This window comes from Hippopotamus amphibius, chromosome 10 (assembly GCF_030028045.1).
Source record: "Hippopotamus amphibius kiboko isolate mHipAmp2 chromosome 10, mHipAmp2.hap2, whole genome shotgun sequence".
In the NCBI taxonomy this organism is placed as follows: domain Eukaryota; kingdom Metazoa; phylum Chordata; class Mammalia; order Artiodactyla; family Hippopotamidae; genus Hippopotamus; species Hippopotamus amphibius.
This window is the reverse complement of record NC_080195.1, coordinates 105,992,445-106,064,533: the sequence shown is the minus strand read 5'-3', so window position 1 is coordinate 106,064,533 and position 72,089 is coordinate 105,992,445. Positions and strand designations below refer to the sequence as shown.

General features: G+C 42.5%; 1 protein-coding gene across 2 annotated transcripts; it reads right to left on the bottom strand.

Moving 5' to 3' along the window:
• Positions 1–24,154: 24,154 nt before the first annotated feature.
• On the bottom strand, positions 24,155–55,111 carry IFNAR1 (interferon alpha and beta receptor subunit 1). Of its 2 annotated transcripts, XM_057697331.1 has the most exons (11): positions 54,856–55,109; positions 48,800–48,923; positions 43,004–43,197; positions 40,596–40,753; positions 40,342–40,483; positions 39,073–39,187; positions 32,639–32,844; positions 32,376–32,530; positions 29,112–29,262; positions 28,469–28,614; positions 24,155–27,196 (listed from the first exon to the last, which is right to left on the bottom strand). In XM_057697331.1, exons 1-11 carry the CDS (start codon positions 54,926–54,928, stop codon positions 26,957–26,959), a joined length of 1,704 nt encoding a protein of 567 aa, XP_057553314.1. In that variant the 5' UTR covers positions 54,929–55,109; the 3' UTR covers positions 24,155–26,956. The 2 variants fall into 2 exon arrangements, with proteins under 2 accessions (XP_057553314.1, XP_057553315.1); XM_057697332.1 differs by lacking the exons at positions 40,342–40,483; positions 40,596–40,753 and having other exon boundaries at positions 54,856–55,111.
• Between the last annotated feature and the right edge of the window lie 16,978 nt (positions 55,112–72,089).

The window sequence follows — 72,089 nt, the reverse complement described above, 5'->3', positions numbered from 1 at the left end:
TTTGTCACTCGCCAGCCTTGCAATGTGGACAAGTCACCCCAGTCCACAGTTTGCTGGCCTCTCAAATGCAGATCCTAGCATTCATTGGGCTAATTAAGCACCTAGCACCACGTGACCCCAGCTGATTTCCTGCTGTCCTTCTCACCGTGCGATTGTGTGCCTCTCCCTATAACTTCGTGGCACCTCAGTCTTTAGCCATGGTTGTGGCTGAAATGCACCAGGCTCTGCAGGGGCACCTACTGTCCTGATTAGTCAGGGATGGGACGTTTCCTCTGATGAGGGACTTTCAAGTGATGAAACCAGGAAAGTCCCTGTTAAACTGGGGTGAGTAGGTCACCCTAACTTATGCTCTGGTCAAATGCTTTGCAGAAGTCAAGGCTACGATCTCTCCAGGTTTGGGGAACAGTCCCAGGTTCTCTTACCCTGAGGTGGTCTTCCCACCAAGCCATATGGTCACATCACAGAGACACATTGCAGGGCTCCCATGGGCCAGGGCAGGAGGCTGGATCTGGGTTTTTTTGTTTTATTTTTGGCCATGTGACTTGTGTGATCTTAGGGATTGAACCTGGGCCCTCGGCAGTGAGAGCATGGAGTCCTGACCACTGGACTATCGGAATTCCCAGGAGGCCGGATCTTACTATTAGCGAAGCTAGGTCAGCACTAGATTAGGAGCTGGAGCAGTTTCTCCTTTTGTAGTGGAAATTGGAATTCCTTTTGAGGTCCTCTCTGAGGTCAGGATGCAAGGTACAGGGATGCAAGGCACCTTCCCAAGGACTATGCTAATGGTAGTGGGGGACACTTGTCAGGACTCTTTGGGCTGGACAAAGACCTGGGGCTTGGATGCAATGGGGGAAATTAGGAGATGCCTCAACCTGGGAGATGCAGATTTATAGAGGTGCCAAGCAGGCTCTGAGAAAGAGTGACTGGGACTCTCTACTGTTTTGCTTTGAAGTTCAGTGTTATTGGAGCCTGTCTGATGGATAGAGGATGGAGAAGCTTGACTGAGGCTGATGGAAGAAAGAACAGTGGGGGCTCCGATTCACCCTAAGAGCTGGGTATCTGAAGGTGTTAGGACCAAGGGAGTCTGAACGGTCATCCTGGAGCCTAAGTCACTGGGGGGGAGCATTAGTCTGGGTCAGCCTGTGAGGGACACGGCCACCAGCGCATTGTGGGGTGCCTTCTGGGAAGTGGCTGTGTGTGAGTCAAAAGTGGACACTAATGCACTCTTCATAACAGCCCCATCAATTTATGAATGAATAAACTCTGATCTACCCATATAGTGGAAATTATTCAGCAATAAAAAAAAACCCAGGGACTTCCCTGGTGGTCCAGTGGGTAAGACTCTGAGCTCCCAATGCAGGGGGCCTGGGTTTGATCCCTGGTCAGGGCACTAGATCCTGCATGCATGCCGCAACTAAGAGTCTGCATGCCCCAATTAAGAAGTCCACATGCATAGAAAAATGGTACAAATCAACCAGTTTGCAAGGCAGAAATAGAGACACAGATGTAGAGAACAAACATATGGACACCAAAGGGGAAAGCGGGGAGGGTTGGAGGGGGGGGGAATGAATTGGGAGACTGGGATACCAAACTGTACACTCTAAATATATGCAGTTTATTGTAAAAAATAAACAAATAAAAAGTTAAAAAAAAAAAAGTCCACATGCCACAAGTAAGACCCGATGCAGCTAAAATAAACACATAAAGAAAGAAAATAAATAGAAGTATAAACAAAGAAAAATAAAATCAATGAAACCGAAAGTTGGTTCTTTGAGAGTTCAATTAAAAACAAAAACAAAAAGAAAAAAACAAACAGTTAAAAAAATAAAAAACCCAAAGTGCTCATACGTGCTACAACATGGATGAGCCTTGAAAACCTTGTGCTAAATGAAAGAAACCAGTCACAGGTCCCATGTCTGATTCTCTTTATGTGAAATGTACAAGACAGGGAAATCCATGGACAGAAAATAGATTCATGGATGCCAGGGGATAGGAGGAGAGGGATGGGCAGGGACAGCTGAAGGGTACAGAAGATCAAGTTGGGGGTCACCCATTGCACCGGTGTGCCTCCTGGGGCCGTGCTATATAGCCCTGTGGGCCCATCGTCTGGGGGCTCTGTTTATGCTTCAAGACCAGCTCTTTGTGAAGGAGCCTCTGATACATGGGAATAGTGGGGAGGGAGGACCACACAGCCCAGGTTCTTTCAACGCCCTTCGTCTCTGTTGCTCAAATGTGGATTTTCTGGGTCACAGAGGTGATTGTCGCCTTGAGGTTTCGGTTTCCTGTCTCTTGCCAAGCTTCTGTTTGCCATCCTGTTGTGTGAGTTAGAGCAAGTCATAACGGGGGGTGTGGGAGGCCAAGAGATGGCCCAGCTCGGTGTTCTCTGTTCTGGCTGCACTTTAGAAATATCTGCACCTGTTTAAAGACTAGCAACGCTCAGGCTTATCCCTAGGGTCTCTGAGTCAATTGGGGTGGAGGCTGGGGACCCACACCCTGACCTTACATCCAGAATGAGAACCCTTCTTCTGAAGAAAATATTACATAATAGGTCAAATTGCATGCAGGCGAAAACAGAGGGGAAAAGTATTAAAGACATGTCTCAAGTGGTTAACTAATACAAATATTGTGTTATTTTCCTGGGTTTTGTGATGTCCATGATATTTGATTCCTTTTTGAGATTTCTAACTTATAATTTTATTTTCTCATTCTATACAAAAGTTCACTTTTGCACCTAACTTTGTATTCTTTTTCTTAAAAAAGGGCTCCCAAGATTCCATGAGTTTTATGCCCCAGAACACTTGGGATCTGCCTCCTGTCTAAAGGTTCACTTAGGTTCAAGTTTAACATTTTGGCAAGAATATTTCGCATTTATGTATCACATCAGTGCTCCCGTAGTGTCTGTGTGTCTCAATCTTAAAGACCACTCATTTAAGGCAGTGACAGCCAGATCTGTCCACTGTAAAGGTCCATTTGTCCTGTTGTGATTAATAAGCAGCCAGTGGAGTAGTTCGTTTTCATGCTGCAGATATTCCACTCCCCAACTTCTCACTGAATTGTTTTGCCAAATATTGATGAGCCTTTCTTGAGTCAGTTATACCACTGGGTGTTGCAAAATGCTCATTGTATGATTCTTTCACTCATTTTGCCTTTATTGGCTGGAATTCTTCTATGAAGAAAGCTTTCCCTCAATGATTTCACAGATGATTTTAATGTCAACCAACTGTGGTTTACAAGCACCAATTCAGTCCAACAGCCTCATTTACAGAGGAGAAATGCTGAAGTTCAGGTAGGTATAAAGATTTGCTCAAAATCACACAGTAACTAGCAATCAAGGCTACTTTACTTTTTTTTTTAATACCAAAAGAAAAATCTTTCCCTTGAAGTGATTTCGAAACACCAGAGCAGTGCATCCCAAACTGTTGTTTTTTTAGAACGCCTGTCAATATTTCCCAGAACAGGACCTGGCTTGGAAAATACAACCAGGTTTTGGGAAACATTAGGAGGCTTTTCATTTCATCCAGGAATGAAATTAGCTGCCCGCTCTTTCATGGCCATTATTTATCATGGTTCTGGAGGTTCTGGCTAACAAAGTAAGATAAAAACTAAAAAAGAGGTATAATTTCTAGAAATAAGAATACAAAATCACCACTATTTGCATATAATATAATCCTTTTTCTAGAACAGTACTTCTCCTTTTGGCCTCAGGACCCCTTTACCCTCTTAAAATTTACCCTCTGAAAATGTACAAAATGAGTTTTGTTTATGTGGATATATTTACCCTATTAGAAATTAAGACTGAGGAAAAAAACTTTAAAATATTTACTTATCAATTCACTCAGAAGCAAAAAACCAATTACATGTTAATGCAATGAATTCTTGTGAAAAATACTTATATTTTCCCCCCAAAAAGCATTTGGCAAGAAAAGTGCTGCTCTTTCATAGCTTCACAGATCTCTTTAACCTCAGGCGTGCTGGAAGGCAACAGGGTCCTTATCTTTGCTCTGTTCTCAGCAGGTGTGCTGTCACATGTAATGCAGTAGGTGGGGAATTCCACATCACACTCATGAGAGAATGAGAGTGAAAAAGGCAAATCACCTCTTGGTTATTAATATGAAATAGTTTTGACCTTGCAGACCTCCTGCAAGGGTTTCTGAGACTGTACTTTGAGAACTACTGTTCTGGAAAACTCAAGGGGCTCAGTTACAAGTTTTACTAGTATCCGTTAGCTTGCTAAAGTGGCTGGATAAATGATAAATATATGAAGACAAGTCACTTTCCCATATATCAGCATCTCTCGAATGTCCCAGGCACAACACACTGTGTGTGTGTGTGTGTGTGTGTGTGTGTGTGTGTGTGTCCATTGTGTCACCTTAATAGCAAATCTGGAATCTTAATCCATGGCTCATGGTGCTGGGAGTCTAGGCTTTTCAAGAGTTCCTTCCCCTAGCCCCTCCTTCTAGGGCTCCTGGATGGGGAAAAAAGGGCAGACAGGATGGGGGTGCAGAGAATGAGGGATCACACATATCATTAGCGCCTGCTGCAAGGAGACCTACTGTGTGCTGTTGGCTCTCCCTCCAAGTTGTCCCCCACACTGTGTGCTGAAATCCTGGGCTCCCCGGCTAGACCTTGCAGAGAGGGTCCCATGGTTCTCTTGGTGCTACCTTGATCTTCCCATGGCTCCTGGGCCCTGGGGTCAGCAGGTGAATGAGAGGTTGGCCCAAGGGGTGGTCAGGAAGGGCATGTCCTCACAGTCTCCGGGATCTGCCACCCTCTCTGTCACCTGGCCCACCAGCCAGACCTCTGCATTTGTGGGGCATTCTCAGAGGGGCAGTGCTTTCTCTTCCTCCAGTTCATCTCCCTTCCAGGAGCTGCCATCTGAGGGTGGAGTCTGTACAGGTGGGTCCCTGAGTCTCATGTGAATCAGTAGGTGTAACTGGGCATCAGTGTCTGTATCCTCACATAGTCCAGGGCCCTTCAGGAGGGCAGTTGAGCAGGAGGTGGCCTTGGTCAATTGAGTCTCACTTGACACCTGTCAAAAGACTAGGAAGACTGCAGTCATCCCGTGAGGGTGGGAAATTTCAGTAGGATGGGAAAAAAAGATCCCATGTAGCCTATAAACAATTAGAAATACTGGCAAAGTTGTAGAGAGTAGAGAACACGGAGGTGCCATGTGGAAAGGAGGAGAATAAATAAGGAAGGGCAGGTTCATGGCAATGTGATTGTTGGGAGAAAACAAGGGGCCAGGTGAGCAATGGTGCCCAAGTTTTCTGGAAGGTTTTGCCAGAGGGGGTGGGAAGAATGCTCCTTCCTCCAGACATCTCTGGGAGCCCAGTGTAAGTTTCCTTCTAGCATGAAGGGAGACCCAGCCCTTTCCAAGGGGCCCATAACTTCTTTGCGTTTAAATCTAAAAGATGTTTTTTAGTCCTTTTATCTCAAAGCAGTGGACATTTTCTGTGTCATTCAAATTTATAACAACAACAACAACAACAACAGCAATAAACCAACCTTGTTTCCTTTGTAAGCAGAAAATAAGTGTTTTTTAAAGATAATCATTTTCTATGCCTTTCAGAACTTTGTTCATAGTACTATTTTTCAAGTGTCCCCAGACTTTATCCTAATTATGTTGGAATACTATGTGGTCTAGTTTTGTCTCAGCCTTGGAATTCTCTTGTTTGGATGTTTTTCATGAAATGGAAATGCTTTTACATGACTCACAGTTCATTTATCGCCCAACTCACTGACGGGGCATTGAGGCAGCAGGAGCCCAAAACATTTCCTTCAGGGCTACCCTGTTCCAGGCAGGTGGGCATCCTCGCACGCAATGCAGGGAATAATGAAGTTCCCCTGGGATTCACTATTTGGGGAGGAGGAGTCACTTGGTCAGGATGTGGACAAACATATTAAGAAGGGTGATTCAATGAAAGTTGTCCTTGCTTGAAACCACAGTAATGGTAGTTTTCAGCCTCTGCTGTATGTTAAGTAAAGAGCTTTCAAGGAGTCCAGGAGACACCAAAGCATGGATGTTAGCATCTTGGAGAGGGGGACCCAGGAACCCATCTTTTTTAAAGATCCCCATGAGATTCTAGTGTGCAGCTGAAGTTGGGAAAGCTGTTCTTGGGGGAGGTTTACCTGGTCCATGATCTAGATGCATTTATGGAACTGTAAAATGTTGCCGATTTCATCTTAGTGCTAGAATTCCTTTTGCTTTTGTAGCTAATTTTAACAAATCAAGAGGCTAATAAACGCATTTGCCAAACATGAAGTTACAGCAGTTGTCAAAAGAGATGAATCACTTGTCAGGCATCTGTCAAGCGGATTCTTGTGTTTTGTTTCTTATTGTTTATGTAATATTCTGTCTGGGAGAGTCTAGTGATTAGACTTCAGTGAGGCTGAGATTAATCTCTGTCTTTAAGCTGGCAACACGGCAAATATCCATGTTTGTATTGTGACTTTCTTCATGTTTTTAACAATAAAGGCAAATATTTTTATTTAAACTACCTCAGCTCTGTAGAATTGTGACTGAATAAATCTCATCACTGACTTTTTCCTCTTGACAAAAAAAATAGATTTTTGAGGTGTAATTTATATACCATAAAATATCCATCCTAAGTGTACAAGTCAATAATTCTTAGTAATTTTATAGAGTGGTGCAACCACTACTTCAGTCCAGAATATTTGCTCATTTTTGTTTAACTCTTAAAAATACCTTAAGTACAATTAGAGTTAGAGAAAATATGGATATCTATTAAAAAGCAACAACTGAAATGTGAAAGTATTTTACAGTAGTGTTTTTTCTTTCAATGTCAATAGCTTAAACAATTGAACTGATTTTAATGAATCCATTGACTACTCAAAAGTTTATCAAACATCCCATAATGGTACATTTACCTGGCTTGGCCATGGTACCCAGATATTTGGTCAAACATTATTCTAGATGTTTCTGTGAAGGTATTTTTTAGATGTGTCCTAATCTCTTCTTCTCATAAAGACAGCAGTCATATTGGATTAGGGCCCACCCAAATGACCTTATTTTACCTTAATTACCTCTTCTAAGGTTCTGTCTCCAAATACAGTGACATTCTGAGATACTTGCTGTTAGGGCCTCAACATCTAAATTTTTAGGGGGCTGAGAGAGACACAATTCAGCCTGTAGCAGATGAAAAAGCTAGTCTATTTGGCTAACTTCCTTTAAACTTCATTTATTATTTTTCCTCTTGAGACAGTCACTTGGAAAAAAAAGTTTCACGCACTGTCTTGGTCACTTTGGGCTGATATAGCAAAAAACAATAGAGACTGGGTAGCTTATACACAGAAATTTATTTCTCACAGTTCTGGAGGCTGGAAGTCCAAGATCAGGGTGTAGGCAGGGTTGAGATTTGGTGGAAGCCCTCTTCCGTGTCTGCAGACTTCTTGTGTCCTCACCCGGAGGGGAGCTAAGTGGGTAAGCAAGCTCTTTGGTGACCTTTATAGGGGCACCAATCCCATTCTTAGAGCTCCGCCCTCTCAACCTCGTCTAGTCCTAATTACCTCCCCAAAGCTCCACCTCCTAATACCATCGATGCGGGTAAGGTTTCAAAACACAAACACTCAGTTCCACAACACCTAGATTGGAAAGTCAAATTTTAATTTTTAATCATGTGAGCTCATTAAAGGTTTGACTTGACATTCTTGTCAAGGTGATGATGTCTGGAGAATGACCATGGCCATGGCTGCCTGTGTTTGCTCGAGTTTTCAAAGGTGTGGAGTAAACCGAAGTCTCTGTAAAGAAGGTTTTATTTCTCCCAGCCTGATGTCCTTTCCTATGGGTCCCTCCAAGTAAAGTCAACAAACAGGACTTAACACTTTTAGTGTTTCATAACACTTTGTAATTTAGTGAATAAATCCTTCATCTGTTCATTCATCATTTAACCGTAAGTTATTATTAAGTATCTACTGTGCAGATGTGCCAGGTACTTTCTAAGATCAAGGATACTGCAGTGATCAAAAGAGATTAAAAGAAAAAAACAAAAATTCTCCCCTACTTGCATTTTAATGGAGGAGACAGAAAATATTCAAGAGATATAAGATAATTTTTTTTTCCTAAAGAGAAAAATAAATCAGGGAAGGGGGTTAGGAAATATGTGTGTGTGTGTGTGTGTGGGAGGGGGGTACAATTTAAGGCAGACTGAGCAGAACAGGCCTCCCTGAAAAAATAGCATTTAAGTCAAAGCCTGAAGTGAACATGTGAGCCATGGGGTCAGCATGGGAGAAGTGCAAGCTAGGCAGAGCAACTGGCAAGTGCAAAGGCCCTGAGGCAGGAGCATGTCCAGTGTGCCTGAGGAGCAGCAGAGGCCAATGTGGCTGGAGAGGAGGGAGCAAGGGAGAGATGAAGCCAGAGGGGTGAGGAGTGCCTCATAGATCATTGGAAGGATTTGGGATTTTGCTTTACGAAGGGAGCCATGGGAGGGTTTGGGGTCCATGAGTACGGTGATTGGCTTACGTTGCTGAATGGTCACCTAAAATGATTGAAGAGGGGAAAGGGCGGAAGGAGGAAGGAAGGTCAGCTAGGAAGCAATGCACTCATCTACCAGGAGATGATGGTGGCTTACGTCAGGTGGTAGCCGCAGAGGGGGTAAAAGTAGTCAGATTGAGATGTTTTGGTGGGATTCCCCAGCAGACAATGTGTGAGACAGGAGTCAAGAGGTGCACAAGTTTTTTGGCTTCAAGAAATGAAAGAAGGGAGTTGGTATTTATTGTAATGGGGAAGACTGAGGGCAGGAAGTTTGATTTGGTTTCAAATTATCAACAGCATCTCTTATTTAATAACAGAAGACTTAAAAATTTTTTTTTGCCGTGCTGTGCGGCATGTGGGATCTCAGTTCCCTAACCAGGGATTGAACCCACGCCCCCCTGCAGTGGAATCTTGGAGTCTTAACCACTGGACAGCCAGGGAAGTCCCAGAAGACTTCCTTAAAAAAAAGATATTGTGTCTGAGGCACACGATTCTAGAATCTTCTAGATAATCCTACAACCATAAATTGTTCTAAAAACTGTACGTCCATCACTGCTTAGCTCAGTAACTGCTTCTTTTAGCTCATCCATGTGACGTGGTGTGACCTGCCGAGTTTCTGTTTATTACTGTATAATGTATATGTGTTGTAATTAATGATCGTTATCCTTACCTAGGACTTCTTGGGTTTCAGGCAGAGGTGAAGCTGTTTGCCCAAGCTCAACCAGCCGGTAGGTGGCAGAGCTGGAATCTGAACCAGTTTGCTGGACCCTGAAGCTCCTAGCCCTTAGACACACGGTTTGGTGCCTCATTGCAAAACTGAATGTTGTGTCACATCAGAAAAAAGTGCTTGAGAGTAATTCTCAGTTACCCATTCCCATCCTCGAGGACAGTGACCTCAGTAAGTTATTTCTTCTTACAGCATTTGAGTTTCTGCTTAAGTTCCACATTTGAAAAAAAATAAGCTTCCCTGCATTAGAGGAAGTGTAACTAGATAACTGCATGCTTAGTCAAGGGGAAATTTTCAAAATAAAAGACAGCATACATTTGAGGAAGTGGGTTAACAGCCATTGGCCAAGAGGCCAACAAAGAATCAGAGAAATTCACACTTCTCCACAATAGTTGTTTAAAAGTGAATGGACAACGCAGAAGCAGTATACATCCTAAATTAGTAGTCAATCTGAGTCGACTGAACATGGTAATGAAGAGACCTGCATGGTACGGGGCATACAGTACACAAATCAAGGTTAGTAGGATGAATGAATGCTCTTCGCCTTTTTTTTTCTTCTCCAACTTCCTTTCCCTGCAATGACAGACAGCAACAGGATTAGGAAGACCCAGGCTTCAGCTGACATATTTGTCATCAAGATGTGAGTTACAGGAAGCAGATGCCAGCTTGTACAGGGCCGGTTACAGAAGAAAGCTTTTGGGTACCACCTCAGGATAATTTCCGAGGAAAACAAATATGCAAGACAAATGCTTCATTTTACCAAATCTTCTCTTTCTTAAAAAAGCAAAAAATTAAAATGCATCTATTTTTTTTCTATATGGTTATGATTTTAATAAAATCAAATGAACGCTTCTCATTCAGGGTAAATATGTACTCAAATCCTGTAAGTCATTGGTCATTTAAGGTGAATTCTCCCAATTTCTAAGCCTGCAGGTTTGTTGACCACAACATGCAGGCATGGCTAAGTGCCCCGCTTAACGTTTCATAAGGTAGAAATCAAGGTGTTGGCTGGACTGAGTTCTTGTCTGGAGGCTCTGGGGGAAAAAAAAACCCTCCTTGAAGCTTGTTCTTGTAGGCAGAATTCCACTCCTCGAGCTGCAGGACTGAGGGCTTGGAGCTTATTTCCATGCTGACCATCAGCCAGGGGCTACAGGTCACCCGAGTTCCTTGCCACAGGGCTGCCTCACTTCAGCAACTGTGTGTGCGTTGAATCTTCGTGCTTCAAGTTTCTGACTTGCTCTTCTGTGATAAGCCAGAGAAGACGCTCTCTGCTTTTAAAGGGCTTATAAGTCACGCCCATCAGGATAATCTCCTTATCTCAAGGTCAACGGTGCTCTGTAATATAACCTAACCACGGGAGTAAAGTCCGTCCTACTCACAGTTCTGGGGGTCATACAGGGTGTTTACAGCAGGTGGTGGGGATCTTCGGACCCACCACACCCAGCTTCAAGAACTCATGGCCAGGGCTTCCCTGGTGGCCCAGTATTAAGAATCCACCTGCCAGTGCAGGGGACATGGGTTCAATCCCTGGTTCGAGAAGATCCCACATGCCTCGGAGCAACTAAGCCCGTGAGCTACAACTATTGAGCCTGCGTGCTGAAACTACTGAAGCCCGCGTGCCTAGAGCCCATGCCCTGAAACTAGAGAAGCCACCTCAATGCAAAGCCCGAGCACCGCAACAAAGAGTAGCCCCTGCTCACCGCAGCTAGAGAGAGCCCGCCTGCAGCAACGAAGACTCTACGGGCAGCCAATAAATAAATAAAAATAATAATAATAAAAAAAAGAACCCATGGTCAAGGTTGTTTCATCTTGTTCCAGAATCAGCTCCTTGGGAAGCAAGGGCTGAGATGAAGGTTAGCTTGCAAGAAGTTTAGTGAGAATGCTCTCAGGATCAATTCTGTGCAAGGGAGGAGACGGAAGTAGGGCGAGGAAGAGGGAGCCAGAAGCTGGGATGGTCCTTCAGCGGTGTCTCAGGATGGGGCAACCTTGCGCGGACAAGACCCTAGAGTGGGCTGCCCCAGGCAGGGGTTCTCTGAGGGCAAGTCAGCAATCCACAGCAAAGCTCTCCCTGAAGATACTGACAGTAGCAGGTGAGGGAATAACCTTGTCATTTCTGATTGGTTCATTACGTTGCCTGCATTGCACGGCATTTCTTCTCCCCTCTCACTCCCATTCATCCAATAATATTTTGAATTAAATCCCAGATATCATATTAGTTCATTTATAAACATTTCAGTATGTCTTTGAAATACAAAAAATCACGATATCATTACCTCATCCAAAATAAATTAATAATTCATATTATAAAGATGCAGTTAGCGCTAATTTTTAAAATTGTCTCATAAATGTCATGAGTTCCCGCCTCCTCTCCCTCTATTTCTCTCAAGTTTGCTTGTTTAAATCAAAATTGAAAATGTGAACTTGCACTTGATTTGTTAATGAAACCAGACCACTTGTCTTGGAGACTTGCTCAGAGTCTGGAGTTTGCTAATGGCTTCTGTAGGTAGGATGTTTCTGTGTCCCCTGCATTTCCTGTAAGTTGGTAATTTGATCTAAGACTCGATCAGATTAGGATTTGTGTTTTGGCTAGACCACTCCACAGATGGCCATGTGCTCCTCTAGCAGGATGTGCATCATATGTAAATACATTTTCTTTATCCATCCATTCATCAATGGACATCAGGGTTGCTTCCACCTCTTGGCTGCTGTGAGTAATGCTGCAATGAACATGGACGTGCTAATTTCTCTCCACGATCCTGCTTTCAGTTCTTTGGGATATATACACAGAAGTGGGATTATTGGATCATACAGTAGTTCTATTTTCAATTTTCTGAGGAATATCCATACTGTTTTCCATAGCAGCTGCACCATTTTACATTCCCAACAGTAGTGCACAGAGTTCCAATTTCTCCACATTCTCACCAATGCTTGTTATTTTCTGTTTTTTGTTTTGTTTTTGTTTGTTGTTGTTGTTGTTGCTGTTTTTTGATAGTGGCATTCTAACGGCTGTGAGATGATATCACATTGTGGTTCTGATTTGCATTTCTCTAATGACTGGTGATGTAGTGGATCTTTCATATGCTTACTGCTCATTTGTACATCTTTGTTGAAGTATCTAATCCTGTCCATTTTAATTTTTATTTATTTTTATTTTATTTTTGGCCATGCCGTGTGGCATGAGGGATCTTAGTTCCCCAACTGTTGCAGGAAGGGGGACCCCTTCCAGGGCCCGAGAGTGGGCTCTTGTTTAACACTTGGAAATGAATTATCCAAGGAGACATACGTGAAGACAAGGCAAGAGACTTTATTGGGGAGGGGCGCCTGGGTGGAGAGCAGGAGGGTAAAGGAACCCAACCACGTGGCTCGCAGTCTTGGGTTTTATGGTAATGGGATTAGTTTCCGGGTTAGTCTCTGGCCAATTATTCTGACTCAGGGTTCTTCCTGCTGGCGCTGCATTGCTCAGCCAAGATGGATTCCAGCGAGAAGGATTCTGGGAGGATGGCAGGACATGTGGACTGGTGCCTCCTCTCTCCTTTTGACCTTTCCCGAATTCTTCTAGTTGGTAGTAGCTTGTTAGTTCTGCACTCCTTACCAGGACCTCCTGTTATAAGGTAACTCGTGCAAGTGGTTACTATCTTTCCTGGCCAGGCAGGCAGTATTAGTGGTTCCTCTAACACAACCAGGGATTGAACCTGCGCCCTCTGCAGTGGAAGTGAGGAGTCTTAATCACTGGACCACCAGGGAAGTCCCCTCCTTTGTCCATTTTTAAATCAGGTTATTTGGTTTTTTGTTTTTGCTGAGTTGTAGGAGTTCCTTATATGTTCTGGACATTAGCACCTTAACATACGTGATCTGCAAATATTTTCTTCTTTCTGTAGGTTGCCTTTTCACTCTGTTAATTTTCTCCTCTGATATGTAGCCATTTTTAAGTTTTATGTCAGCCACGTTGTCTATTTTTGTTTTGGTTGCTTGTGCTTTTTGTGTCATGTCCAAAAAAAACATTGACAAATTCAATGTCATGAGGATTTTCCCTTATGTTTCCTTCTAGGAGTTTTATAGTGTTAGGTCTTACAATTAGGTCTTTAATACATTTTGAGTTTGTAGGTGGTAATAAGGTAAGTGTCCAACTTCACTTTTTTTGCATGTGGATATCCAATTTTCCCGATACCATTTGTTGAAGAGACTGTCCTTTCCCCATTGTGTGGTCTTGGTACCCTTGTCAAAGATCGCTTGAGCATATGCATACTTAGAATTTTTAGTGGATTCAGTAGACAAAGAAGGAAAGAGTGGTACCAAACTCTGTCCCTACACTGCACTCTACCCATAGCCTCTAAGTGGTACCCGGCATGGTCTGGCCTCTCCCTGAGGGTGATGGGGGAGGAGAAGCTACAGGGTTAGATATCGATCTTGGCTAATAGCTCTGACCGTTCTGTGCGCGCGTACACACACACACACACACACACACACACACACACACACACACACACGTCGTCAGTAGCTTGTTCAAAATGTGAAAGAGGATGAGTCAGAGTCAACTCAGCCAGGAGAGTGTGCAGGAGGGGCCAGGGCTGTCTCCTTTCAGGTCCAACTCAGCTCTGAAGCAGGGCCTACTTCTTCCCATCCTCTCCAAGGGTATTTCTACGGATGTGGGGCTTCCTTCTCAGTGATTCATTTACTACAAAGTCCTACTTATTAACAAGCAAAGGTGGTTGTCGTAAAGGAGGTGGTGGCTACGCATTTGCTCAACTGCTTTATCTTGCTTAGTAAAACCAACAACCAAACCATTTCTGGGTCAGATCATGGTGATCAGCACAAGATTCTTACCTTTTCTTTCCTTTCCTCATTGTTCAAGAGGAGATACTCACAAATAGAAGAACTTCGAGAAGCTCCCTGCTTAATCATACTTTGAGTAATTATCTTCTGAGGGTAACAAGGCCTAGGGAGTCCCACGGAGCCCTTTTGAAAGGATTGAGGCATACCATTTAAGAAAAGTTCTAAGCCAGTGTTTTTTATATTGCAGGTTTCCTTGTAGGTATACTGACTCTCTTCCAGAAACTTAAGAATGTGTCTTCACTTCTGTGGTCATCTTTAAAAAACTAACATAAGCATATTCTGGAATCATCAGAATGAACCTATTGTGTGTTTGCTTTCAGGGTATCCTTGAGATGTAGTAGCACTATTTTGCTCATTTCCAGATAATGGGACGTAAACAGAGACAGACTTAATATGTTCTATTCCATCCAAATGTAGTCAAATGGTATTAACCGTACTATACCATCAGGGAGTCACCATAGTTTGATCTTAAAGAAAAAGTAATGGCTAAATTGGTTAATTATAGGGTGCATGGGAGACAAGCCATGCTGAACTCAGAAGAAGCTGCACTCTGATCAGATTCATTCTGTCAGTGACAATTTAATTTCATCAAAATAACAGTATTCTAAATATTGAATTAATGTTTTTCCTGTAATTTTATTGTTTTGCAGTTTTGATTAGAATTCATTTACAAATTTGATTTTGTTTTGTGGTTGTATGAGAGCTACAAACTGAAGATTATATTTGGTTTTAAATTCACACATTTAAAAAAAATAAATTTATTTATTTGTTTGTTTGTTGGCTGAGCTGGGTCTTTGTTGCTGCACACAGGCTTTCTCTAGTTGCGGCGAGCAGAGGCTATTCATTGTGGTGTGCACATTCCTCATTGCAGTGGCTTCTCTTGTCAAAGAGCATGGGCTCTAGGTGGGTGGGCTTCAGTAGTTGCGGCACATGGGCTTAATAGCTGTGGCTCACGGGCTTAGTTTCTCTGCGGCATGTGGGATCTTCCTGCAGCAGGGATCAAACCCATGTCCCCTGCATTGGCAGGTGAATTCTTAACCATTGTGCCACCTAGGAAGTCCTAAATTCACACATACTTAAGGAATATTATAACTTAAAAATTGCCAATATTGGGAGATGCCAGAGAAGCCAATTATAATCCAACTTCCCACAAAGAAAAGCTCAAATCAGCATGGTTTTACTGTGATTTTTGCAAAACATTTAAAGAAAAATGAACACTAATTCTTCATAAGGTCTTCCAAAAAAATAGAAGGAAACCTTTCCAAACTCATTCCATGAGGCCAGCATTACCCTGATACCAAAACCAGACAATGGCATCAGAAGAAAACTAAAAATCAATATCCTTTGTGAATATATTGATAAATGCAAAAATCTTCAACAAAATACTAGCAAACTGAATCTAGCAACATGTAAAAAGGATTATACACCATGATCAAGTGAGATTTATGCCAGGATTGCAGGTGGGTTTAACATACAAAACCCAAACCAATCAATGTGGTGTGCCAATGTAATAGTATAAAGGAACAAAAAATAAAAAATAAAAGATGATCTCAGTAGACACAGAAAAAGCATTTGACAAAAATCTAATACCTGTTCATGATAAAAACACAAAACAAACCAGGACAGAAGCGAACTTCTTCAACCTAATAAGAGGCATCTACAAGAAACCCCACAGCTAACATCCTAGTTAATGGTAAAAGACTACGAGTTTTCTCACTAAGGTCAGGAACAGGACACTCTTTCACTTCTATTCAACATTGTATTAGAAGTTCTAGTTGGGACAATTAGGCAAGAAAAACAAATAAAAGGCATCCAGATTAGAAAGGAAGAAGTAAAATCATCTCTATTTATAGATGATGTAATCTTGTACATAGAAAATCTTAAGGAATCCACCAAAAAACCCCAAACAAAAAACTTGCTGAACAAAGAGTTAATAAACAAATTTAGTGAGGTTACAGGATATAAGATAAATACAAAAATAATTTTGTTTCTATACACTAGCAACGAACAATTTGACAAATTAAGAAAACAATTCCATTTACAATAGCATCAAAAAGAATAAAAGAATTAGGAATAAATGTAACCAAAGAAGTACAAGGCTTACACACTGAAAACCAAAAAGTATTAAAAGAAATTAAAAGAGACCTAAATAAACAGAAAGCTATCCCACATTCATGGATTGCAAGATTTAGTATTGTCAATATGGCACTAGTCTCCTAAATTGGTTTAGAGAGTCAATGCAATTCCTATCAAATTCAGCTGGCTCTTTTGCAGGGATTGAAAAGCTGATCCTAAAAGTTACTCTTCATTGTCCAGTGCATTGTAGGTTATTTGGCAGCATCTCTGGCTTCTACCTGCTTGATGCCAACTCTCATCAATCCTTGGGTAAAGGGCTTTGGGAACTAGAGATTTGGAAGTTCCCTCAGGTTTAGAAACATTAAATGCCAAGGAGATGTTGGAGAGGCACTGATAGCATCTGCTATAGTTAATCCTTATACCATCCAAACCATTTTTGTCCCATATTAATTCACTTCATACTGTAACCGGTTCTTCCAGGTGATGGCTGGTCACGGTTAAAAAAGAATTTAAAAAATCATCATGATAAGAAGATTAAAGGGACAGCTATAGTCCCTATTTCTGAAGATGGTCTTAAGGCCATAATAAACATCTTCTCCCTCCTCTCCCACCCATTTGAGATTCTCCCCACTCTCGGCCAGCACTTCTAATTTGGTTGCTTGCCTGGAGGGATGACCCAGACCTTTGTCCCTGAGTGATCTGCGCCCCCATGACTGTGCCCTTATCAGGCTGTTACTGTAATTGTCCACTCCCAGTCACGACTTGGCATGAAAGCATGAAGACACGCTCTCAGGGAATTTCCTGTGTTTCAGAACCACTCCTTCTTGTTCCACTATGTAGTTGTAATGGTATCTCCTCATAACAATTGGGGTGAATCACCCTTGCCTTTACAGCATCTTCTTTTTCTGTCTTCTGGCCTATTGGTGTGAGGAGCTCAAAATAACCAGGTTTCGGCCACAGACTCAGGTTTAGTGGAGTCCTGCGTCCTTTTGCAAAGTATCCCCTTATCCCTATCAGGAGACTGAAACCTCTAGTCCAGCCAAATTTAAAGTGCAGATTCCTCAGGGTAACCCTGGTGGTGAGAGATGCCACTAGACTTCCATCCCTTGGTCCCCAGATCTTTGAATTCTACCTATCAGAAACCAGCATCTCAATCCCTCAGCGTTCACCTGCCAGCTGGTGCCTTAGCTGTGGTGTTTCAGGCCATCCCAGTATTTTATCAGACTGGTAGCTTCTAGGTGATGTTCCATACAGTGGGATCACTGGGTCCCATGGTCACATGCCCACGGTCGTACCTGCTCTGACATAAAATGGAGCCCTTGGTCTGAGTCAATGTATCAGGATTCAATCAGAGAAGCAGAACCACCGTGAGTGACATAGAATAATGTATTATAGGGAGAATAATGCCCCCCACAAAAGATGTCCTTGTCCTAATCCTTGGAACCTGTGAATGCGTTAGTTTACTTTTTTTTAATTTAAAAAAAATTATTTATTTTTATTTATTTGGTTGTGCCAGGTCTTAGTTGTGGCCGGCGGGCTCCTTCGTTGTGGCTCATCTGCTCCTTAGTTATGGCATGCACGTGGGATCTAGTTCTTTGACCAGGGATGGAACCCAGGCCCCGTGCATTGGGAGCACAGTCTTTTTTTTTTTTTTTTTTTGGCACACGGGCTTAGTTGCTCCGCAGCATGTGGGATCTTCCTAGAGCTAGGATCGAACCCGTGACCTCTGCATTGGCAGGCGGACTCTTAACCACTGCGCCACCTAGGAAGCCCGGGAGCACAGTCTTAATCACTGTACCACCAGGGAAGTCCCTAAACATGTTAGTTTAGATGGCAAAGGGGGAAGTAGAGTAGCAAGTGGAAGTGGGGTTTCTTGTCAGTTGACCTTAAAACTGGATTATCTGGGTAGACCCAATGTAGTCACAAGGGTCTTAAATGTGGAAGGGAGAGGCAGAAGATGAGGTCAAGCCATGCCAAGTGAGAACTTGACCTGTTGTTGCTGACTTTGAAAATGGAAGAAGGGGCCATGAGCCGAGGTACATGGGTGACTCCCAGAAGCTGGAAAAGTCAAGGAAATGATTCTCCCCTAGAGCTTTCAGCAAGGAACACAGCTCTGCTGACACTTTGATTTCAGCCCAGTGAGACCCATTTTGGACTTCTGAGCCACAGAACTCACAAATCAGTTACATAATAAATTTGTGTTCTTTTTAAAAAAAATAATTAATTACTTTATTGGCTGCATTGGGTCTTCGTTGCTGCACACGGGCTTTCTCTAGTTGCAGGGAACAGGGGCTTCTCTTCTCTAGGCGCACGGGCTTCAGTAGTTGTGGCACACAGGCTCAATAGTTGTGGCTCACAGGCTCTAGAACGCAGGCTCCATTGTTGTGGCGCATGAGCTTGGTTGCTCCGTGGCATGTGGGATCTTCCTGGACCAGGGATCGAACCTGTGTCCCCTGCCTTGGCAGGTGGATTCTTACCCACTGCGCCACCTAGGAAGTCCCTTAAATTTGTGTTCTTTTCAGCCACGGTTTGTGGTCACTTGTTAGAGCAGCAACAGGAAAGTAATATTGGTGTTTATGACAGGGATTAGACCCTTGGCAGTTATGCCATCAGAAAGAGAAGCTGACCGTGAACTGACCGGCTGCTGCCCCACACCAGCAAGGCCCGCCAGTGGGTCAGCAACCATGTGCCCAGCTGCCCAGCGCAGCTTCTGCCTTCAACATCTTGGGCAAATTGCTCTCCAGGAGTGTGCTAACCTGCAACAATACAAAGCAGGAAATTCTGGGAAATGTAGCTTCTGCGTAGCTATGTTGACGCAGTAAAATGCCACTACATACTCTTTCGACTCTTGGATGATGATGGGGACCGAGGCACCGCCTGACAGGTGAGAAATAGCATTAATCCCAGTAAAAATGAATTGGTGCCCCTCCAGGTGGAAGGGGCCCCTCCGGGTGGAAGGGGCCAGATGCTTGGAGTGTGGGTGGGGGAAGGATGTCGGCGTGTAGGGCTCAGCATCCCATCTAGGCTGCTGTGGGGTTGGACCACCAGCCTTAGTGACGGGGCGCCAGGCTGTAGGGCCTGTGCTTAGCTTCCTTCATGGCTGCTCTAGTCCAAGGCCCACTGGGCAGGCAAGCACCATGGGGGCTGAAGATGGAGGCTGGCTGACCTCCGTAGGGTGAGTGGGCCTCTCCACCCAGGGGCCCAGCGCCCCAGCACGGTGGAAGCTCTCCGGTGCGCCCTGGCAATAGACGCCAAGACCTGCCCCCTCCCCAGACCTCTCTGTCCCTGGTTTTCCAATTTCTTTCATTCCAGGCCATTTGGTGGATTCGTGGGTACAAACAAAGGCACGTGATTTATTCATTCATTTAAAAACATATATTAAGCGCCACCTTGTACCAGGAGTGGGGCCGAGCGCTGGGATCACTGTGGTGAGCAAGATTGTCCCTGTCCCTCCCTCCTGGGAGCTGGCAGTCTAGCAGGGGAGAGGTCATCATACGAATAACTTCCAGGGCGATGTGGAAGCACGGCGTGCAGAAGGGGCTACAGCTGGAGAACAGAGCCTAGTCAGAGAGCAGTAATTCAAGGAACGGGAGGAAGGCCGGCGGTGGAGCGGGGGGGAGGCGGGCACTGGAAAAAGGGGCCTCATTTGGCATGGGAAGGATTTGAGGCTTAACCTAAGGGCAATGGGAAAGCATCTGATAGGTCCCAAATATTATCTTTAAAGGTCCACTCTCTTCTGCGAGGAGAATGACTTGGAGAAGGACAAGAGAGGAGCAGGACTGGTTAGGAGGTGGTGGGTGGGGACCAGACGGTGGCGTAGACTAGGGCAAGGGCCATGGGCACAGAAGCGGAAGGATTCAAGAGCGACTGAGAAGGTGGAATGAATGGGACTTGGTGAAGGACTGGATAAGGAGTGAGGAGGGAGGAAAGGTCAAAGACACCTGGTAGGTTTCTGGTCTGAGGAGCAGGATGCACATGGGTCCACTTCCTGAGCCGGCACAGAGTGCAGTGGGGGAGCCTGCAGGTTCATTTCTTCAGCTATGTTTATGGATTTCTTAGTAAGAGGTCAGCACAGGGAGGTGCTGAGAAGAGTGGGTGTAATACGCTATCCCTGCCCTGAAGGAAGGCAGTCTAGCGGACAAGAAAGAAAGGCATACAAATACATGGAAGGCAGTAATCCAGCTGTCAAAAATATATATATATATTTTTGGCCTCGCTGGGCGGCATGTGGGATCTTAGTTTCCCGACCAGCGTAGGGTGGAATCTTAACCACTGGACCACCCGGCAAGTTCTATTCTTGCTTTCTGACCAAGTAATCCTGCTCTTGGAGAGTGAGCTGAAGGAAAACAACTCTAAAGGAAACACTGAATCCATTTCAATTCAACAGACCCCTTTTTTGAGCAACCACTCATGGTACGTTGGGCACCATTGGCCTGAGGAATCAGAGACAAATGAATATAGCCCTTGACCTCAAGTTGCTCGCAGTCCAGCGGGAAAGACAAGCATGTGAGTAACTGCTCTGAAAGGACACGTGAGCAGGACCAGCTGAGAAGTGAGGGGAGCTTGGCAGCTGGCCAGATTCTTCAGACAGGCCTGCACCCTGCAGCATGGAGCTGCCTTCCTCAAAGCCTTCTCTTTGGGACAGAGTTAGGCTGGCATTTCTTTTTCTGGCTTGCAATGCTTGCAATACTAACTCTCTCTCTTTTTTTTTTTTTATTTTTTTATAATTTTTTAATTTTTTTTATTTTTTTGGGGGTACACCAGGTTCAATCATCTGTTTTTATACACATATCCCCATATTCCCTCCCTTCCTTGACTCCCCCCACTGAGTCCCCCCCACCCTCCCCGCCCCAGTCCTCTAAGGCATCTTCCATCCTCGACTAACTCTCTTAAACACTGTTTTAAATTGTGAATAAAATATGCTCTGTGTGATGAAGCTAGTATACTTTTCTGTATGAAGCATTATTTAGATTGGTTTGAGGGGCTGCGAGGGCTAATAGTACTTTTGAAACTTAACATTCCCAGGGTTGCCAGATTAAAATACATAATTTATTTATTTATTCACTCATTCATATATTTTTATTGGCTGAGTTGGGTCTTCATTGCTGCTTGTGGACTTTCTCTAGGGGGCTACTCTTCATTGTGGTGCGTGGGCTTCTCATTGTGGTGGCGTCTCTTGTTACAGAGCATGGGTGCTAGGCGCACGGGCTTCAGCAGTTGTGGCACGTGGGCTCAGTAGTTGTGGCTCACAGGCTTAGTTGCTCCGTGGCATGTGGGGTCTTCCCGGACCAGGGCTTGAACCCATGTCCCCAGCATTGGCAGGTGGGTTCTTAACCACTGCGTCACCAGGGAAGTCCTAAAATGAATAATTAAAATTATGCTTTCGCATAAGCAGATGAAAAATGTTTTAGTGTAGGTATGTCCCAAGTATTGCATGGAACATAAGCTAAAAAGTTTTTTGGTATTTATCTGAAATTACAGATGGGGCACAAAGATGACTTCTACATGTTTACATGGTAGAAGTCATTTAGAAGGCTTCAAAGATTTTTTTTTACCCTAAAAAACTCATAATCATCTCTTCCTATAAGTAAAATGCCAGAGTAGTCAAAGCATTGTACAACAACAAAATATTTTTAGTAATGTCTCATGCAATATTTGGGCTAGACATACTAAAAAATTATTTGTTTACCTGAAATCAAAATTCAACTTAAATTTAACTGGGTGTCCTGTATTTTTGTTAAATTTAGCAATTCTAAATGGTATACACAGTCTTCAGTTACACATTGCTTTCTTCATGTTTCCTCATGACAACAGCCATTTAGGAATCTATTTCGAAAACACCAGCTGGCTGTGACCCTAAACAGGGTGACTTGTCTTCCCCTAGTGGTGAGTCCAGTCAATGTATGTAATTCAATGACCCACTTAGTCACTTAATAAACACTTACCAAGTGTCAGCTGCAAAGTTAAAAAAGAAAAAAAAAAGATAGTCCTTGCTTTCATGAGCTTGCTATCTAGCAGAAGGGGCTATGTGTTGGCAAATGCTATAAAATCTCTCCTTGGGCAATGTCTCTGCTGGACAGACATGAAGACACAGATGGGCACAAAGACGACTTCTATGTATGTACATGGTGGAGGTCTTCAAGGAAGATTTCAGAGTGGATGATGCACCTTTACTCTAAAACACTCATAATCTTTTTTTCTTTTCTGGCCGTGCCACTTGGCTTTTGGGATCTTAGGTCTCTGACCAGGTATCGAACCCAGGTCCACGGCAGTGAAAGAGCTGAGTCCTAACTACTGGACCGCCAGGGAATTCCCCATCTGTTTTTTTTTTTGGCACACGGGCTTAGTTGCTCCGCGGCATGTGGGATCTTCCTGGAGCTGGGATCGAACCCGTGACCTCTGCATTGGCAGGCGGATTCTTAACCACTGCGCCACCTAGGAAGCCCTCCCCATCTGTTTTTAAAAGTCAAATTCCAGAGTACTAAAACATTATAAAATCTGGGAACAGACAACAGTACACAAAAAGGCACCCTGCTATTGGTTATACAGTTAAAGACTAGTTCCAGTTTTTTGGAAAAAATGGACCCTCCTTCTAGGGGAGAGATAGGAAAATGTTTTTCTTCTTATTCAGTCGTTCACTTTCCCCTCAGCTCCTTCTCTGACGGATCCAGGAACTTTGGGGGAGGAGGACCGAGAGTGGGGGGTGGGAGAGGCGAGAGTCACTGTGAGGAGAAATGTTTAATGTAAACCTGCTATTGAAAGAGAGAATTTTTCCATTTCCTCCCTCTTCCCAAGACCTTTTTCTAAGCCAGAATAATGACTCTGTCCACTTTTTCTTTTCTTGGTCTGCATCAATGACTCCTTCTTCACCCAGAAGATCTCTTCCGCTATAACATGAGTTCTAGTGGGGACAGAATACGGGAAAGGTAGGAAACTGGTATATCCTTTGCATGAAAGATGTATTAAATTCTCTCTTCTTGCCTTTTTTCTCCTCAGGTGAGAAACCTGGATGTTACTGGTATTTGTCATTACTGTTAAGTAACAGGGTGTTTTTTGGGCATCAGAGATGAATATTTACTTCCTTGTACAGTTTGAAAAAAAATTTTGAGGAAGCTTACTAAGAACACATGAGGCGTTCCCAGCTTGAATGTCAGTGGTGTTTAACTTCAGACTCAAATGTGTCTAGAAGGCAGATCAATTCACATGTGGGACTGGGGAGTCTCCTTAAAGAGCTTATCTCTTAGGTATGTTGGTAAAAGGAAGCAGTGTGGTTTGAGGGAGCTGAGTCTGCACCACCACCCCAAACTCACTGGGTCAAGGCTGTGCTCCAGCCACGTCTAAAGCTGAGGCTGTGAAAAAGCAAAGGGCAAGCAGGAGGACTTCCCTGGTGGTGCAGTGGTTAAGAATCCGGCTGCCAATGCAGGGGACACGGGTTCGAGCCCTGGTCCGGGAAGATCCCACATGACACGGAGCAACGAAACCCACGTGCCACAACTACTGAAGCCCGTGCACCTAGAGCCCATGCACCTAGAGCCTGTGCTCTGCAACAAGAGAAGCCATGGCAATGGAAAGCCCTTGCACCGTAACGAAGAGTAGCCCCTGCTTGCCACAACTAGAGAAAGCCCGTGCCCAGCAATGAAGACCCAATGCAGCCAAAAAAATAAATACATAAGTAAAAAAAAAAAAAACTTTATAAAAAAAAAAAAAAGGGCAAGCAGGAGAGCGCCCTGCCCAGAAGCTCCGTGGGGTGGTGATGGCAGCGGGGGCCCTTTCAGGATACCAATGCCAGGCATGGGCGCACCTGGTACAGGGACCGGCCCTGTTATGAACACCTTGTGAGGCAGCAAGCAGGCGCAACACCTGTGATGCATGTGTAATCGGTTCACGCAGAACCACCACAAAACCCAAGACTTTTGGCCTCAGTGTTTATTATAGAAAACTGTTTGACAACCTGTTTAAAACACAGCAATGGGGGTAAAGACAAAGCACAAGTGAAATTAAGATACAAAGTTCATTGCACAGAAACACGGCTGTGTCCTTCCACAACTCAACAAGACATACAGCGTCAGAAACACCTACTTGGTTCAAATTTCCGATTTCTGTCCTTTGCCAGTTCTTTCCTGCATGCTTCTTAGGTGTGAGGTTCCACACTGTGGTAGGTGCTGGGAATGCAGCTGTAAGTAGAAGTAAACCCCTGCCCTCATGGAGCTTCCAGATGAAACAAGGACAAACATGTCAGGTCGTCAGAGGGTTACAGAGAGGAGGGGAGAGGTACGAAACGTTTCTGCACACTCTCCCAATTCTTAAGAGCAATCTGAGGCGGCTTTGAAGGTCACAGTTCGAGGAAAAGATACAAACTCTAAATTATATTTTTGAAATACCTTTTTTATAGGTTGTAAATTTCTAGTAGGACTCTGCAGCTCATCATTCCAGAGCAGCATTTATACTTTTGTAACTAGAACCTATGCTAAATCTTTGCGGCTGTACTGCTGGGGTGTGGCCCACGTCATGTGTCTGCATGTGTAGGTATAAGCATGTGTATATGTTCACATATGCATGTCATCATTTATGTATATATTAATCTATACTACATATTGAGACATTATTTCTGGCTGCAATGATACAAATCTTCTACATAAATGCTTAGGTTATATCCTGCCTCTCCAAGAACCATCAATATTGTAGTTTCGAGGCAGTTTACTGGTGTTCCCAAGTATATGGTGTTTCTGTGTAAACTATTCTTCAGAAAAAATGCCACGTTACAAATGAACACATCCGGATTAGGCTACATGTGGACCATAATGAAGAACGGGATGGAAATGCATTTTCGTGTCTAGAAGACAACGCAAAATTGAGGGGTTTTTGTTCGCTGCTGCTCAGATGCTTGTTCACTGAAAACCACAGGGGGTCTTAAACCCCAAAGACACACAGGTTCCCACATCCAGGGACCTCGTGACTTCTCTGGCCTCTTTTCATTTTAATGCCTGAGTTTCCCCACTACCACATCCCAAGAAGGCATGGTTTCCTTTTAGGATGTCCAGTCTAAAGCAGCCTTCTTCCTGTGGTAAATCCCGGGCCCAAGTGCTGGCCAGGCCCACGGCACTGACGCAGGATGGAAGCCAGTGGCGGCAGGGTTCCGGCATGTTCCTCACGTCCTCCCTACAGAGGCCTGTTCCCCCTGGCAGAGGCTTTACAAGTGAAGGGCCAACCCGGATCTGTCTTAAACCAAATGCCTCTGGTCAGAAGGATCAAAGGTGTGTTTGGGTCGCTGTAGAGAACTGCCTTGGGGGTGGGCGGGGTGGGGATCCCCTGACCCCACATGGTCCCTTAGGAGCTGGCCTGAGATCCAGGGAAGCACACAGTGTGCTCTGCAGGGGACGTGCTGAGTGCCACAGCCCTTCCCAGGGCAGCTGCTTTCAACCTCTTCTTCCACCCAGGAGACCACAGAGGACCACTATGTAAATAAGACTGGCCTGAAGTGATGCTCTGGGTAGCTCCATCTCCCTTCCCTTTCACTGGTCCTGCCGCAACAACTGAAGCTGAGAACCTGGCCTCGGAGGCCACCAGAATTCCTACACTTCCTTCCTCCGCAGCATCTCCATGAATCATCCCAAACAGCAAATCATTTAAAAATAAGCTATAGGTGCCTTGAAAGGCATCACACAACTTTAAAAACTAGGTTTTCTTCTCAGTTACATTTCCTCCTACACCCTGATGATAAATAACTTGCATTTGCTTGAGTGCATGTAGGCTGAACAGATGGGCTACCTGAATACTTCCAGACAGTGTAGAGAAGCTGGCCTGGTGTCAGAAATGACACAGATAAGCCACAAAACCCAACAACCTTCAGTATGTTAATAATCAAAAGTTGATTATACACATTATTCTTATTTTTCATGAAAGCCACCTGCTTCTTTCCTATTGAATTACTCTACTTCTTACTGTCTATTCTATCAGTAGCATTTTCTGGTCCCAAGACTTCTTACATACACTGTGACTAATGTCACAGACTCCCACATCCTAAAAGATAATAGTAACTTCTCTACTCAGATAGTTTCCCATTTCTCTGTAATTTAAGTGATTGTGCATTCTAACTAGAAGCTATTGTTCTAATGTTCTGAATCAGGAAGACTTAATGTACATATAACAAAAGGTTATCTGGCTTTAATCCTAAACCATAGAAGGGATCGGTAACTGTGTGGCAGAAGCCAATGTAACTGGTATAAATGGATAGAATTCCCCTGAAAAAACTGTAAGGACCATGCTTCTGGCATCTGCAGCTGTTTTCCAGAGTAAGCTACTTTTTCAGAAAACCAAGTGATGGTGGTATTCAGGCTTTTCTAAAGACACTTCCAAAGGGTCTACTTCAGGGTCCAAAGAAAAGACCACATGTTCTAAATATCTCCTGAAAGATCATGCACTGTAATACTGGGATGGAGAAGGGACAGACGGCACTTGCAGCAGCAACAGCAGCACGGCGACGGTCTCAGCGGACGGGAACACAGACGCCGCCCTTACCGCACACCAGCCCAGTGGTGCTTAGGGGATCATTAGGAAGACAGAGGGCATCTCCCGGCTTTAACGCCTCTCATCCAAGGCAGGTCCAATGACAGGTCTTTCAAGACTTTACACATGGCAAAGAATGTAGAACACTCTTCTCCAAATTCATTTTAAATAGTGAAGTGCTTGCCGGTACTTTTAGGACCTGAAGACAATTTTTCTTCCCCCACAAGCAAATATTCTCTTGATAGTTACTGAGAGGAACAAGGAGCCCAGGTTCTCACTGTAACTTCCGCGAGACTCCCTAATATTTGGGAGTTCATTCCTGCTCACACAGATTCCTGTTGCAGAAGTTCTTCACTTACTTTACTTCCACTGTTTTCGTCTTCATTAGAGTAGTTTCCTGAATCTTGACTAGTCTGGGAATCGTACTTTCTGTGATCTTTATCAGCTGGATTAGTCTCTTCTATTACAGTAATGATGTTTGTATTTTCAATTATAAAACATCTTTCTGTTTGCTCCTCAGAAGTGGAAAGGAGCAGATTCCTTAGCGGCTGTTCAGAGAAATACTAATTCAAAACAGAAAGAACAGAAACAGATTATTTAAAATAACAAAAATTAGTTTTCTAGTTCTAATAAGCTGTGATTTCTTCAGTTCTTTATCTAGCAACCCTATCCTTTGACATGCACATTAAAAAGTGAGCTAAGAGCATACCGACTGCACTATAATGTTTAGAATAAAACCATCTCTAGTGAGGTCACATACATCTTAGTATTGTTTTGGGGAAGTATATGAAAAACCCCTAAGAAAGCTCCACTGTGCTATCGGGGCGGGGGTGGCGGAAGAGTGTGGACGAGGAAGGAATGGGAGAGCACTGAGATTGGGGCATTTTATGTCATTTTTTTTTTATTTTTCGGGGGGACATTTTATTTAGAAATAATAAACATTTTGGTATCCAATCCACAAATATCCAGAACAAGCACAAGGGAGAAATTTTTTCCCTGTCCCACTAAGAATAATGAGCTACTATAACTTGCTAGTTTTAAGTCCTTTAAATAACAGCTCTGAATTGAAGAGTATATAGAAATGATATTAAAAACTCAGGCATAAAAGAGTAAAATAGTTCACATTTACGGAACATTTGTACAGTGCTAGGCACTCCTGGTTTATCTCCTTTGATCCTTGCAGTTCTGCGGGAGGCTACTATTGGCTCTTGTTTTACAGCTGACGGGCACTGGCTCAAGTACTCTTAAGAGAGCTGCTCAAGTTCATGGAGCCAGTAAGTGCAAATACACCACAGCCCATCAACAATTCACCTTCAGGTCTCTAGCTCCAAAGCCTGGGGAACCTGAAACAGGGCAGGTAGCGTGGAAGCTGCTCCAGGCGAACACGCCACCCCCAGGGTGGTGTCCGTGGTCTGGTCTTCCTCACTCAATGCTTTCACCAACTACGCCAACCAAAACACTGAGATGCTGTGAAAGGAGACTCATGTTTTGCTATTTCATTTTCTGTGATTTCATCCACAGAATACAGTTTCTGCACTGATGATAATTTTTAATCTTTTTGTGAATACAGACTTGCAATGGTGAAACAGGTGCCACTGTAGCCAAACTGCCAGAAAAATATGAGATTAAGGACACACCTTACTATTCCATGTTACAGTCTATTAAGTAACTGTTTCTGAAGTTAATTTTCTGGAACTCTGAAGAACAAAAACCCAAATCAGTCTGTATTATTTTCTGAATATTAAGAAAGCATTTATATTCTGTTGAAATCAAATATATTTCCCATTCATTTTAAGAAAAATCCAGCTAGCTGTTGACAAAGAAAAATAACATACCTCATCTATAGTGGAAGGAGGTTTGCTTGATGGAAAGAACACATAATTGATGCATCTCGAGAGGACTTTCACAACATAAACGACGAGAATGATAGAAAATAATGCAGTGCAAATTCCAGCTATGAGCCAGGTTTTGGAAGTACTTCCTAAAAACAAATAAATGGTGTTTAGTATCAATACAGGTTTTGACACACAAATATATTAAGAGTGCCGACAGTTTGTGTGAAAGAAATACAGCCGTGTGAAAGGAAATATACGTTCTATTAAATAATACCAACAATAACATAAAAACATTCACAACTGAACTAATTAAGGGATTTCCACATAATAATTATATTAAGGATTATATAAAAAATTAAAAGTCTCTTTAAATTCTAAGAGTAATAATAAAAGGAAATTAATTATGCAGATATGCACGTAACATAAAGCATGCAAAAACCACTGAACTAAGTTGAGTATTAAAAATATTTTCTAAAACGGAAAGGCTCAGCATGAAGGTCTACTTTTCACTCATATAGTTCATGAAGAAAATATTCTCTATATCTTTGTGGTAAAAAGGAAATATTTCACAATTTTCCATGAATTGGTTATTTTTATTATCTTGTTACGTTAAAAAAGAAAAGAGACGATAAAAGATTCTGACCTGCTTTTGTTTTCTCGCACACAGTATCACTAAAAACACTGCTTCTGTTCTGCCTGTCATCTTCCACGAGTGCTCTGGCTTTGACACAATATACAGTCAGTGGTTTCAAGTTAGGAAAGGTAAACTCAGTTCTTTTCTCTACAACTTTTCTCTATAAAAAAATAAATAAATCATTGATAAAATTTAGAACCCCAAGAAATCATATAGGAAATATCTATTTTCTAAATTCCTTAAACAGTCAATCTAACATTGGCCTCTTACAAACACTTAGTTGGTATATGTTTAAGAAATATAAACTTGTTTATGGACAGCACATTATAACCAAGCAACAGTTAAACATGCTGCTACCAAAAAAAGAATACATTCCAAAGAATATATTCCTAAGACAACTCTAATTTGTTTTATAAGTACATGCTGACTTGGTTTAATCACCACTGTGTTACCTCTGCTTAGTGACAGAACAATTCAGTGTAGGGGTTCTGGTCTCAAACTGCCTGTATCAAGATATCACTCATGGCTATGTGGCTTTAGGCAGGCTGTTTAATTTCCCTGGGCCCTATTCCCATATCTGTAAAGTGAGGACAATTATTACTTTTCTTTGTATTAGTCAGCTATTGCCACAATAATGTTGTGTAACAAAACATGACAAGTACAACAAAATAACATTGTGCAATGCTGTGGCTCAAAACATATTTGTTTTTCTTACTCGTGAGTGTCCCGATCGGCTGGGGGAGCTCTCACTGAGGCTGTGAATCAGGTTTAGGTCTGCTCCACAGCCTCTTACCTGCCCTGGGCCAGAGACCACGTGGAGCTTGCTTTCCTTTTGGCAAATGGGAGAAGCATGCATGCGCTCTTAAGACCTCTGCTCACACCACATCCGCTTACATTCCACTGTCTACAGCCTAGCATCCGTGAGGCAGTAAAGAATATTCCATCCCAAGTATCTGCTGAATAGTAATTTAATCGATCAAAATGTCTGGCAGAGTTGTTTGGAAGAATGATTGAGACAATTCATGTAAAATATTTAGCCCAGAACCTGATACGTAACGAGTATTCAATAAATTTGAGTTATTACAATTGTAATTATTGATGTATTACCTAGTATAAGATAGCAAATAAAAAAAAAAGTTATTGAATCTCTACTATTTGTCAAGCAACGTGGTAGGTATTTTCATATATATTACCTCATTTTAAACCTTATAGGGACTTCCCTGGTGGTGCAGTTGTTAAGAATCTGCCTGCCAATGCAGAGGACGTGGGTTCAAGCCCTGGTCCAGGAAGATCCCACATGCCATAGAGCAACTAAGCCCGTGTGCCACAACTACTGAGCCCATGTGCCGCAACTACTGAAGCCCCTGCGCCTAGAGCCCGTGCTCCACAACAAGAGAAGCCACTGCACTGAGAAACCCATGCTCTGCAATGAAGAGTAGCCCCTGCCTGCCACAACTAGAGAAAGCCCGTGCACAGCAACGAAGACCCAACGCAGCCAATAAATAAATAAATTAAAAAAATTAACCTTATAAACATCCTTTCAAAAAAATTTAAGTTACTATGTAATATGTATAAAATAGATAACTAATGAGAACTTGCTGTATAGCACTGGGAACTCCACTTCGATGTACAGTAGAAATTAACACAATATTGTAAAACAACTATACCCCAATTTAAAAAAAAAATTAAGTTAGTATGACCACCACCACTTTACAGGTGAGGAAACAAAGCTTCAGTGGTTAAGCATCTTGCCTAAGGTTACACAGTTTGGTAGCCTGAGACACAAATTTAGATTTTCCTGATCTATGGACAGCTGAGAACTAACTCAATAGGGCTAAATTCTGCTTTGGTTACAGCGTGTTCAGATTGCTAAAATGAAAGTAGCCAATTTTCTGGAATTTTCTTAGATTTTCAACAGAAGATGAAGTTACAGAATTTACCAACATAATTGCACAAGATTTTTAAAGGTTGATTCCTTGATTGTAATTCCACAGGGAAGAGTGATCTAGGAATAACGTGGATTATCTGATGTATATTTGCTCTGTCAGTGGTTTCTGAATTTTAGGGTTTAAACGAGTGTTTCTCAACCCTTTTGTCATGACTACTTCCCTAAGGAGCCTTTTTTAGACCATTTCCCCCCCTAATTCCTCCCCCTTGACAAAGCTGAATAAGATTTTGTTGGGTGAAGTTGAACTCTGGAGGCAGGTTTTCCTCCTGGAGGGTCACAAACCACTATGACAGCTAAGATTCTTTTTGCCCCCTAAAAACCAATTTTTGCCCTCTTGTAGGTGCCCCACCCCCAGGGGATATCTGACACTATCTGGAGGTATCTTGCGTTGTCACAACTGCTACAGGCACCTAGTGGGTAGGGGCCAGAGGTGTTGCTAGCCAACCTATCATGCACAAGGCAGCTCCCATGACAAAGAATCATCCAACTCAAATGTCAGTAGTGTTGAGAAACCCTGGTTCATGAATACCTGGGAATCCTGTTAAAAATACAAATTGCTGAGTTCTACCCCCAGGGATTCTGTCGGAGTAGGAATAAGCTCAGGACCTGAATTTTAAAAACTAACTCTGGGTCGGCGGGGAATGACACTTCCCTGGCAGTCCAGTGGTTAGGACTCTGAGCTTCCACCTCAGGTGGCATGGGTTCCATCCCTGGTGGGGGAACTCAGATCCTGCATGCTGCCTGGTGAGGCCAAAACAACAACGACAACGACGACTAACTAGGGCCCAGGTGCAGGCAATTGTAACTCTTACTGTGTAAAACATGGGAAATGCTCATTTCTTCCTATTGCAAATATCTGAGTGAATGATATAGTCTTTGAGTTTAAAAATTTCCCGAAAACTTTAACTTCAAGTTTTGTTTACCCAAATCATAGTTATAATTCTACATTATAAACCTACACTACTGGGACTTCCCTGGTGGTGCAGTGGTTAGGAATCCGCCTGCCAATGCAGGGGACACGGGTTCGATCCCTGGCCTGAGAAGATCCCACATGCTGCGGAGCAACTAAGCCCGTGTACCACAACCACTGAGCCTGTGTGCCACAACTACTGAAGCCTGAGTGTCTAGAGCCTGTGCTCCACAACAAGAGAAGCCACCACAATGAGAAGCCCGTGCATGGCAATGAAGAGTAGCTCCCGTTCGCTGCAACCAGCGAAAGCCTGCGTGCAGCAACAAAGCAATGAAGACCCAACACAGCCAATAAATAAATAAATTTATTAAAAAAATAAAAACAAAAACCTACACTATATAGTTTTTTTTTTTACCTCAGCATCTGAAGTGTTTTCCCGAAAAATAACTTCATAAATTAGTGGGTAAAGCTGGTTCAAGTTGTTTTCAGACTGTTTTGGAGCCCCAATAGACACATGCAGTGAGTCATCATTAATGGATTTCATGCTAATGACTGGAGGAGATATGATGGCTAGAAAAAAGGTGTGAAGACGTAAAGTTCGAATTAGACGAGAAAACAATTTTAAGACTTCGCACCAAATTGGAGAATTACAATGCAAAGTAAAAACTATTGGCTTACTTTCCATTTCAGCATCAAACATTTTCTCTTCAGACCAAAAAGATGTGTTATTTCCATTAGATGCTTGTACACGGATACGGATACGGTGAATTGCTTCCAGGAAATCATTCTGAGGGATCACACAGTGGGTAGTTTTGACATCTTTACAGTTCGGTATTTGTTTCCATTTGTCTGAACGATTCTCAGGAGTGTTTTTTGAATGCTCACTTTTAAGACAAAAAAACGTTTTTTATTCCAAACACATTAATTTAGTAAACATTTACTGAGTGCCTGTAATACATTAGGTACTCTGTTAGAGGCTAAGGTTACAGAGATAAACGGTCCTCACACTGAGGAAACTCACACGACAGTGGAAGAGACATGTTCACAAAAGAAAACCAAAGATCTTGCTCCAGAGTGCGATAAGGTAGTGGTGTGCTAGAGGTGGCTCCCACCAGTGCACTAGAACAGCTGCTAAATTTTCAGGAATGCTGCCAGCTAGTTGTTAAATATAGCCATTATTAAAAATTATTTAAACTAACAAATAAACTGTACTAAAAACAAAAAGTAATAAGTACTCAAAACTCATCTTGTCCTCATTACTTGCCTACATTTTATTACCTATGCTCGAGGCTATTTACATCTATCGTGTTTATACGGTGGAAATGCTATACGACGGAGGGCTTACTGTTCACCTTCCCAACTCCACGTTCAGTGACCTGCTGTTGGGAGCTTGACAGTGGCCCTAATAGGAGTAGTTACATTATAAAAACTGGCAAATGCTACAGATAAGGCTTTTCCCTTCTGGAAAGCCAGCCGCTACACGTACCAGCACACCTGTGGGTAAGTGCTATGTCAGAGATACACACCAGTGTCCTAAGAGCAAGTCTACACTTGCTGGGTGTAGACTGGGCCTGGAGAGGTGAAGTAAGCTGCTCAGAAACCAACAGCTCAAAGCATCTCAGTTCAAGCCTGGAACTACAAGAACCTCCTAACTGGTCCCCTTGTCTTTAGTGTCTCCTTAGGCCACTGCACCACATACAATGTGGCCACCTTCACCTTCCTCAAACACAGACCTCATGTTACCCATCCCTCAACACAAAACTCCCCATGGCACTCAAATGCCTACAGGGTAGTGTGGGGAGGTGCCTTATCTTATTCCATCCTATTAAGTCCACGTTCTCGATCACTGCTCACCCAGGCCCGAATGTTCTGCTGCTCTCAAAGCAGGTCTTCCCCTCTTGTAGGCAAAATTCCAAACTGGCCCCCAAGATCCCTACCCCCTGGTGCACAAGCCCTACATAATCCCCCTCCCCTCGCTGTGGGCAGGAACTGTGAACTCTTGATTAGGTTACATTATTTGGCAAAGGTGAAGGGATTTTACAAATGAAATCAAGATCCCAAACCAGTTAACTTTGAGTTCATCAAATGAGAGCCTATCCTGGGTGGGCCTGACCTGATCAGATGTGCCCTTTAAAAGAGGGTCTGGAGGTCAGAGATTCTCTCTCCTGATAGACTCTAAGAAGCAGGCCACCATGAGTTCTACAGCTGCAAGAAATGGATTCTGCCAACCACCAACCACCATATAAGCTTAGGAGACAGCAGGAGACAGCTTGTATGAGACAGCAGCTCTGGCTAACAGCTTGACTGCAGCCTTGTGAGACCCTGAGCAGAGAACCCAGCTAAGCCACACCTGGACTCGTGACCCGAAGTCACTGAGAGATAATAAATGGTGGTTTTTTTTTTTAATTAATTTATTTAGTTGTGCCAGGTCTTAGTTGTGGCAGGCGGGCTCCTTAGTTGTGGCATGAGAACTCTTAGTTGTGGCATGCATGTGGGATCTAGTTCCCTGACCAGGGATCAAACCTGAGCTCCCTGCATTGGGATCTTGGAGTCTTAATCACTGCTTCACCAAGGAAGTCTCTAAATGGCGTTTTTTAAGCTGAGTTTGTGGTACTTTGTTACAGAGCCATGGGAAAAGAATACCTTTTTGTTGTCCTGACCTCATTTTGTCTCTTCATATCCTGAGATTTCCCTTGTGTGTAGCCCCGGCCCGGGATGCCCTCTCTCATCATTTAAAAATATATGACTTAGCAATCAAGGCCTCATTCACATGGCGTCTCTTTCCAGATGGCTTCTTTGGTCTCTCCAGCCCCATCCACCTTTACATTTCTGACTTCTGTAACCCTTATAATTTGTACTCCACTCCTCAGTCCTAAATCACATTTTGCTACACAAAGGCAGATAACCGCTTCAGATTTCTAAAACCATGTGTTTTACTGTGCTGTATCTTTACAGCACCCTCAGTGCTTTGTACGGTATGCTAAGCACTCAAAAGAAATTTTAGAGACCAGCCATCAGGAGCCCCGTCGCTGTCTAGTTTGTGGCCCTACTGTTTAACGTGCTTCTGGAAGTGAAGAACACGTGAAAGACTCCTGCCACAGTTTCCTGATCGGGGGTGTGGGTGTGTGTGTCTGTAAGGGCATCGATGACATGAACGCTTTTATTATACAAACTGTTACTGCTTCAAAACTAACCCCACAGGGTGCAGAGCAACAATCACAGCAGTACCGGCTTCCCTTCTCTCAGTCCTCCTTCTTTCTGTGTCTTTCTAGTCTTTCTCCTCACTCTTCCTTTCCTGCCTTACCTATGCTACACCGTACTGCACTACACTACACTGTGGCATGCTACACTGTACTGCACTACACCATACTGTGGCATGCTACACCGTACTGCACTACACTATACTGCGGCATGCTACACCGTACTGCACTACACCATACTGTGGCATGCTACACCGTACTGCACTACACCATACTGTGGCATGCTACACCGTACTGCACTACACTATACTGCGGCATGCTACACCGTACTGCACTACACCATACTGTGGCATGCTACACCGTACTGCACTACACTATACTGCGGCATGCTACACCGTACTGCACTACACCATACTGTGGCATGCTACACCGTACTGCACTACACTATACTGTGGCATGCTACAATGAACTGCACTACACTATACTGTGGCATGCTACAATGCACTGCACTACACCATACTGTAGTATGCTATATACTGCACTGCACTACACTATACTATGGCATGCTACACTGCACTGCACTACACCATACTGTGGCATGCTACACCGTACTGCACTACACTATACTGCGGCATGCTACACCGTACTGCACTACACTATACTGTGGTATGCTACAATGCACTGCACTACACCATACTGTAGCATGCTACACCGTACTGCACTACACTATACTGTGGCATGCTACACCGTACTGCACTACACTATACTGCGGCATGCTACACCGTACTGCACTACACTATACTGTGGTATGCTACAATGCACTGCACTACACCATACTGTAGCATGCTACACCGTACTGCACTACACTATACTGTGGCATGCTACACCGTACTGCACTACACTATACTGCGGCATGCTAACCGTACTGCACTACACTATACTGTAGCATGCTACAATGCACTGCACTACACTATACTGTAATATGCTACACTGTACTGCACTACACCATAATGTAGTATGCTATATACTGCACTGCACTACACTATACTGCGGCATGCTACACCGCACTGCACTACACCATACTGTGGCATGCTACACCGTACTGCACTACACTATACTGTGGCATGCTACACCGTACTGCACTACACTATACTGTGGCATGCTACAATGCACTGCACTACACTATACTGCGGCATGCTACACCGTACTGCACTACACTATACTGCGGCATGCTACACCGTACTGCACTACACTATACTGCGGCATGCTACACCGTACTGCACTACACCATACTGTGGCATGCTACAATGCACTGCACTACACCATACTGTGGCATGCTACACCGTACTGCACTACACTATACTGTGGCATGCTACAATGCACTGCACTACACCATACTGTAGCATGCTACACCGTACTGCACTACACTATACTGCGGCATGCTACACCATACTGCACTACACTATACTGTGGCATGCTACAATGCACTGCACTACACCATACTGTGGCATGCTACACCGCACTGCACTACACCATACTGTGGCATGCTACACCGTACTGCACTACACTATACTGTGGCATGCTACAATGCACTGCACTACACTATACTGTGGCATGCTACAATGCACTGCACTACACTATACTGTGGCATGCTACACCGCACTGCACTACACCATACTGTGGCATGCTACACCGTACTGCACTACACTATACTGTGGCATGCTACAATGCACTGCACTACACCATAGTGTAGCATGCTACACCGTACTGCACTACACTATACTGTGGCATGCTACAATGCACTGCACTACACTATACTGTGGCATGCTACACCGTACTGCACTACACTATACTGTAGCATGCTACAATGCACTGCACTACACTATACTGTAGTATGCTACACTGTACTGCACTACACCATACTGTAGTATGCTATATACTGCACTGCACTACACTATACTGCGGCATGCTACACTGCACTGCACTACACCATACTGTGGCATGCTACACCGTACTGCACTACACTATACTGTGGCATGCTACACCGTACTGCACTACACTATACTGTGGCATGCTACACCGTACTGCACTACACCATACTGCACTACACCATACTGTGGCATGCTACACTGTACTGCACTACACCATACTGTGGCATGCTACACCGTACTGCACTACACTATACTGTGGCATGCTACACCGCACTGCACTACACCATATTGTGGCATGCTACACCGCACTGCACTACACTATACTGTAGCATGCTACACCGTACTGCACTACACCATACTGTGGCATGCTACACTGTACTGCACTACACCATACTGTGGCATGCTACACCGTACTGCACTACACTATACTGTAGTATGCTATATACTGCACTACACTATACTGTGGCATGCTACAATGCACTGCACTATACTATACTGTAGTATGCTATACTGCACTGCACTCTAGTATAGTATACTGTACTGGACTGTACTATACTATACCATACCATACCATACCTTTGGTCCCTGTATTCCTCTGCCCTCAATATCTTTTTGTTTCCCATCCCCTCTCTCCCCAGAGTCCACTTTACCTTTCACTTGATTATCCTCTTCTCGTCTCCCTATTTATCCCTGGCAGTTTTCCAATCAATATCAACTATATGCAGTCCTCCTCCACCCATGTGGTGCTAAGCTTCACTTGTATTTGGCTGGTCTCTACTCAATCACATAGAGCACGGTTCTCTCCATCTTTCTTAATTTCCCACTAAAGTAATCACTAAAAATCTTCCAAAGGACTTCCCTGGTGGCGCAGGACTTCCCTGGTGGCACAGTGGTTAAGAATCCGCCTGCCAATGCAGGGGACATGGGTTCGATCCCTGGTCTGGGAAGATCCCACATGCCACTCAGACACTAAGCCCGTGAGCCACAACTACTGAGTCTGCGTGTCACAACTACTGAAGTCCACATGCCTAGAGCCCGTGCTCTGCAACAAGAGAAGCCACTGAGCCTGTGTACCGCAATGAAGAATAGACCCCGTTTGTCACAACTGGAGAAAGCCCACTTGCAGCAACAAAGACTCAATGCAGCCAAAACATAAATTAAAAAAAAAAAAAAACCTACTAGAGGAAAGAAAAGTATATCTTTAAAAAAAAATCTGGGACCTCCCTGGTGGCACAGTGGTTAAGAATCTGCCTGCCAACGCAGCTGACATGGGTTTGATTCCCCTAATCCAGGAAGATCCCACATGGCGAGGAGCAACTCAGCCCGTGTGCCACAACTACTGAAGCCCATGCGCTCTAGGGCCTCTGCTCTGCAATGAGAAGCCACCACAATAAGCCTGCGCACCCCTGCTTGCCTCAACTAGAGAAATCATGAGCGTAGCAATGAAGACCCAATGCAGCCAAAAATGAATAAATACATAAATAAATAATAAAATAAACTTATAAAAAAAATCTGTCAAAGCCACTAAAATAATCAAGACAATGGGAAGGCTAACTTGAACAGGACAGAGCGATTGGACTGAGATTATTTCAAGGACTCATGGAAGAAGTGGGTTCTGAAGAAAAGATCACGGCCATGTGTCAAATATTCCCGACTCAGGAAATAACACATACAACTAGAATCACACCTTTAAAAAAAAAAGAAAGAAACAAAAGAGGAAGAGAGCCAGTAAGAACACTAGATGTTATTAGAATATACCCATTTCACAGCAAGTGAAGAAACTGAGGCCCAAAGAAGTTAAGTGATTAGCTCAATGACATCCAGGGACTAGAATCAAATACCCCAGTTGCAACATATTACAACTACCTTTCCGCCAGGCTGCACATGTGCACGGAGCAGCAGTGGCTGAAGCAGAGTGAAAAGAAGCCTAACAAACTGGGCAAAATAAACCGCAAAAGGACATGTATGGAATAGAACTTACTAGGACCATTGAGCTCGAAAAGTCGTGTTTTCATATGCGTAATCCCATTTAAGAACATAGACTTGATTTTCAGCATGGATTTGTATATTTTCCGGTGAAGGTACTTTATGTTTCTCTAGAAGACAAAGAATGCACAAAAAAGCACACGCATTTACTCCAGTGAGATAACAGATGGCAAGAATTCTTAACAGCACAGGGGCAAGAAGATACAAAGCTCGCACTTTATCATTATGAGGTAACAGCTAAATAAGCTATGGTGTGTATTCACACAAGGTAATACTATGCAGCCACTTAAAAGAATGTGGTAGATCTATATGTACTGGCATAAAAAGAGAGCCTCAATACACAGGGTTAAACAAGCAAGTTTAAAATGTATCTGGGGACTTCCCGGGTGGCACATTGGATGAGACTCCACGCTCCCAATGGGGTGGGGGGTGGGGGGGCTGGGTTTGATCCCTGGTTAGGAAATTAGATCCCACATGCATGCCACAACTAAGAGTTCACATGTTACAACTAAGGAGTTGGCGAGCCGCAACTAAGGAGCCTGCCTGCTGCAACTAAGACCCGGTGCAACCAAATGAATAAATATTAAAAAATATATATATATATACATACATATATAAATATATATCCAGCAGGACCTTATCTTTTAATTTAAAAGACAAAACTCCCAAAATTGTAAGTCTGAGTATATCTTTATACAAGCCCTGAAAAAAGCATGAAAGATTGTACACAGACTCCTGGTGATGTTTATCTCTGGTAAATGGAATTGGGGGTCAGGAGACAGGAGAGGAAACCTTTAAACCCTTCTATACTGTTTGATTTTTAAAAACAAAGCATATTAAATTTATAATTAAAATCATAAATCCAAGCTCCTATCCTTAAACCTTAACTGTTGGTAAGATGTCACTGATCAAATGCATGAGGGTGCTTTCATATTTTAACATTTCATCTATAAAGGTATACTTTTTGGAAGACAAAGTGTTCTTCTAGCAACTACTCCCCCTTCACATGGATTCTGAAGAAACAAGAAATTTTTGTCATTAGAAAATACTTGGACGTTTACACAGAATTTTCATTACTATTTACTGGAGACAAAAATTCCAAATAACATTTGTTGCTTATGTAAATGCTGTTAGAATGCGTTTATTTTAATGTCTATTAAACCATCACATAGACGTCAGCAACTATTGGAAAAATGCCAAAATTAATAGGTTGTCAATTTATATATATATAGTTATTGAATCTAAAGCAAAACTTCCTCCTTACCTGTGGTGTTTACACAATGCACTGGACTATAGAAACCATTTTTTCTTGGTGAAAGCAGTTTTGCTTTAACTTTTAAACAATAAGTAGTCCCTGGTGAGAGTTTATAAATTTTACCTCCCGAATAAATAGTTTCAGTCCTTTCCTATAATAAAAAAAAAAATGAAGAAGTCTGTTCTTTAAAAAAGTATAACATCAAATTTTAGAATTAATTCATGTCATTCTTCTCTCACATCAAAGATAAAAATAATGCTTACTTCTGGACTTGAAGAGTTTTCCCAGATAACTACGCTATACTTAAAGTTCAAATGATCCATAGCCCACATGATACTATAATTTGTTCCAGGAGGAGAGATGTTTATTATTATTGCCTTATCTTCGGCTTCTAAATGTACATCTGGAGGACCAATTTGAGCTGTAAAAATAAAAACATTTACTATATAAGCTCACTAATACAAGCCCCAAATTCATATAACAAACAATTCTAAGCACTCACTATGTGCCTGGCATATAAAACGGAGAAAAGCCCTCAAGGAGCTTACACTTTAGTGCTGGATGTGGCCAAAAATCCCAAATAAGCAAATACATACAATGTTACAAAGTCATGTGTGCCATGAGAAAAAAATAAAGTTACTTAAAGGGGCAGAGAATGGCAGCAAGAGCTGTTTCAGGTAAGTTAGTGGGAAGAAGGCTCCCTGAAACGCTGGAGCTGAGACCTGGACAAGGTGAGGGAGTTGCTCACGCACGTCTCTAAGGAAAAAGCATCCCAGGCTGAGGGGCACTAAGGGAAGAGCCCCTGAGATGGGAATGTGCTCATCATTTTCAAGAGACAAGAGGGGGCGTTCGAATGGCTGAGTGGTAGAAAATGAGATCAGATGGGCAGCTAGAAGCCAGGTAGGAGGCAGAACTCCGTAGTCTGTGTCTGTAAGGTCACTGGAGGGCTGCTGAGACCTGATTTACATTTGGGGAAGACAACTCTGTAGCCCCAGCTCACCGCAACTACAGAAAGCCTGCATGCAGCAACAAAGACCCAATGCAGCCAATCAATCAATCAATCAATCAATCAAATTGTAAAAATAATTTAAAAAATTAAAAATGAAATAAATTCTAAAAAAAAAAACCCTTGAGACGACTTTTAGACTTCTAAGCAGAGATGCTGAATAGAGAGCTGGTGACATGACCCTAAGGTGAGGAGAAGGAATGGGGCCGGGTCAAGGGCACACATGGTAAAGAAAGCCGCATGATTCCTGGCGAGGGCGCGTAGGAAGAAGACGTTCAACAACCGAGCCCTGAGGACTGAGCCCTGCAGCCGTCTAACATTTAAAGGTCTGGGGGACAAGAAGAAACTGGCAAAGGAGCAACCAAGGAGCAGGAGGAGAGCCAGGAGAGAGCAGCGCCCTAGAGATCAGAGATGGAAGGGTTTCAAGAAGAATGGAGTGATAATCATGCCGATGCCACAGAGGAACTGGGCTGGAAGAGGACTGGGAGGCCGCTCGGCATCGAGGTGGGCACGGCGACCTTGGCAAGAGTGGTTCTCATGTAGTGATGGGGAACACAGTTCGAATGGAGAGGGCTGAAGAGGGAGTGGGAGGAAAAGCGCACAGAGAGTTTTGGTACATGGCAGTGGTTCTCAAACTTTTTGGTCTCCGGATCTCTCCACACTCTTAGAGAAATGGAGGGTCCTAAAGAGCTTTCATTTACATGGGCTATGTCTTTGAATATTTCACATATTAAATATTAAAACTGGGACTTCCCTGGTGGCACAGTAGTTAAGAATCCGCCTGCCAATGTAGGGGACATGGGTTCGAGCCCTCGTCCGGGAAAATTCCACATGCTGAGCAGCAACTAAGCCCGTGAGCCACAACTACTGAGTCCGAGTGCTGCAACTACTGAAGCTCGCGTGCCTAGAGCCCGTGCTCCGCAACAAGAGAAGCCACTGCAATGAGAAGCCCGTGCACCGCAACGAAGAGTAGCCCCCGTTGGCCACAACTAGAGAAAGCCCACACGCAGCAACAAAGACCCAACACAGCCAAAAATAAATATATATATATAAAAATATGATTTTTTAAAAAACATTAAAATTGATAAAAATTTTAAAAAATCTATTGATTCATTAAAAACCAGTAACGATAAAATCCATTACCTGATAAAAAATATTTGTGATAAAAAATGACTATATTTCCCAAAGCAAACAAGCCAAAAAACTTAGAAGATGCTATTTCACATTTTGTTCAAATCTCTTTAATCTCTGGCTTAATAAAGAAGACAGCTGTGTCTCATACCTATTTCTGCATTCAGTCAGTCACCAGATCACATCAAACAGCCTCTAGAAAACTCCAGAGTACACTCAAAGAGAGAATGAAAATGAAAAAGGCAAGTAAGTCTTAGAATTATTGGGAAAATAGTTTCGACTTTACAGACCTCTTCAAAGGACCCTAGAGACCATATTTCGAGAACAGCCACTATAAGGAAGGCAAGAAAATGAGGCCATAGCAGGAAGAAGATACCGATTTAAGGGAATCTTTGATCTTTTTCTTTTTCTTTCTTTCTTTTTTTTTAAGGTGGGAGATTTTATATCATACAAATGAATGGGCTTGGGGAGAGAGCTGTCCTGCTAATAGTTAATAAAAAACACAATGTCATTCAGCTGGCGACTTTTTCTTACCTTTTAGAAATGGTATAAATGGCTTAACCTCATGCCATTGAGAAGTGTTGTTTCCTTTTTCTGCTCTTATGCGCAATTCAATATTTTCATAAACACATTTATGAAAGCTTTTAAGCTGGACTGAAGAAAAGCTGCATTCGGTACTAGCAATATGTTGACACCCAGGCAATTTTTCCCAATTATCCATCCAGGGCCTTCAAGATAAAAAAGCAAATGAATGAACGAACACTGTAAATACAAGAGTGACAAACACGTTTTCTATTGACATTAACATTAAAGTCAGTATAAGTAGTTCTTTCTTCTACTTGAGTTAATGTCCTGACAATATTTTTGTGTGTAATGATCTACTCTTTTTCAATGTATATATACCGAGTTATTATTAATACAATGGAACAATTCTGACATACAGTTAACTTTCTTTTAAAACTTTTTATTTTATATTGGAGTATAGCTGATTAACAATGTTGTGATAGTCTCAGGTGCACAGCAAAGCGACTCAGCCATAAATATGTATGTATTCATTCTCCCCCAGACTCCCCTCCCACCCAGCTGCCACATAACATTGAGCAGAGTTCCCTGTAGTTAACTTTTCAATACAGTTCTGTAATTCTGTGGGTGGCTGCATTAAGATTTCAAAGAAGCAGAGAAAGAAAGCACCTGTAAGATAAAGGTGGACTTAGTGTTGGCTTTGTTAAAAATAGTTGTCTGACTTTTGGCCAACTACTGTCTATTCTGGACCCTCTCCTTCCTTACTGAAAATCTGGGAACTGGATTTGATGATTTCCTTCTGACCTCCTCCTATGAAGAGATTTACTAGCCCTAAGAAAGACCTCAGAATCAGTATGGTTTGAGAATTTCCTCTGCTCTTCTCTAAACCAAACCATTCCTTCTACATACTGAACTCTGTAATTCCTTCTGTTGCATCACTAGAAACAAAGGACTTAAAATGTTAACATAAAATAACAAACTTCTCAACGTGGATTTAGTCCATCAAAAAGTTTGAGTGATATTAGGGTTTTTTTTAAGCACATCAAGAAATCAAGTTGGCAAAGTGTCTAAAACAAAAAGCACATGTTGCTACAAAGGGGAGAGGAGGCTGAAGTGAAGTGAGGAACAGAAAACAAACATTAGATTTCAAAATTTTTGCCTATGGTAAGCCCTGTCTGGCTTAAACCAAACAGAAACTATCCTCTGAGAAGGCATTTTTGGCAAGCCTAATTCATAGTTCTAGCACTAGCTGATTTTTATTTTTTTGGTAATATTGTAGACCTCATTTTAAAGATGTTAAAGCATGTTTATTTATTTTTAAAATATTTATTTATCCATTTGGCTGCACTGGGTCTTAGCTGCAGCACTCAGGATCTTGGTTGTGGCATGCAAGATCTTTTTTATTTTTTATTTTTTTAGCTGTGTGCGGCATGAGGGCTCTTAGTTGTGACATGCATGTGGGATCTAGTTCCCTGACCAGGGATTGAACCCAGTCGCCCTGCACTGGGAGTGCGAAGTCTTCACCACTGGACCACCAGGGAAGTCCCTAAAGCATCTTTAATAAAACGCTAAGGATGCTCTTTATTAAAAGCTAATAGAAATTAGGGATGATACCTAAATGTTTGTGCTGACTCCAATTCAAGTCTACCTTATTTTTCAAAAAAGAAACAGTTTTTAAAAGTTACCAATAACATACACTACCATTTACACTTCATTCCTGGCAAGTTTCCCCTTCTCCTTTACCTTTCTGACCTCTGAGATTAGAGTTGGCATTAGTAATACCTTAATTTAAATGCAAATCTTCCTGAGAAATTCCTCCACATCAGAATCTATTTTTTTAAAAATCCTGACTTTAAAAATCTAAACAAAAATTCAGATTTTTCCCCCTCAAATGTCATTCATTAGAAAATGTAATTCCAGAAAATATAATTCCAGAGAAATCAGGAGATTAAGGAAGTCTGGGAAGTGGGTACAGTACACAGGCTGCTTTAAATCAGGGGCACAGAGGGTCAAAATAAAATAAGCACCATACAAAAAGCCAGTAATGCATCTCTGGTCCATTTATCTGGAGAACCTTATAAAAAATTTAAACCTAAGCCTTGATATGGTTTCAACTTACACTCACTCTTTTTTTTTTTTTTAAATGGTAGATTTATTTATTTATTTAATATGTATATTACATAAACTTATTTATTTATTTAGTGGCTGCATTGGGTCTTTGTTGCTGCACATGGGCTTTCTCTAGCTGTGGCGAGCAGTGGCTACTCTTCATTGTGGTGCGCAGGCTCGTGGTGGCTTCTCCTCCTGTGGAGGCCAGGCTTTAGGCACACGGGCTTTAGTAGTTGTGGCACATGGGATCAGTAGCTGTGGCTCACGGGCTGTAGAGCACAGGCTCAATAGTTGTGGTGCATGGGATTAGCTGCTCTGCAGCTTGTGGGATCTTCCTGGACCAGGGATCGAACCCGTATCCCCTATACTGGCAGGCGGATTCTTAGCCCCTGTGCCACCAGGGAAGTCTCTATTTATTTTTAAATTTATTTATTGGCTGCGTTGGCTCTTCATTGCTGTGCATGGGCTTTCTCTAGTTGCAGAGAGCAGGGGCTACTCCTCGTTTCAGTGCTCGGGCTTCTCAATGCGGTGGCTTCTCTTGTTGCAGAGCACGGTCTCTAGGTGTGAGGGCTTCAGTAGTTGCAGCATGTGGGCTCAGTAGTTGCAGCTCGCAGGCTCTAAAGCACAGGCCCAGTAGTTGTGGTACACAGGCTTAGTTGCTCCGCGGCATGTGGGATCTTCCCAGACCAGGGCTTGAACCCGTGTCTCCTGCACTGGCAGGTGGATTCTTAACCACTGTGCCGCCAGGGAAGTCCCACCCTTACTCTTTACATCTGTCTTTCCTGCTTCAGGAGATGCAGCTGCCCACTCTATTACAACTGCTTTTACATGTAAGGGAGCTACCGCAGTGGTAGATACTTCCATATTAAAAAAAAAAAAAGTTATCATAGACAGTATTTAGATCACAACAGAAATGTAACTTGAAAATAAATATGTAACCAACAGAAAATTCATTTCATAAAACCAGTTTCATAATAAAACTTCATGCCATCTTCGTCTCTCCTAATTCACTAAAGTATTCCGAGTACCCAGAAGAGTGTTTGGCATAAAAGGCATTTAGTGTTTGTTGAATGAAGACTACACACTACGTAATACATTTTAGCTATAAGCCAGAAACACTGATGTTTAGATGAGCGTGTATTCTACAGGCACTGGTATCCCAGTAGCTTCTTTATGTGTCTGTGTTTCATTTATCACCAGGGACATGTCTTACGTTCTGAGAAACACTAGATGGGAAAAAAATATCTGTCTGCCGCTGACATTAACTTACACTCGGGTTACATATTACATTCGCTACATTACAACATACACTTTAGTAGATCATGTGCTCCCCACCACTGTTCCGTGCACATGATACACAATTGTGCAACACTCATTTACAACAGCGTTCTGAGTTAGATGCTTCATCACTGGGGTGTTCCAGCCCAGTCTGCCTGGGTCTGTGCTCGTTTAAGCTTATTGTTTCAGCTTCTCTAAAATCAAGTGCTTCTGTTCACTCTCAGAAGTATCCTGGTTTGAATCATAAATTACACACAATGATACTAATTTTTTATCTTTACTGAAAAGATAAGGAAACTGTAATAGAATTAGTAGCAGAGGATGGATTTAAACCCAAGCAGCCTGGCTCACGTCCATACAATACTACACCACAGGAACCTCTAAACTGGCTCCCCAAACTTGTAACCTGGCATATTCTTTTTTTTTTTTTTTTTTCTTTTATGATTGATCTTTTTTTTTTTTTTTTTTTTTTTATTATTTTATTTTATTTTTTTGGGGGGTACACCAGGTTCAATCAACTGTTTTTATACACATATCCCCATATTCCCTCCCTTCCTTGACGCCCCCCCCTCGATTCCCCCCCACCCTCCCTGCCCCAGTCCTCTAAGGCATCTTCCATCCTCGAGTTGGACTCCCTTACCTGGCATATTCTTAAAAGGCAATTGTTTATAAAGCTAGCAGAACAGAACAGAGAAAGAAAACACTGAAATAATGCACTGGATACTAAAATCAGAATGGAAAAATAAAAGATTATCATGAAGTGGAGAATTTAGTAGAAGCAATAGAACCTGTGAAGGAACAAGAACATGAGAACAACTGTTTATGGCTTTGTTCTTTATTACAGGGGTACTTTTAAAGAAAGAAATCTGAAATAATCTCTGTTATACCTAAAATAGTTGTTTAACAAGGACATTCTGAACTAAGGCATAGAACAAAATTGGTAACAAAACTGAAAGTTCAAGTTAAAGAAAATCTCTAGGACTTCCTAGGTAGTGCAGTGGTTAAGAATCCGCCTGCCAATGCAGGGGACACGGGTTCCATCCCTGCCCCAGGAAGATTCCCCATGCAGCAGAGCAACTAAACCGATGCGTCACAACTATTGAGCCTGTGCTCTAGAGCCTGTGAGCCACAACTATTGCGCCCATGTGCCACAACGACTGAAGCCCACGTGCCTAGAGCCTGTGCTCTGCAACAAGAGAGGCCACCACAATGAGGAGCCTGCGCACCACAACGAGGAGTAGCCCCTGCTCACCGCAAGTAGAGAAAGCCCGTGTGCAGCAACGAAGACCCAACACAGCCAATAAAATAAATAAATTTATAAAAAAAAAAAAGAAAATCTCTAACGATGAGAATTCTTAAATTATTAGTTCTGAGAAAAACCATGTACATGTGTGTGTGTATGTGTATACATATATATGGTTGACCCTTGAACAACACGGGTTTGAAATGTGTGAGCCCACTTACATGCAGATGTCTTTCAGTAAATACATGTTACACTACTACACCATCTAGGGCTGGCTGAATCCATGGATGCAGAACCACAGATACGGGGCGCCTAACTGTAAAGTTATACTCAGATTTCCGACTGCACGGGGATGGGGGTGGGGGGTGGGTCAGCATCCTTAACTCCCGCCATTGTTCAAGGGTCAACTCTATATACACAGACACGTGAATTATTAATAGATTACTAACAAGCAACTGGAGAACAACAGGGCTGTGGCTGAAGTGGTGGAATCCTGGTTCTAGAGGTCCTACACCTCATTTCTTCACTGCCTGATTCCCTGCCTGCTCTTACGTGGACAGGGATCACAGGTAGTGGACAGGGCCCCTGCACCCAAAGCAAATACTATACTTCCTGAGCGGTGCTTCCTTCTGTAATCCTTTCCTCCACAACTCCCTGTCTGCCTATCATTAAGTAGAAAGGTAGCACTAGGGAGAAGGTGGAAACGCCACAAACACTGAGTCTGTGGGAATACAGGGTCCAGTATACTGATGCTTATAAAGTGTATCTAAAATTAAAACTTTGTGTATGATGGAGGCAATAGGAAAGCGTGAACACAGACAACCTATTCCAAGACCTAGGGTAGGCCTTTGGGGCACGTTCCCACAACCTCAAGGTATGCTCTAGGTCAGACTTTAATTTATATTTAAAGAGGTTGGAGCATCTAGGACCGAGAAGCGTTGGCTGTGGACTACAGAAGTCGTCTGCTAGCCTCGTCCCCCAAAATCTCTTGTTTTAGCACCCAAAGGTGAATTTGATCAACTCCCTATTGGTAGAAATGAAGTTATAAATATTATGTAAAATATTTTCATTTTCTTAAAAAATGAAAAAACCAAATGATTCCTAATCTGAAAAAAAAAAATTTATGGTGTTAAAGGGGTAAAAAATTACTCAGCCAATCAATAAGTAGAGTAACGTACATTTTATATTCTGCTGAAAAAGTCATATTCCTGACAGACTCACTGCTGCTGCTCCACTTCAGGATGAAGTTGTCATCAATGATGCTGATGCTATCATTTTCAGGACATTTTAGATTTGTTCCCCCTGTTGAGGCAGTAAGAAAGAAGACAGTTATACATACATACGTATACACATACTATAGATATTTTAAAATATTATTCTTTCCTTCACATCACTGATTGGAGAATGAATACATTTAAATATAACAAAACTAAGTATACAAAAAAAAATCTAAAAAATCCTAGTGTCTGCTCTCAGCATGGGGAGGCTGCTAATTATTTCCATCTCTGCATTCAAGAGAGCTGGAAAATGGTTGAGTTTTTAAAATCTAAAAAAAGCCAACATTATATGTCAATTATATCTCAATAAAAGTGGAAAAAATAAATCATTAAAAAGGTAAGCACTGCCTTTTAATTGGAAAAAAAAGTCTCTGTATAAAAATAGTATTTTTTTTTTTTTTTACAATAAACTGCATATATTTAGAGCATACAATTTGGTATCCTAATCTCCCAGTTCATCCCCCCCCAACCCTTCCCGCTTTCCCCACTTGGTGTCCATATGTTTGTTCTCTACATCTGTGTCTCTATTTCCGCCTTGCAAACTGGTTGATCTGTACCATTTTTCTATATTCCACATATGTGTTAATATACGATATTTTTCTCTTTCTGACTCACTTCACTCTGTATGACAGTCTCTAGGTCCATCCATGTCTCTACAAATGTCCCAGTTTCATTGCTTTTTACAGCTGACTAATATTCCATTGTATATACATACCACATCTTCTTTATCCATTCACCTATTGATGGACATTTAGGTTGTTTCCATGTCCTGGCTATTGTAAATAGTGCTTCAATGAACACTGGAGTGCATGTGTCTTTTTGAATTATGGCATTCTCTGGGTATAGGCCCAGCAGTGGGATTGCTGGGTCATGTGGTAACTCTATTTTTAGTTTTGCAAGGAACCTCCATACTGTTCTCCATAGTGGTTATATCAATTTACATTCCCACCAACAGTGCAAGAGTGTTCCCTTTTCTCCACACCCTCTCCAGCATTTACTGTTTGTCGATTTTCTGATGATGCCCATTCTACCCGGTGTGAGGTGATACCTCATTGTCATTTTGATTTGCATTTCTCTAATGCTTTGAAGTTTCATTAGGTCCCACTTATTTTTGTTTTTATTTCCATTACTCTAGGGGGGTAAAAATAGTATTTTTCTTTGGTCTTAGCAGTGATACTAAAAAAAAATTAATACTGATGTAAAGGATATAGGGTCCAACTGTTTAACAGCCTCAGTTTTGTTTCACATACTATTTTCAGAGAGGGATATACTCTGATAGAGAACAGAACCGATGCGGTTTCAGAGGTGACACCTACTCACAGGAACCAAACATTCACATAACAATGGATAGAGATATGAAAGTTTGTCATGTCAGCCATGCCCTCCCTACAGGAACCTGAAAAGGTCTTGACTGTTGAACATATCAAGCCTGAACCCTCCTGTTTATTTTTAAGGACTTCCATCTAGAGACCTATTTTATTTCTTCTGTTTTTTTTAAAAAAACTGAAGTATAGTTGATTTACAATACTGTGTTAGTTTCAGGTGTGCAGCAAAGTGATTCAGTTTTATACATATATGTTTCACATTATTTTCCATTTTAGGTTATTACAAGACACTGATTATAGTTCCCTGTGTGATACAGTAAATCATTATTGCTTATTTATGTACAGTAGTTTGTATCTGTTCATCCCATACTCTTAATGTATCCCCCCTTCTCCTTGATTTCTTATACTTCTAGTACAAATCTTCCACCAGTTGGATGTCCTCTCTTCTGATTTTTCCTTTCTGGCCCCTCCAAATAGTGTTTCTCTTCCTCTCAGACCACCCAAATCCTCCAAGACCCAGCTCCAGTTTCCCCCTAATAGATAACCTTCCTCAAATACTGCAGCTCTTGCCCATCTTGCTCTTTCTTTACACACTGCAATCGTGAATCTGCATACTTCAATTTCACACTAAAGTAGATGTACTCAGCATAGTACCTGACATCTAGCAGGCTCTCAAAACTTGCTGAATGAAGATGTCTTTTAAAAAAAATTGTTTCTTTGTGTTAAACACGACCGCCAACCAGACTGCAAGTTCCTTAAGGTAGGGTCTAGATAACTTCATACTTAATCTGCATTGTTCAGAGTCCTCAGACTAATGCTGAGTTCACGGGAACTTTTTCCCTATCACAAAGGAGTGATCTTAAATGATGATAAATTACAATTTTTAAAAGATCAGCTTTGAAGTTTATTCTTCTTCCTACAATATTTCTAGCCTTTACTTCTGCTTCAGGACAAGGATGTTATCTCCTCACAGACTTTCTGCTATAGGGAGCCTTGTGTAGAACTTTTTCTTAAACTGGGATTGTGCCTCTACTTTCCAGTTAGAGACATTATGGTATGCAGTCAAAAGGGGAGATATCTGAGAAAATATCTTCCGAATTTTTTTTAATTTGGGGAGGTACTCATTGAATCTCCCCACCCTCAATTCTCTATTTTATACTCCGATTCTCTGAGAGTGCATCGCCAAATAAAATTACTTTCCCCTGATCCCACTCTAAACCTAATTTCCATCCCAGTTGTTGGAATTTTAGAGATATTTTTTTCTTTAAATTTATTTATTTATTCATTTATTTATTTATGGTTGTGTTGGGTTTTTCGTTGCCACATGCGGCTTTCTCTGCTTGCGGTGAGCGGGGCCTACTCTTTGCTGTGGTGCGAGGGCCTCTCACTGTGGTGGCTTCTCGTTGTGAAGCATGGGTTCTAGGCACGTGGGCTTCAGTAGTTGTGGCACATGGGCTCAGTAGTTGTGGCACATGGGCTCAGTAGTTGTGGCTCGTGGGCTTAGTTGCTCTGTGGCATGTGGGATCTTCCTGGACCAGGGATCAAATCTGTGTTCCCTGCATTGGCAGGTGGATTCTTAACCACTGCGCCACCAGGGAAATCCCGGAATTTTAGAGATTCTATGGTGCCAAAGGACAGTGACTGAGTTTAAGGGGTTCACAAAAGGTCTGATGGCATTTGTAGTCTCCGGCCCAGAATATTCTAATTCTATTAATTCTGGGCTCTGAGAAAGGACGAAGAAATGTGATAGCTGGGGTGGAGCCAGGTATTTCTTCAGGGATAAAATCCTTCTGCTACTAAGGGAAGGAGACCCTGGAGTTAGACGCATCTTGGCATTTGGGAGACCAACAAATAACTGACGGATAAATGGACACGGACTTGGAAATAGTTATTAAATAGGATTTTAGAGTTCATAGATTTTGTTCTATCAGTATTAGCAATATCCCTTTTATAACAGTTTATTTCAACCTTTAGCATGTAAAATACATAAAAGGGTACTTAAGACAATACTTCTCTTTATGCAATTGGTTGCTTCCAATCTTTCATATTCATATTGATGACTAGAAATGGTTTACTATATTTTTAAGCCTGACTTAAACCCAGACAGACATCTCCACAAATATAAATTTCCTCCCATATTTTGGATAGTTTTCTTAGACTATGATCCCAGAGTTGTATTTACTAGGTTTGAAAGTATGAATAGTTGTATGATTTTGAAACACAGAGCAACCTTATGATCTCAAGTTAGGGTTAACATTTCATTTACTTTTGAATATTACTACTTTTGAGAAAAAAGTAGATCAGTTAAGTGAAAGAGAACTAAGCCCTTAACATACAGGTGGATAGTCAAGAACTAAATTGTGGGACTCTTAGAAAAAGCCTAGCCTTAGGCCCCAGGGCTTTCAGGCCAGATTCTCAGGGTTTGATTTCCCCCCGTAAAGCACTGGCTAGCTCTATGGCCTCAGTCCTCTCTTCCACAAAATGAGGATAAGAGTGCCTAGCTTTGTTCTGAAAGCTAAATGAGTTCATACCTTTAAAACACTTAAGAGTAGTGCCTGGTACATAGTTAAGAAAGCAATAAATGCCAGTTGTATATGAAGTTTATTTTCGCTCTCCTCTAACCTAGAGTAAAATTATGATCTTAAAGAACACCTGCCTGGAATGTTAACTTTACATGAAAATTCTGGGGAAATTCTTTTTATACAAGAGCAAACATGAGTTTAATGCAAAATTTTCATGAACAGGGACTTCCCTGGTGGCACAGTGGTTAAGAATCCACCTGCCAATGCAGGGGACATGGGTTCGATCCGTGGGCCGGGAAGATCCCACATGCCGTGTAGCAACTAAGCCCGTGTGCCACAACTACCGAGCCTGTGCTCTAGAGCCTTCGAGCCACAACTATTGAGCCCACATGCCACAACTACTGAAGCCCATGCACCTAGAGCCCATGCTCCGCAACAAGAGAAGCCACTGCAATGAGAAGCCTGTGCACCACAACCAAGAGGAGGCCCCGCTTTCTGCAACTAGAGAAAGCCCATGTGCGCACAGCAACAAAGACCCAACACAGTCAATAAATAAATAAATAAATAAATTTATTAAAAAAAATTTTTTTTTCATGAACAAAAGACTCCAAAGAAATTACCAGGGGTTACACCAGGACCCTAGTACCCATATGCTATATATTATATCTGTGGAAGAGTTTGAGAAATAGGTGTGAATCAGAATAAAGGAAACCTCATTTAAAATGAAGTCAGGAGGCCAGAAGACAGCGCCTTCATGCACTTTCTGTTTAATTTTTTTTTTTTTTTTGACTGCATTAGGTCCTCATTGCTGCATGGGGGTTTTCTCTAGTTGCTGCAAGTGGGAGCTACTCTGTCGTGGTGTGTGGGCTTCTCATTGCAGTGGCTTCTCTTGTGGCGGAGCACAGGCTCAGTAGTTGCAGCTCACCGGCTTAGCTGCTCGGCAGCATATGGGATCTTCCCTGGCCAGGGATGGAACCCATGTCCCCTGCATTGACAGGTGGATTCTTAACCACTGTGCCACCAGGGAAGTCCCCCCTTTCATGTACTTTCACTACCTATTCCAGATCCCAAGAAGAAGAATTCTCCTCTCCCAGCAACAAGCCCAGCCAATGGTGAAAGCAGCAGCATCTTGAACTCCTGCTTTCCTCCAATGGATTTTCCCTCAAAACAACTCCACCCAACTTCCTCCTTTTTCTCTATAAAGTAACCTTCTCTTTTTGTTCCTGGATCTGCCTCAGGTTTTTGCTATAGCTTGCTTGTCCCAAAGTGGAATTCGTCTGCTATTCTGGAAGAAACCTATTATGCTGGTAAAAATAACTGGCTGTTTTATTCTTCAGGACTAGATAGGATACCATGTACCCCAGAAAATAAGGGTGTGATTTTCTAAGCAAACAGTGAAATATTTTAAGCCCACTAGGCGGCCTCACCTACTCCTGGATACCTGCTCTCAGCTGCTAGGCCCTGTTTCTCTCTGGGTACCCTTCTCACTACAAAGTCAACCGTATAACAGTCGCCATTCCTCAATGCATCCTCCCTAAGTTAAAGAAAGGCAGCAAATTAGGCTGGTGGTTCCCAGCCTTTGTGTTTTGGCTGCGCATTTTTCTTTTATTATTATGTTTTTGATTAGACTGTACGAATCCTGAGGGCAGAGAAATCCTCGCAAACCTTATCGCCCTCCCACAAGGCACCAAGAAATTGTTTACTAAACTGAGAAAACAGCAGCAAAGCTCCTGGCTGAAGCCTTGCTTATTATTAAATGGTCCAGTCGAGCTGCCGGATTTTTCGGAAGGCAACAACCTCTCAAACACCAAAGCCCTCGCACACCCAGCCCCGCGGGGGTGGGAGCCCAGGGAGCTGCCAGTGGACGGAAGGGATGGCTGGGAGGGCGCCCCCAAGCAAGCGGCGTGGAAGGATCTTCATCGCTTCCTCTTGTTTGATTTTCAACCCCAAGTCGGTTTCAGCGTGAGCGCTGCGACCATGAACAACCAGAGCTCTCCCAGAGAGGATGTCTGTCCCTCCACCCACTTCCCGGGCCGAGGTTTCCCCGCCGCCGCCGCCGTCCAGCCTCGCGCCCAGTCCCCGAGTCTGTGCCCGGACCCCCACCTCTCACCTGCGGCTGCGAGCAACCCCCATGGCGCCCCAGCCACCAGCATCAGGGCCGTCGCGCCCAGGAGCGCGAACATCGTCCGCGGGCCGTCGGCGGCCCTCCCGTCACATCTTCGGTCCCCTCTGGTAGCGCGGTGCGGCACGCGGGAAGCCTGGGCACACGAGTGGCCCCCGGGTCTGCGCCCCACGCTCAGCCAGCGCCCCCCTCCGTGTCGCCCCGCCCCTCTGCCCACCCACTCCCGCGCACGCGTCGTCCCTTCTGCGCGCGTGCCACCGTCCGCGCACGCGCGTGGAGCAGCGGCGGGCAGCCCCGCCTCAGCCGCCCGCCCCCGCTTTCAGGCCGGGGACTGCACGCTCCCGATGCTCCCCTGGGTTCTGGGAAGAGCGCTCCTCACTGGAGGCCTCGACCCTGGCAGGATGTGGGAGCTTTCCCAGTGCGCCTGCGCGGGTCTCGCGGCCTGACGTCAGCCCCCCCCCCCCCCCCGCCTACTTCCCGCTAGTTGCAGCCCCAGGGCGCTGTCTTTGGCCCTGCCCCTCCGCAGCCCGGGTTGCGGACAAGGGAACCTGGGAAAGCGGTGTGGGGGAGGCTTGGGGGTTAAGAGAGGAAGGAGTGAGGAAGCTTCCGAGCGGGTCAGGCGATTTGTTTGTGTAGACGTCTGTGCGCGAAGGGTAGGCGTGTCCTGAGTTAAGCCACGCTGAGCTTTCGTTTTCGGGGCGACCTGGCCAGGGGGAGCACGGGTCCCTTGCAGAGGGTCGTGACGACGTCTGGGCCTTGGGGGTGGTGTCCGGAACAGAGGTCTCTAAGCTCTTTTGATCGTCTGCCCTTATCAGGAACCCATTTGAGTCCCCCATTCGGTGGTTATTTAAGTACCTTAATAATAGATTATGTACACTATAAAAATATGTAAGAGGGAAAATATAAAGGATGAATGTTGAAATAAGCAGTCAAAGGCATAGCTGTTAATTATAACAATTAGACAATGTAATGATCAATTATACGGTAAAATGAGGTTTTTCAAAGAGCTGTACGCTTGAATATTACCTTATAAGCAAACGACTGAGGTACAATTTAAATACTATGAAATTCACCCATTTCAAGTGAACAATGATTTTTTCGTATATCTGTGCAGTTGTTAGGCCTCTTTTTAAAAAAACTCGAATTATTACTTTGTGGTTCATACATTTTTAGGTTTGATTCCGAGTATGTCAGTGGTTTGCTTCAGTGAGGTCATAGGTAAAAAAAATCCAGATGAGAATATGTGGGTCTGAATGGAAGAAGGAAGTTCTTGGTTGCATTTATTAATCATACTCATTAAAAGCCTTGACAAGGACTCTTTGACTCATGGTTTTCATTAAAATTTTTGTTTCCTGCTGTCCAAAAGTTGTTGTCACAAACTAGTTGGAATAGAACAATGGGCTCGAAACATTTCATGGACTAAAACAGTTCATTTGTAATATTTTAAAATATGTTGAAAAATTTCCCTCCACTTTGGTGGGCAGCTCGAGGTGTTTTAGATGCACATAGCATTTTTGGCAGCAAAAATCACATTCAAGTGGAAAATTTCCAAGTATATTTCATTTTTTATAATTATTTTTAATTATTAATTATAAATTATTTATTTATTGGCTGCTTTGGGTCTTGGTTGCTGCACACGGGCTTCCTCTAGGTGCAGTGAGTGGGGGCTACTCATTGCTGTGGCTTCTCTTGTTGCAGAGCACGGGCTCTAAGTGCTCAGGCTTCAGTAGTTGTGGCCCATGGGCTTAGTTGCTCAGTGGCACATGGGATCTTCCTGGATTAGGGCTTGAACCTGTGTCCCCTGCGTTGACAGACAGATTCTTAATCACTGCAGCACTGGGGGAGTCCTCCAAATATATTTTAAAATGCAGGTATTATGTATAGTGAATACCTGTATAGTTTCTTTTGATTTTCATTTGTTCACAATAAAAGCAACTTTAAGGGAGTTAATGCTTTGTTTTGTTTTTTAATATTGCTACATGACATGCTAATGTTTTACACTTGTTAAAGAAAAGATCAGTAAATATATTTTGTAAAACCACAATTCACCTTTAAGTTGACAGCATTTGAATGGCACAGAAGACATTCATGGTCTTTCCCATCTTAACATGGTAATTGTAAAGATTGGATTGTATTTTAATAAAATTGGATTGAATTTTAAAAAATTACTACAGGAAAAGAAGTAAAATTGTCACTGTTCGCAGATGACATGATATTATACATAGAAAATCCTAAAGATGCCACCAGAAAACTACTTGAGCTAATCAATGAATTCGGTAAAGTTGCAGGATACAAAATTAACACACAGAAATCTCTTGCATTTCTATACACTAAAAATGAAAGATCAGAAAGAGAAATTAAGGCAACAATCCCATTCACCATTGCAACAAAAAGAATAAAATACCTAGGAATAAACCTAACCAAGGAGGTAAAAGACCTGTATTCAGAAAACTATAAGACACTAATGAAAGAAATCAAAGAAGACACAAACAGATGGAGGGACATACCATGTTCTTGGATTGGAAGAATCAACATTGTGAAAATGACTATACTGCCGAAAGCAATTTACAGATTCAATGCAATCCCCATCAAATTACCAATGGCATTTTTCACAGAACTAGAACAAGAAATTTTACAATTTGTATGGAAACCCAAAAGACCCCGAATAGCCAAAGCAATCTTGAGAAGGAAAGACGGAGTTGGTGGAATCAGGCTTCCTGACTTCAGGCTATACTACAAGGCTACAGTGATCCAAACAGTATGGTACTGGCACAAAAACAGAAATATAGATCAATGGAGTGGGATAGAAAGCCCAGAGATAAACTATGGTCAACTAATCTATGACAAAGGAGGCAAGGATATACAATGGAGAAAAGGCAGCCTCTTCAATAAGTGGTGCTGGGAAAATTGGACAGCTACATGTAAAAGAATGAGATTAGAACACTCCCTAACACCATACACAAAAATAAACTCCAAATGGATTAAAGACCTAAATGTAAGGCCAGACACTATACAACTGCTAGAGGAAAACATAGGAAGAACACTCTTCGATGTAAATAACAGCAAGATTTTTTTGATCCACCCCCTAGAGTAATGGAAATAAAAACAAAAATAAATAAGTGGGACCTAATGAAACTTCAAAGCTTCTGCACAGCAAAGGAAACTATAAGCAAGATGAAAAGACAACCCTCAGAATGGGAGAAAATATTTGCAAACAAATCAATAGACAAAGGACTAATCTCCAAAATATGTAAACAGTTCATCCAGCTCAATATCAAAAAAACAAGCAACCCAATCAAAAACTGGGCAGAAGACCTAAATAGGCATTTCTCCAAAGAAGACACATGGATGGCCAAGAGGCACATGAAAAGCTGCTCAACATCACTAATTATTAGAGAAATGCAAATCAAAACGACAATGAGGTATCACCTCACACCAGGTAGAATGGGCATCATCAGAAAATCGACAAACAGTAAATGCTGGAGAGGGTGTGGAGAAAAGGGAACACTCTTGCACTGTTGGTGGGAAAGTAAATTGATACAGCCACTGTGGAGAACAGTATGGAGGTTCCTTGCAAAACTAAAAATAGAGTTACCATATGACCCAGCAATCCCACTGCTGGGCATATACCCAGAGAACACCATAATTCAAAAAGACACATGCACTCCAGTGTTCACTGCAGCACTATTTACAATAATGTCCTAAAAGTCCATCAACAGATGAATGGATGAAAAAGATATGGTACATATATACAATGGAATATTACTCAGGTGTAAAAAGCAAGGAAACTGGGACATTTGTAGAGATGTGGATGGACCTAGAGACTGTCATACAGAGTGAATTGAGTCAGAAAGAGAAAAACAAATATCATATATTAACACATATATGTGGAGTATAGAAAAATGGTGCAAACCCACTGGTTTGTAAGGCAGAAATAGACACACAGATGTAGAGAACAAACATATGGACACCAAGTGAGGAAAGCGGGGAGGGTTGGGGGGGAACGAATTGGGAGACTGGGATACCAAATTGTACGGCTCTAAATATATACAGTTTATTGTATGTTAACTGTATCTCAATAAAAAAAAAAAAGAAAAATCTGAAAACAAACAAACAAACAAAAATTACCACAGACGTGACACCCTGTAGTACTTTGTGCATTTCAGTTTCAACTTATTTGCTGTACTAGTTTGTCTCTGGATGAAGCATGAATTCATTTCCTGTGTGGTGCTAGCTCTGTAACCTTAACTTAGAACCTCCCCCTCACCCCCTTTATTCAAATCAACATGATCTATCAGAGGTTACGTAACTGAGCAGGACCTTCTGAGGCATTCCCAGAATAGACCCTACTCCCACCAATCCTTTGTCCTCCACCTGCCTTTTGTCTGTAGAAAAACTTTAGTCAAAGAAGAAATTTGACCAGAGAAGTGAGAAAATGCAGAAAGAAAGGAAAACAGTCAAGCAAGACAAAATAATAATAGTTTAGCTATTAAACAGAGTCAAGGACATTTAGTTCTTCCTCAAGGGCCACAGATACTATTCTGAGCCCTGTCCTTTGAGCTGTTTTGCAGATGTTGAAACGCCCACCAGGTGGAAGAAGTTAACTGTATGCTGCCCAGAAGCACATAAACCCCAGACTGGTTAGAATCAGAAGGTCGATGATGCTGACGTCCTATTACCTCACCACTAACCAATCAGAAGAATGTCCACGAGCTGATCCCGCCCTGCTCCTTGAACACTGTAAGACTCCTCACTACCCTCTCCAGGGCAGGACAACAATCTTGAGGGTTTTAGCCCGCTGTGGCCCCCTTTGCCTGGCAAAGCAATAAAGCTATTTCTACTTCACCCAAAACCCTGTCTCCCGAGATTTAATCCAGCACCAGTGTAGAGAGGCTGAAGTTTGGCATCAGTTACACGTGCAGTTTTTCCATAAAACATGTTTTTGTAACTTTTTATTTTGAAGTAACTTCAAACTTACAGAAAAGTTGCAAAAAATAGTAAGAGAACTCCTGCATACCCTTTGCCCAGATTCACCAAAGTGATATTTTGTCATGTTTGTCCTCTCTGTGCACACACACAAGGATGCATAGAAACTTCTTTTTTCCCTGAACTTCTTTAGCTTTCTTTAATCTGGAGCAGTTACCTGGCATCACAACACCAACTTTGTTTTTTTTTTTTTTCAATACAGGCTAATTATATTACACAATGCTTCTCACTGTGGGTGTGACTGATGTTTCCTCATGATTAGAATCAGATCATGTATTCCTGGCTGGAATACTGCATACATTGTGTTGTGTTCTCAGATATCCCATCTGGAGGCACACCATGTTCCTTAACCCTTCATTGGTGATGCTGATTTTGAACAGATGGTCAAGGTGTTATCCATTGTCTCCACTCTGTGGTCCTATTGTCTCCTTACAATAGTGTGGAGAGATACACTGAGATCCTGCAAATAGCCAGCTCTTTCTCAAATTTTTACATCTATAATTAGCATCCATTAATGATACCCTGCCTGAACCAGTCTACTCTGATAGCTGTGAAATGGTCATTTTCAACCCTGCCTCTCCAAATGCAAGTATTGGTCAGTATTGGTTGACATAGTGTAGGAGAGAGCTTTCTCTTCTTTCCATTTATTATCAGAATGGATTCGTATATTCTTTTTTTTTTTTTTTTTTTTTTTTTGGCCTCTTTGGGTCTTTGTTGCTGTACATGGGCTTTCTCTAGTTGTGGGGAGTGGGGGCTACTCTTCCTTGCGGTGCGCGGGCTTCTCAGTGCAGTGGCTTCTCTTATTGCGAAGCATGGGCTCTAGGCACGTGGGCTCATTAGTTGTGGCTCATAGGGTCTAGAGTGCAGGCTCAGTAGTTGTGACGCATGGGTTTAGTTGCTCCACGGCATGTGGGATCTTCCGGGACCAGAGCTTGAACCTGGGTCCCCTGTGTTGGCAGGCGGATTCTCAACCACTGCGCCACCAGGGAGGTCCTCCATAGATTCTTATTTTATTCACAGTTCATTATGATCCTTATTTATTAAAAAACTTTTAAAATTAATAGACTTCACTCTTTAGGGCAGTTTTAGATTTATAGAAAAATTGAGCAGAAAGTACAGACTGTTCCCATATCTTCCCTTCATCCCCCTGCCCAGTTTCCCCTATTGTTAATATCTTGCAAAGGTATGGTACATTTGTTACAATTAATGATTCTATATTGATATTATTTTAATTATTATTTTATATATTATAATATTATTATTTTATTATTATTATTAACCAAAGTGCATAGTTTACATTAGGATTCTCTCTTCATTTTGTATAATTCTATGGGCTTTGCCAAATGGTTAATGTCCTTTATGCACCACTACAGTATTGTACAGAATAGTTTCACTGCTCCCCTAATCCCCTATGTTCCAGCTATTCACAGTCTCTATTTTAGTGCTCAAATTGTCCCAGTTTTAGCCAGTGGGAGCCATTTCAAGCTGGCTCCTGTTCCTTTTGATACATACCCCCCCCCCCCACAGCCTTTTTTAAGCACCTCATTACCTTTGGGCATATGATGTTCTAGGCTCATTTTATACTTTTCCTGCCCCAGCCCTGAAATCAACCATTTCTTCAAGGGGCCTAGGCTTCCTTTAGTAGGAAATAGTATTTAGAAACCAAGATCAGGGCAATAAAACTTTTGTTTTAATTAAGAAAGTGCAAATCAAAAAGTCAAAAGAAAAGGAGCTACAGGAAGTCTGTTTAGCCCAATGTCTAATCCATCTGATAATTGCTTGGCACCACTTTTTTTTTTTTCAGATTGTGGGGCATTTGTCTGATGAGGAATATCAGTCATGGGTAAAGGCAGGTTTAAAAATTGTTTGGAGAAAGGATAAAGGGATTGTTTTTCTCTGTCGGCCCTATTGTTCCCTAAAGATATAGAATCTGTCTTCTTAGTATGGGCTGAACAGTGAACAACAGCAAGTTTAGAGGGAGGTCGACAGCTTGTAATAGGGCAGCAATTATATGGCCATTAGCAATAGGAGTACCTGCAGAAGTTAAGAATCCACAGATTTCCAAATTGAGCCAACAGCATGGCAGACTCCAAAAGAGTGGTGGTTTTCCTAGACGCAGATTTTGCAAGTCAGAAAGAGAATTTCCTCAAGAGGGCCTCGGACTTCAAACTATTGATCATCAGGGTAGTGTGTGGAGGGGAAAAAGATGGCAGCGAAGTAGAAGGACGTGGAGGGCATCTCTCTCCACAGGTGCATCAGGAATACATCAAAAGATGCAATAATTCCCACAGAAAACTGGCTGAACACTAGCAGAAGACCTTGGACACAGAAAGGACTGCAAAGATCCTGACATAACTGGGTAGGATGGAGGGGGAAAAAAGGAGAAAGAGGAGGAGAAGAAAGGAAAGGGACAGGTCCTACACCCTGGGGCCGGGGGAGCTGAAACAGAGGAGAGATTGCTGAATTCTGGGAAACCCCCTATATCTGACGGGAAACCCCCTCGCCAATGGGGAATTTGATTGGGTCAGAAGGGAGGCATTTGGGACTGTCCAAAGAGGGTGAAGTGGCTGACCTGTGGCAGACGGGAAAGAGTGAGAAACACACAGAGGGTCTGTACCATGGTCTGCGTGTCCTGGACTGAGATGTGGGTTCACAGCTGTACAGGGGGCCTGGGAGCTGGAACGTGGCAACCAGAGAACTGGTTCAGGGTGAGAAACATTGTTGGCTGTGGGGAGACGGACTGAGGGGACGGGAGGGAAGAAATCCACAGCAGAGAGTGCCTACTGCAGAAAGCTGGGCGGCCATGGTGGTGGCACGCTGCTCCTGACTCACACGCAGGGGAAGGAGCCACTCTTGTACCCTCCTTTTCGGTGCCTGCAATGAACAAAGGGAGGCCCCCTCTGGGCCTGGCTGTCACAGTCGACAAGGGATAGAAAAAGCCCCCTTGGCGAGGGGGAGGCTGGCTTGGTGTACCTGCTGTCAAGAGCCAGAAGAAGTCTGCAGTGCAGGCCGTCTCTGGAGACATTCTCTTTATACCTGAGCCTGCCGGCTTCCCTGAGCAATAGGCACCACCAGGGCTCCCGCAACCCAGGCAGGGCACGACTGCTGACTCACACGTGGGGGAAGGAGCCACTATTGTACCCTCTCTCCCTCCACACACTGGCGCCTACAGGTGAACAATAAAGGAAGCTCTGCTGGTCACAGAGTAAAACAAAAAGCCCCCGAGGGCTGCCTCTCAGGTGCCTTGTGCCAGGCACCAGTCACGAACCACACTAAGCCCAGATTTCTTATACCCATGGCCGCTGGCATCCCTTCACATTTGGCATCACCCCTGGGGTTCCTGCAATCCAAGCAGGGCACTACTGTTGAGTCACACTCAGGGAGAGGAGCCACTCTCAAAGCCTCTCTCTCCCCACACACCTGCGTCTGCAGATGAACAATAAAGGAAACCCTCACTGAGGCAGACCCAAAGAGCTCCAAGGCAGCCTCAGGACCAGATTCTGGCGGTTCGACCACACGCAGAAGCAGGGACAAAACCAAAGCTGACCACCAGGGACAGGGGGACTAAGGAAGAGGTTCTAAAATCTTTCCATCAGACATACACACTGCAGACTAAATCCCCGTGATCAGCCAGGTAGACCCTATGTCTTTGGAATATCTGAGTAGACAATGAATATTCCCACAAGTGGAAACAGTCTAGCTCTGGCAGCTGTGGACTGTGGGAGCAAGCACACACAGGAACTGGGCCAGATTAGAGCCTAAGTGGACCCCATAGGACCCACAGCAGGTCCAGAGTCCAACCCAGAGGCAGAGGGGAGCCTCTTGGGGAGGCGAAGGTGGCCCGAGGCTCAAGGCATGTACAAGGACACTTACAGCTGAGACCCCAAGGAAAAATAATTATTATTATTAATTCTATTGATCTGATCCACTCTGTTGTCAGTTCTAGCTTCTTTTTTTTTTTTTAATTATGATCTTAGTCCTAAGGGATCCTCATTTTTTAAAAAATAAATTTATTTATTTATTTATTGGCCATGTTGGGTCTTCATTGTTGCACATGGGCTTTCTTTAGTTGTGGTGAGCAGGGGCTACTCTTTGTTGTGGTGCATGGGCTCCTCATTGCCATGGCTTCTCTTGTTGTGGAGCATGGGCTCTGGGCTCATGGGCTTCAGTAGTTGCGGCACATGGGCTCCATAGTTGTGGCTCACAGGCTCTAAAGCACAGGCTCAATAGTTGTGGCACATGGGCTTAGTTGCTCCACAGCATGTGGGATTCTCCTGGAGCAGGGCTTGAGCCTGTGTCCCCTGTGTTGGCAGGTGGATTCTTAACCACTGTGTCACCTAGGAAGCCCTCTTCATGTTTTATAACATATTTTTTATTCTATTTTTCACTTTTATTTTTATTTTTAGCCTTTTTAAATATTGCTATCTCTAGCTAGCTTTTTGTAGTGCTAAATTTATCTCCCCATCTTTTCTTCTTTATATTTAATACATTTCTATTTTCTTTTTTTCTTTTTATATTTCCAGTCATACTATGTTCTTCTGTTGCTCTGTGTTTTATCCCTTTTTATTTTATTTTATTATACTTTTAATCAATATAATTTGTCTCCTCTGTTTCCTTGCTTTATTCTTCAGATAACACACTGCTTTGGTTTTTGTTCCTGGGTTTTGTCTTTATCTTAGTTCCAATTATAGTTGTTTGATTTTGTTTTGGGGAACTTCAGTCTATCTGGTCGTTCTCTTGCTCTTTGTTATATTTGTTCCTTGTTTCTATTTGGTTCCTGTTATATTTGGTCCTCGTTTTCACAATTTCCTTGTTTTCTTTTTTTGGTTTTTTTTTGGTTTGTTTGTTTTGTTTGTTTCTTTTGTTTTGAATTTTTGCTGGTTTTCTCTTTAATTGTCTGAATGCATTCTGGGGTTCTTCTGTCAGGTTGTCCTAGTGCTTTCTGTTCTATTAGGTTCTGTTTTTGTTTTTCTTGTGTGTGTACATGTTTCCTTGATTCAGTATTTGTTTGTTTGACTTAACCTTTTACTATTAGTCTGGGGCTTGGGTAGTCTCTTTTAATCCCCTTTATTGCCAGGATGAGTGACCTCTGAAGTCTGGATTCCTCAACCAGAAGTCAAGTCGGAGGCTCTGGGGAGGGAGCATGGAGTCCAGGATGCTAGACCATTAGAGAGTCCTCAGCCACAGGGAAGATTAATGACAGAGAACTCTCACAGAGGCCTCTATCTGATTCTAAGACCTGGCTTCACCTGACTGCCTACGACTGCCAGTGCTGGATACCTCACACCAAACTACAAACAAGATAGGAACACAAACTCACCCATCAGTACACAGACTACCTAAAGCCATATTAACCTCACAGATACCCTAAAACACACCAGCTGACATGGCCCTGCTCATCAGAGAGAAAACACATAGAGTCACACACTGGAAAGCAGGCACCAGTGCCCCCACCAGGAAGCCCACTCAAGACACTGGCCAAACCCCATCACAGAGAAGGAAAAGACGTACAAAACAATTCCAAAACAATTAAGAAAATGGTAATAGGAACACACATGTCAATAATTACCTTAAATGAAAATGGATTAAATGCTCCAATCAAAAGACACAGATTGGCTGAATGGATACAAAAACAAGACCCTTATGTATGCTGTCTACAAGAAACCCACTTCAGACCTAGGGACACATATAGACTGAAAGTAAGGGGATGGAAAAAGATATTCCACGCAAATGGAAGTCAAAAGAAAGCTGGAGTAGCAATACTCATATCAGACAAATTAGACTTTAAAGTGAAGACTATTATAAGAGACAAGGAAGGACACTACATAATGATCAAGGGATCAATCTAAGAAGAACATATAACAATTGTAAATATCTATGCCCCAAACATAGGAGCACCTCAATACATAAGGCAAATGCTAGCAGCCATAAAAGGGGAAGTTGACAGTAACACAGTAATAATAGGAGACTTTAACACCCCACTTACACCAATGAACAGTTCATCCAAACAGAAAATAAATAAGAACACACAAGCTTTACATGACACATTAGACCATCTTGACTTAATCAATATTTATAGGACATTCCATCCAGAAACTACAGAATACACTTTCTTCTCAAGTGCACACAGACATTCTCCAGGATAGATCACATCTTGGGTCACAAGTCAAGCCTTGGTAAATTTAAGAAAATTGAAATCTTATCAAGCATCTTCTCTGACCACAATGCCATGAGACTAGATATCAATTACATGGAAAAAACTGTAAAAAATACAAACACATGGAGGCTAAACAATATGTTATTAAACAATGAAGGAAACACTGAAGAAATCAGAGGAAATCAAAAAGTACCTGGAAACAAATGACAATGAAAACACAACAACCCAAAACCTATGGGATGCAGCAAAAACAGTTCTAAGAGGGAAGTTTATAGCGATACAATCCTACCTCAAGAAATAAGAAAAATATTGAATAAACAACCTAACCTTACACCTAAAACAATTAGAAAAAGAAGAACAAAGAAACCCCAAAGTGAGCAGAAGGAAAGAAACCATAAAGGTGAGATCGGAAATAAATGAAAAAGAAATGAAGGAAACAATAGCAAAGATCAATAAAACCAAAAGCTGATTCTTTCAGAAGATAAACAAAATTGATAAACCATTAGCCAGACTCATCAGGAAAAAAAGGGAGAAGACTCAACTCAACAGAATTAGAAATGAAAAAGGAGAAGTAACAATTGACACCGCAGAAATACAAAAGATCATGAGAGACTACTACAAGAAACTATACGGCAATAAATTGGATAACCTGGAAGAAATGGATACATTCTTAGAAAAGTACAATCTTCCAAGACTGAACTAGGAAGAAATAGAAAATATAACAGACAATCACAAGCACTGAAATTGAGACTGTGATTAAAAATCTCCCAACAGGGCTTCCTAGGTGGCACAGTGGTTAAGAATCTGCCTGCCATTGCAGGGGACATGGGTTCGATCCCTGCTCCAGGAAGATCCCACATGCCGCAGAGCAACTAAGCCCATGCACCACAACTTTTGAGCCCATGTGCTGCAACTACTGAAGCCCACGCACCTAGAGTCCATGTTCTGCAACAAGAGAAGCCATGGCAATGAGGAGCCCGTGCACCACAATGAAGAGTATCCCCTGCTCACCGCAACCAAAGAAAGCCCGTGCACAGCACAAAAAGACCCAACACAGCCAATTAAATAAATAAATTAATTAATTACTTAAAAAAAAATCTCCCAACAAACAAAAGCCCAGGGCCAGATAGTTTCACAGGTGAATTCTATCAAACATTTAGAGAAGAGCTAATACCTATCCTTCTCAAACTCCTCCAAAATATAGCAGAAGGAGGAATACTCCCAAACTCATTCTACGAGGCCACCATCACCCTGATACCAAAACCAGGCAAAGGTGTCACACAAAAAAGAAAGTTACAGGCCAATATCACTGATGAATATAGATGCAAACATCCTCAACAAAATACTGGCTAATAGAATCCAACAGCACATTAAAAAGATCATACACCCTGATCAAGTGGGGTTTATCCCTGGAATGCAACGATTCTTTGATATACACAAATCAATCAATGTGATACATCATATTAACAAACTGAAGGATAAAAACCATATGATAATCTCAATAGATGCAGAAAAAGCTTTTGAAAAATTCAACATCCATTTATGAAAAAAACTCTCCAGAAAATGGGCATAGAAGGAAATTACCTCAACATAATAAAAGCCATATATGGCAAACCAACAGCCATCATTCTCAATGGTGAAAAATAAAAGAATTCCCTCTAAGAACAGGAACAAGATAAGGGTGCCCACTCTTACCACTATTATTCAACATAGTTTTGGAAGTTTTAGCCACAGCAATCAGAGAAAAAAAAAGAAATAAAAGGAATCCAAATTGGAAAGGAAGAAGTAAAATTGTCACTCTTTGCAGATGACATGATATTATACATAGAAATCCCTAAAGACTCTACCAGAAAACTCCTAGCATTAATCGATGAAGTTAGTAAAGGAGCAGGATACAAAATTAATGCACAGAAATCTCTTGCATTCCTATACACTAACAATGAGAAAGCAGAAAGAGAAATTAAGGAAACTCTCCCATTTACGATTGCAACAAAAAGAATAAAATACCTAGGAATAAACCTGCCTAAGGAGGCAAAAGACCTGTATGCAGAAAACTATAAGACACTGATGAAAGAAATCAAAGATGATACAAACAGATGGAGTGACAAACCATGTTCTTGGATTGGAAGAATCAACATTGTGAAAATGACTGTACTACCCAAAGCAATTTACTGATTCAACGCAACCCCTATCAAATTACCAATGGCATTTTTCACAGAACTAGAACAAGAAATCTGATGATTTGTATAGAAACTCAAAAGACCCTGAATAGCCAAAGCAATCTTGAGAAGGAAAGATGGAGTTGGTGGAATCGGGCTTCCTGACTTCAAACTATACTACAAGGCCACAGTGATCAAGACAGTATGGTACGGGCACAAAACCAGAAATATAGATCAATGGAACACAATAGAGTGCCCAAAGATAAACCCACACATATATGGCCACCTTATCTTTGACAAAGGAGGCAAGAATATACAGTGGGAGAAAAACAGCCTCTTCAATAAGTGGTGCTGGGAAAATTGGACAGCAACATGTAAAAGAATGAAATTAGAACACTTCCTAACACCATACACAAAAATAAACTCAACATGGATTAAAGACTTAAATGTAAGGCCAGACACTATAAAATTCCTAGAGGAAAACATAGCAGAACACTCTCTGACATCCATCAAAGCAAGATCCTTTTTGACCCACCTCCTAGAATAACAGAAATAAAATCAAGAATAAACAAATGGGACCTAATTAACCTTAAAAGCTTTTGCACAGCGAAAGAAACCATAAACAAGACAGGAAGACACCGCTCAGAATGGGTGAAAATACTTGCCAACCAAGCAACGGACAAAGGATTAATCTCCAAAATATACAAGCAGCTCATGCAGCTTAATACCAAAAAAGCAAAGTACCCAATCCACAAATGGGTGGAAGACCTAAATAGACATTTCTCCAAAGAAGACATACAGATGGCCAACACACACATGAAAAGATGCTCAACATCACTAATCATTAGAGAAATGCAAGTCAAAGCCACAATGAGATATGACCTCACACCAGTCAGAATGGCGATCAACAAAACATCTAGAAACAATAAATGTTGGAGAGGGTGGGAGAAAAGGTAACTCTCCAGCACTGTTGGTGGGAATGTAAGGTGGTACAGCCAGTATGGAAAACAGTTTGGATGTTCCTTAAAAAACTAAAAATAGAACTACCATATGATCCAGTAATCCCACTACTGGGCATATACCCAGAGAAAACCATAATCCAAAAAGAAACATGTACCACAATGTTCATTGCAGCACTATTTAAATAGCCAGGACATGGAAGCAACCTAAATGTTCATCAAGAGATGAATGGATAAAGAAGCTGTGGCACATATATACAATGGAATATTACTCAGCCATAAAAAGGAATGAAATTGAGTTTTTGGTAGTGAGGTGGATGGACCTAGAGTCTGTCATACAGAGCGAAGTAAGCCAGAAAGAGAAATACAAATACCGTATACTAACTCATATATATGGAATCTAAGAAAACGGTACTGATGAACCCAGTGACATGGCAAGAATGAAGATGCAGATATAGAGAACGGACTTGAGGACACAGGGTGGGGGGTCGAATGGGAAGCTGGGACGAATGAGAGAGTAGCATTGACATATATATATACTACCAAATGTAAAATAGATAGCTAGCGGGAAGCTGCTGAATAACACAGGGAGATCAACTCGATGATGGGTGATGACTTAGAGGGCTGAGATAGGGAGGGTGGGAAAGGGTCACGGGAAGGAGGGGATATGGGGATATACGTATAAATACAGCTGATTCACTTTGTTGTACAGCAAAAACTGGCACAACAGTGTAAAGCAGTTACATTCCAATAAAGAGCTTAAAAAAAGAAAAGAGTGGTGGTTTTCCCTTTTGCTAATGTGCACCCTCTAGTAAAAACTACAAAAATCAGCAACATGGGCTGGTTTTTACAGTGAGCAAAGATTACCCTTCAAGTGTTTTGTGTGGGAAAACTGTGGCATAACTAGTTATTATGTTTTTCTAGAAATTTCATTTATAAGAGCCATCACAAAAATAGAAGTAAGTCTGGGTTGTCTGAAGGGGTGTCTGAGAGATCTTCTCATGGCTTTGAGACCATTTTTGTAGTTTCAAGGCAATCATGTGGAATGGAGTCGGGCTCTCTATCACCAGGGAGGGGGAGTGAAGTAGCTGGACTTAGAGAATTACAACAATGGAAGATGGAAGGGTTAATTAAAAGAACCTGGGGACTTTCCTAGAGGTCCAGTGGTTAAGATTCCGTGCTTCCACTGCAGGGGGCATGGGTTTGATCCCTGGTCTGGGAACTAAGATTCTGCATGCTGTGCAACATGGGCAATAAATAAATACATTAACTAACTAACTAACTAACTAACTAACTAAGCGAGCCTGCTCATAGGTGGTTTGCTGCCTGTGTAGGGAGGTACTGCATCCTATGAACTTGCAAAATAGCAGACACAGCATGGGGAACAGAAAACTGCATGGGAGAGCCTATTGTTAGAGTCCTGGCTTTGTTCATCAAGGTGGCAGCTGTGGCCACTGCAGGTAAGCATGGGGCCTTACCTGATGCCACAGGGTCTAACTGGCGTGAGAAATATGCTGCAGGACTCATCTGGAAGGCGAAAGGCTGTTCTATAACGCTTGCAGCAATTCCACTGTTTTCACGGCAGTATGGATGAAAACGTTTGTCAAAATGAGGTAAGCCAAGAGCTGGAGGTATAGCCAGAGCTAATTTTAAGGCTGCAAAGGAGATATTGAAAAGCTTGCTGGTGAGGAGTTTGAAACTAGAAAAGCGTGATGGGTGTTAAGAGGCCCTAAAGATATTAGGGCGGGCTGAGACATGGGCCATGAGGCAGGCTGCCCGCAGACTCCAGCTGCTTGAATAGACTCAGAGATGACAGGTAGAGAGAAATCCTCTGAGCAGATGGTAGAGAAAGTCTCACCAGTGTCAATTAAGAAACCCAGTTCTGAACCTCTCTTTCAAGTTTAATGGTAGGTTTTTGGGGTTGAACTGAAGATCATCTGTCATTTGAGGGGGAATTGTCCCTCAGGAGGAGAAAAATGAACCTGGGAGTACAGGGACCTAGAGGGGTTTCTTCTTAAACTTTCCTTTCTCTTAAGGGCACGACAATTTCTCTTCCAATGTCTGGATTTCTTACAGTATCTGCAATTGTCTGGAGGCAAATAGGAAGAGCTCGGAGTGGGCTTGGAGTTGCTCTTAGAGTCATGCTTTTGTTTTTTCTAAAGATTCCGGTTGCGAAGCAGGAACTGTTGCTTTTAACTCTCCTTTTTTCCCCCCAGGCGTTCCTGCAAACTGTTTTCAAAGAATTGAGCGGCATCTTGCATTATTAGCTTAGCGGTTGCCCAGACCAACTGACCACACGATTTTGAATTTGTTTTTAATAACAGGGAGAATAGGGAGGGTGGGGGGAGTCACGGGAGGGAGGGGATATAGGCATATATGTATAAATACAGCTGATTCACTTTGGTGTACCTCAAAAACTGGCACAAGAGTGTAAAGCAATTATATTCCAATAAAGAGCTTCAAAAAAAAAAAAAAAAAACGGAGAAAACTTCATACTAGAGCTGATATGAAGAGATTCCTGTGTTCTGGGGCTTCTGGGTTCAATGCAGTGTGCTTGGAAGTTTGTATGAAACTTTCAACAAAGGCTTTTGGATGTTCTCCATTCCTCTGAATGTACAATTCAATTTTAGACCAATTAATTTTGGGGGGAAAGGACTCTGCTATTGCTCGAATAGCAGGCTTTTAGGGTCTACGCATGCATTCTGCCCTATCGTTGTTTTTCCTCCTTCTGACGAATGACACAGCAGATAGAGACAAAGAGAAACAGTGACCATCTGGGAGGAAAGAATCAATAAAAAGCAAGGGTACTCATTTACCAAATGCCGGAGGCTCTGACGTCACAAGGAACTGGCTCCAAGACTAATCTCCTGCTAATCTACTTGTAAATAGAGAGAAAAAAGGGACTCCCACCACTTTGCCTTCAACTAGACCCTGCAAGCAGAGATCTGGGAGGCTGACATG

Bases quoted from the DNA above. Each gene is read 5' to 3' on its own strand.
- IFNAR1 (XM_057697331.1), bottom strand. From the start codon at position 54,928: ATGTTCGCGCTCCTGGGCGCGACGGCCCTGATGCTGGTGGCTGGGGCG. The intron at 48,924-54,855 runs GTGAGAGGTGGG...CTGCCTCAACAG, and splicing joins GGGGTTGCTCGCAGCCGCAG to GGGGAACAAATCTAAAATGT. The intron at 39,188-40,341 runs GTAAGGAGGAAG...TTTGTCTTCTAG, and splicing joins GCATTGTGTAAACACCACAG to AGAAACATAAAGTACCTTCA.